Below are 70,385 nucleotides of genomic sequence, written 5' to 3'. Positions count from 1 at the left end.
TGAAAGCCTTTTTTCATTGCCTAATTTTAAATATAATATAACCGCGTTGCTAATTGATTGTATTTTATACATGAAAGGATTGGATGTAGCGAAGAACATGCTGTAGAGGTGGCTCATGCAAGGTACGAGGAAAAGAAGTTAGATGAGCATAGAAAGCAAGCTGGTCACACTGTTGAATCACCGATTGTGTTGTCTGATGAGGGGGATGAGGATGAGGATGCACTGCCAGACTCAGCGAGCTCATCGCTCTAGCTGAGGTGGGCTTACAGGCGGAGGAGGCTGAGGACAACACTGGCAGACTAAGCGAGCTCATTGCTCTAGTAGAGGCGAGCTTGTAGGCCGAGGAGGATGACGATGCGTTCTTCACTCAGATGAAGCGGAGGCCACTTACGACAGGCGATATGAAGGTCAGCGTAATGTAGGTGGGCCTAGCCACATGAACAAGGAGGAAGAGAACGCGTTCTTGTCTCAGGCCGCAGATAAAGCGGAGGCTGCTTACTATAGGTGAAAGGCAGATTAGGGCAATGTAGGTGAGCCTAGCCACAACAATAGGGTTGTGGTTGAGGATTGGTACTCAGACGACGAGTTGCTTACTCAACATGTTTCTGACTGAGGGTTTTTTATTGCGCCGTCTGTTAGTTCCATGCTTTATTAATGATCAATGTAGCTATGTACTAGAAATTCCATTGTGTTGTCTTATATTCCATTTGAACTATTGATGTATTGTACCCATCTGTTTGTATCATGCATTGAGAATTTCTAAAATAAACATAATCGAGTGAAATTATCTAGAATACAGCGCCATAGTCCACTAGTTCTGCCGCACCATAGCCTAGGTTCTGTCGTGCCATAGTCCACGGCGCGGCAGTGACGTGTCATATCCCATGGCATGATAGTGACGTGGAAAGAAACCTACCAGCCTCAATTGAGTTGCTGTCGGTGCTATAAACAACTACAAGTGATGCCGTGACCGTGCACAAGTTGAAACAAATATGAAGCAAATAAATGGACGACAAGTTGCCACATAACATTTTCATTGGTTCATGAGTCTGCAAGTTTCGGACAACAATATTCGTTTGACATAAGTTCGACGTAACGAACTAAGTCCCAGGAATGTAAGGATCCCTCGAACGCCTCTTGGAAATCTCATCGTCCGGTGGAAGAAGGGGATCATCGTACTCCACCTCAAGAAGGGGGTACATCTGGTGCGGCATGGGAGGGGCCATCCTATTACAAATTGATAAACAAAGGGTTAGAGTATTCAAATTAACAATATTCAAATTAACATTTGTAGCATTGCAAAATTTGAACTACTTGTTATGCAATATGAACACAATATGAAAGCACATGCTGCCCTCGTCTTCTATGCCTGCTAGCCTTGTGACTAGATTCTTTACAAACGGAGCAAAGATTCCTGCCACGGGTCTCGTTGAAGTCTCCCCCACCGTACATGTCTTTGTCGTACCCTCTCATAGCGTCCATGCCCCCTTGAGTTGCTTCTTCTTCCTCCTACCCTTCCCTACCTTCATTAGATCCGGATGCGACACATAGTCATAACCATTATAAGGTGGCCACTGTGTCGGGTCAAGGTATGGCTCGAAGCTCATCTCCCAAATACTAACGGTGTTTGAACGGAGATACAAGGGTGACATATATGGTAGATCCTCATAGTTGTACCCGTGAACCCTGTAGGCCATGATCATATGAGAGCAAGGGGCATGCATGATCTGAGGGACATTGCAACTGCACTCAACCTGGCTCGGCGGTGTGCTGCTTGACCAATTCCTCGGCCTCCTTCAAATGTTCAGCTCTGGCCTTTCCAAAACACCCCTGCTCAGCTATATTCCTCTACGCAAGTTTTCACCTCTTCACAAAATATTCGTTGCAATTATGAAAGGGGAACACAACAATTCCAGACACAGGCAACGTTCAAACTCCGATGAATACACGATTGAGGGACTCCAAGGAGTTAGTGGCCATGATACCATACCTAAACCCCCCCTCGTCATATGCTAATGCCCACTGAGCCTTCTGTTCCATCTGCGCCTCTAACCAGGCCTTTCCCGCTTCATTTACCATCTTATCTAGTTCTCTCTTTGTCTCCTTGAACTGGTGCTCTATATGTACACAACATAGAGCCTTTACCTTGTCACATACCTCCTGCTTCCGCTAACGCCACCAGAAATTAGCGGCAAAGTGTCTCATGCACCATCTATGCAGTAGAGGCAGGACCCATCTATATGCTCAGCTGCAGCATTAAGAAGCCTTGGATGACGGTCTGAGATCAAACATATAGTGCGAGATGGGCCAAGCACTTGTACACGTTGAAGCCACATGAACCATGACCATAATTCATTGTTCTCTCCCTCTGCCAAAGCAAAAGCCATGGGTACTATCTGGTCCTCAGGATCAACAGCAACAGCCATCATCAAGGTGCCCCTGTACTTTCCTGTCAAGAAAGTGCCATCAACAAGTATGACTGGCCGACAAAACTAGAATGCATGTTTCGTTTACGTGAATGACCAGAATACACGATAGAGGACATGCCTCAACGGGTCCCGAAAGCATATCCCTTCGGTGTCCACAAACCATTTCAAGCTAGGGTTGTAGTAATGCATTGCACATAAGATATGAGGCACCCTATTGTACGCTTCCTCCCAACTACCCCATCGAATCGCTAGGGCAATTTGCTTAGCATGCCAAGCCTTTCTGTACTTCACATCATACTTAACGAATCTAGATATGGACTGTTGTAAAGAAAACACCAAAATGTCGTTATTATCATCAACGAGCCCCAATATACGATGGGCAAGGTAACGTGCAGTGAGCTACTAATGATTTTCCTTCCCCCTATTTGATAGGCAAGTGTGGGGTTCGACAACTTTACTTATCCTCCACTTGCCATCACTGTGTCTCTTTCGTGCATTTAACCTCCACATACAACCATTTTTGCATATCACGTGGTACCTCAACTCCTGGTCTGAATGAGTGACGGTGTACGACCTATGGTGGTACACAGCATAGTCCTAAAGGAAGAGCTTCATCTCTGACATTGTATTGAATATTATCCCCTTCCTAAGGGTTTCTTTCTCATGGTCATACAATAATTTCCTACACATCTGGAGACCGGTGTCACAAACTACCATATCCGTCATGCTGACATCCCTATAGTTCGGAACGCCCCTGAAAGGTACGTTCATCGACCTTAATTGCTCAAGCTCAGTCGCTGTATAAGCTGGTGGTGGAACATACTGCTGCGCTTCGCTAATTCTGGCCCATGAATCATAGGGGGTATCATCTGCTATCAAATCTGTGACTAGTCTACCCTGAGCCTAGATACCATGCAAAACCTCAGTTGGTACTGGTAATGGCATAGTATGAACCGGTACTGGCATGACATCACCCGGTGTTGGCATAGCATCTGTACCTCCTTGGTCATCATCAAAATCATCTGAATCACTGCTAACTACATCACCGATCCTGTCCTCCTCCTCCTGCTCCTCCTCTTCCCGTTCGAACTCATTCATATCGAAGTCATTGCTTATACAACCTACTACAGTTGAATGAAACTGCTCCTACGTCAACTGACTGTCCAAATCCATGTTATCCTGAGCTGCTTCCCCTTTGACCCCTAATTCTTATTCATTGCCTCCAAAACCATCAATGGACGGGCCATCCTGAACACCCTGCATCCTGTACCCATTCTCCAACACCACCTCAGCCATGGGCACATTAGAACCTTGGAGCACCCTAGTGTAGCGGGACCAGTGAGCAGGGTCACGTAAGGGCATGATGACATAGTGTGCCCTAGTCTTTCCAGTATCAAACCTCCCCTTCAGTGTGAAATTGTAACACCCCAGGTGTTTATCACCAGTTAAGCAATGGGTTTGAGCTAAAACATGGTATATTAAGTGATGATGAAGATGTCAAGGTCAAACCTATAGAAACGAGCCCCAACCTAAACTTGGATATTGCACCTTTGCTCGCCTATAGACCCCTTTTCAAGATATATGCTTGGGTAGTGTTATTGGAATATCTTCGTGTGTCTCACATCAATAACCATCTATATTGATCCATGGAAAAGTTTCGTGAAGTTTGGAATCAAGAAGTCACATGAAATGACGAGTTATGTCGTTGCTTGAATTATTTTATAAAGTGAAGGGAATTCTCGATCATCAAGCAAATCTTGCAACCATGCCCAAATGACTCTAGATGAACTCTACATCAAAAGTCATGAAAGGTTCATGTTGGGCAAATGCCACGAAAACGCTCCAATGGATCAAAAAGGATAATTTAAGCTTCATCGTGATCCTACTTTGGTCAAAGTAGAACAGTAGGTTCTATACCAGTTTTGAGGTTGGACCTTAAATGAAAGTTGTAGTCCATATCATGTAGAACAAACTTTGTTTTTGGACCAAGAGCTAGATCAACTTGGAAATAAGTCAAACAGAGGCTCGAAGTTGGAACCTGCTGCTGATTTCAGCACTTAGAAATATTCTAAGTCTGAAATTCATCGACATCGGCATTGACGTCTCGCGTTCTCCAAATTTTGTTAAGCAACTTGATTTGGTAGAAAAACAAAAGTTGGAGTTTACACCTTGGTGAAGAGCATACAAAAAGTTGGATTCAGTTTGAAGAAGTTTTGACCATCGAAAGCGAGTTTCCGGGACTACCGTCAAGGTGTTGACACTGCTGTTTTGACATACATTTATCTTCTAATATGTTTTGCTAATGGCTGAACCCCCTTAATGAAAAACGTAGAGCTTCGTGCGGGCTTCGATCTTCGTATTCGGCCCAGGTCCTGATTCGGCCTGGAAACAGCCCAAAATCGCGTCCCACGCTGATCCCGCCGTCGCCCGCCACCTGTTCGCGAAAACGCCCCAACGGACGACACGCGCCCTGTACGTGGCCGCCATGCGCCTCCGCCGCTGCTCCACACGTCGTGGACGCCCTACGCCCTGCTGCCGATGAGGAGGGGCACCAGCACGCCCTCTCCATCCTCCTCTTCACTCCCTGCTCGCTCCCTCTCGCTCTCTAGAGCCTGCGCGCGAGTGCCAGAGCGCGGCCACCATGGGTGCCGCCGCTGAGCTTGCCGCCGTCGCGTCCTCGCTGCCTCCGAGCTTCCTCGCGTGCGCCACCACCCTCTCAGTCGTGTGACGCTCCCCCTGCACCAATTGGCCGGTCACCGTAGCCGCCGTAGCACGCCGTCGCCGGCGTTGCCTGCTGCCGCGGCCGGCACTCCTGCAGCCTTCGCCGGCCGAGCCTAGGGCCGGGCGTGGCTCTGGCTGGCCATGGCTGGCCCGGCCGCACCACCGGCTGGCCTCCCCCTCGCATCCCTGGCTGGCCGAAGCCCCTCGCCGACCGGCCGAACCAGCCCCGACGGCCTCCTCTGCTCTGTTTTTTCGACCAGGGACCTCGCGCAGCAATTCGACTAAAGGGAGGGGTGTAACTGCAATGTCATAGACTCAGGTGAATAGTGCCATAAGGACTGGTTTGTAATTATTTTGTAGGAACTTTGGAAATTCATAGTAAATCGTAGAAAATTCATAAAATAGTAAATGAGGACTTTTTGGAATCCTTGTGAAATTGTCTATGCAGTGGATCTATAATATGGCATGTTTTAGTTTAAATATTTTGCGGTAAAAATAGATTTGTGCAGTAAGGTTGTAATGCTAGTTGAATTTGTTATTTTTCATAACTGTAGATCTAGGGCTCCAAATGAAGTAAAATTTTTGTGGCATGCTACTCATGTGATAGTTGATGTGTGGTAAAAATTTCATGAGTATTGGATGAAGTATGAGTGAGTTATTGGTTTATCTTGCTCTCACATGAATTCTTGCTTTAGCAACTTGTCTTTTTCATAGAGGTTGCTATACATGTTCAAATGGAGTGAAATTTGTACAGTAGACTATTGAGAGGATATGTGAGCCACTGTAATTTTTGTAGAATTTATTGTATACTTTTGGTATATGTTCATTAAGTCACCTTGTTATCTAAAATAAATTAAGAAATGCATTAAAAGAATTTATTTGGTCATGGACACTAGGTTTTCTGGTGTTCTTTAGTCATGTGTGAAATGTTGGTAAAGTTAGTTTTGCCCAATTATGTATTTGCAACATAAGTTAATAATTATTTTCTTGCCGATGTGGTTTATGGACAGATCTGGGAACTTAGCAAAGTTCTTCATGATAATGTGCTTTGTTGTGAAACTTGTTTATACAAAAGTTGTATATAATTCATGTATCTAGCTTCTATTAAAATTTGGTGTCATTTGGCCAAGTAGTTTAAGAGTTATAGCTGTTTAAAGTTGGGTTTCAGAAATGGCTGCTTTCTGTCAATTGTAGACCAGTTTCTGTAAATGAATATATTTGACTTAGTTAACTTGAGAATCATGCTAAGATGATTAAATATGAATTGTAGAAAATTTCATAAGCTTTCCATAATGTCTTCTTGCAAGTCATTTGGATTTGTGTAACTCCAGTTATAGCTAAATCTTGTAGCTGCTGTTTGCATGTCCAGAAATTGGCAGATTCCAATTATAGTGCTTGCTTGTATATTGTTAAGTGTGACGTATGCCTTGAATGATGACTGAGTTAGAGCACTTGAGATCTGGGGAAACTTGTGTCACGATTGGTGTTGTCGTCTTCTTTGCCATCTTAGCATGATAGATTGTGTGATGTTTAAGTTAAGCATCGCAAAGTACTTAAGTGTGTTAGTGTAAACTATGCTTGTCTTGCTTACTATTTTGTGATGTGTCTCATGGTACTATTCTTCATATTTATGCACTTGCATATTGCATCTCATCTAGGTACGCTAGATGAACCACGTGAAGGACGTGATGTTGGAGCCAAACCCAAAGACGGTGTTTGATGAATCTGTCCCGAAGATGGAAGGACTAAGCGAGTGCTAGGATCTGAGATGTCACCAGGATGGTGCAAGCTAACTGAACTGACGTGTGTCGGATCCCAGGCAAGCCCCGGAGCATTATAAGTCTCCTAATTTATAAAAGCAATTCTTTATATATATATATATGAGTTATATATTGTTGCATTAAGTTGTAGGAGTTGATCGAAACCGTTGATGCATTTATTACTATCCTTGCCTACCTTATTACCCTTTTACCCTGTTAGGTCAGGATCGAATAACTGCTTAGCCTTACTTAGACCGGTAGCGATCGGTGATATCTGGTCACCTACATTTATAGGTGGTTACTGGAAGAATTTAGCTATGGAAAGAATGATATCCTGGAATTAACCATGTGTGATGGATAATTGGAGACCGGACGGAAAAGTTGGAGGCAACCAGACAGGGTTCTGGGGTGCTGTTAGTTTCCGTTTGTGTCGATTAAGGACCGACCATTGTTGGGCCTCGAGTCATGTTGAACGCATGCCTTACATTTAGCTGGCCGGATAAAGTACCTTCCGACCGCGAAGCTGGGAGATTTTTCGGGCCGAGTAGATTGCCCGCAGCGCACTGTGCCGGAGCAGGTGTGGTAGGACACGGGGGCGAGATGATAAGACCAAAGTGTAGTCGGTCGGCCCCCGGGTACATGTGGTTCCTGGCAAACTCAAGATTCCTGGAAAGTTGACTCGGTGATCAATATCTCACTTTAGCGGGTGAGTGAGGTTTGTGTAAGGAATAAATCACCAGCTGGTTAGGAATCGATTCGAATCGCCATCGCTCCTGGATAGTGAGCACTTGACTCGAGTTACTTCATCGTAGTAATTATTATGGAACAATGATGGTTATCTGGATGGTATGGGATATGCTAAATCTAAATTGGTAACTGGATGTTATTGGTTAATCAAGTGATTGCTATAGTACAGGTGCTTACCTAGATGGATAGGTCATAATAAAGATGATGCAAAGTACTTAAAATGGTTTCTTCATGATAGCTTATGCTTTTCGCAAATAAGTCAGCTAGCCCACTAAAGAAAGCCTTGCATGATCCTTGGTGTCATTTATTTTGGTTTCCGACGGGTAAGTCTGGCTGAGTACATTCGAGTACTCAGGGTTTATCCCACCTTGTTGCAGGTGATGTTCTCGACCTGTTGTTGATGGTGGCTAACCACCGGTGGGATCGGTGATTCTATACTTACTTCTCATCTATATGCTTTTGTCGGATGATGTCACTATGCTAGCCATATATTTGGAACTTATATTAATGTAATCATTTGAAAGCTATGTTGTTTTCACTAATCAGTTTTGAAACCCAAACTTGTACTATTATTTGTTAACCCCTTTGTAATATTATTTCTGCTGCAACTCGATGTATGTGATGTGTATTTGCTTAATCACGCGATCTTGGTTGTGATGTTGATTTACCGAGGTCTTTCGGGACACTCGGCGGACTACCGGGTTTATATGAGTGAAAGTATGGGTGTGTCAACGTGTTAGCGGGGACAACCGTACTTGATCTTGTATAAATTGGGCGGTTCTGTCACAGAAATCACCGTCAAACTTTGTATTCAAACGAACACAAAGGTCGTTGAAGCTATGAGGTTCATCAAACCATTCTAATTCTTCTTCCATATCCTCAAACATACCATCTTCTCTCCTAACACTTCCTCCGTATAAAACTCTAACACAACAATCTATCTGCAAAAGTATTTCAAAAAACTTCATCAAGTCGTCGAAATCGTCGTACGTAATGTCTATAGTAATATTAATACCTATTCTAACTATAACTATACTAACTAATCTATTATTAACATATATACAAAAGCTAACTACAACAACTAATTAGACTAAATCCAATGTATAACTAGACTCACTAACTGTACTAACTAAATTACCTAACTTTACTATCTATACTAATTTACTATATTACATATACTAACTAAACTAACTAACTTTACTAACTATACTTTACTAATTATACTAACTTTATTTATTTTACTAACTCACTATACTAACAATGTCGATTCAATAAAAAAATACACTAGGGGAGTACCTCGTGGCAGTGGCGCTCGTCCTCGCGACGGTGGCGCGCTAGACCGGGCCGGGAGGCGCGGGCGCTGGCCTCGGCGGGCGCGGCGGCCGACGTCCTCGACGGCGAGCAGGGCCGGCGTGCTCGGCGGCGGGCTGGCGCGGGCGCGGCGTCTAGGCGCGGGCAGGCGGGACTGATCGTAGGGCTTTTATACGGCTCTGTCGCGCCACGGATCAGGGCGCGGCACTGCCGCGCCAAGATCGGTGGCGCGGCAGGCCCTGCCACGTCAGCCGGTCATCCTTTTCGGTCGTCGCCACGTCAGCCACCCGCCGCGCCACCATGCATGGCGCGGCACAGGCTTTTGGCCACGTCATGGCAATTGCCGTGGCCAAAAGTGTTAGTTTTGAAAAAAAATAGTTTTAGATATAAAATTAGTTTAGAAAAATGGTTAAAATTAAAAAAAAATCGCAGTTGATAAACTAGCTTGCAAGCTATTAACCCCCCCCCCCCCCCCCCCCCACCCACCCCAAAAAAAACTGTACTGCTCAGCGTTGGATATGCTATCTGTGATCCTAACACATAACCTGAAGCTGGGAAAGCAATCTATTCGATGGAATACCTATTGGATATGGGAAGACAGACCTGATATTCATTGGATAGGGGACAACAGTAACTCAGTAAGGGCTTGCGATTTTACACAATTCCAAATCAAAGATGTTGATCAACATTGTAGCATTAGGAGGTTCTTGGTGGTATTGGATTGGCACACAAGGAAATGCCAATCGGGCAATCTTACTTTTGGAATCCAATCATATGAGCCGAAGGAAATACAACCTGTTCGGTTGACTGGTTCGTATCATTGCTGGTTCGTTTATGTGAGAGAAAAATACTGCTGGCTGGTTTATGTAAATAATATCCATGTGAGGGGGCTGGCCAGCCAGCCCCGCCAGTCAACCCCAGCCGATCACGCTAATAATTGGTCACCATACATGTAATAGGGAAACATGGCTAAATAAAAAGGACAAAGAAAATAGATACACTCATATGCACGCAACTGCACTAAAAAACCGATAACAAACCCTTGTTTGATAACATCGATCCGTAAGCTATCAGAGAGCATTGAACGAATTGAACCAGCCTGATGTCCAATAAACCAAATCGCCATGTGTGGCCAAAATGCATTACATTATCAGAAAACAACCTGAAAAAGCCATTTTAATTACTTGAGGGTCAATAGCAACAATGCTCACGTTAGAAGATAGGAGGGTATGAGCTAGTGAACAAATAGCAACAGGATAACAACTTATTATCTACAAATACACATATCACAGAAACGCTACATTTCTATTTGCATCATGTAACCCAATTTTTTTGAACAGAAGGTTTCCCCAGCTTTATAGATATAAAGCGAAATATAAATGTAACCCAATTTCAGAAGCACATAAAACTGAACCGTAGTAATAAATAATAATAATAAGAAGAAAAAACAGCAGCACGGTAGCTTTAGCCTGTTTCACAACTGGCGACTGGATTCACTGGAAGCGCGGCCGGTCAGCCGGTGTGTGTGACCTCCAGCTGTCGGTCTGCCGCTGCTTGTTCGGTCTCGGACACTCGGTCATCTCGTCTCATCAATCATGGCGCCCCAAAGCAGCTGCCGAGGCCGCGAGGACCAAACCCTAGCGTCCTCCGCTGCCGCTTCCCCTCGCCCCCCGGCATGGGCGCCTGCGTCGGTGGTGGAGACGAAGACGATGACAACGGTCGCCGACCTCACGGACGTCGTCCTCCAGGACATCCTCCGCCGCCTCACCCCCGCCGACCTCCTCCGCGCGGCGCTCACCTGCCACCGCTGGCGCCGCGCCGCCACCCGCGTCCTCCCACGCGTGCCGCCCCTCCTCGGCTACTTCTTCCACCCCAAGAGCCCCTCCAAGCCGCCGCCCAAGCCGACGTCGGACAAGACCCACCACCCTGCCGTCTTTGTCCCGCTCGACGCCTCCTCCCTCGACCTCACCACGGGCGCTGCCAGCAGCCTCTCCATCCAGGACGTCCACCTCGGCCTCGTCCTCCTCCTCCCTCATTCGCGCCCCAAGTCGCTCCTGCCCCGCATCCTCATCGTCGACCCGGCGTCGCGCAGCCGCGTCCTGCTCCCGCCGCCACCGCGCGACGCGCTGCCTGCCGATGTCTGGCGCCGCGACAGGTGCGTCATCGGCGTCGCCGTTCTCTCTCGCGCGCACCCTAGCAGGCTCACCTTCGACGCCGTCTGCCTCACCATCGACGGCGACCGCCCGCGTGCCTGGGTCGCGTCCGTCGGCGAAGGCAACTGCGCCTGGCGCGCGTTGCCGAGGGCCGATCGAGGGGGTCATCGTGGACTTCGACCCGTGGTGGTTCGAGGCCCGCTGCGTCCACGCCGCTGGGAACATCTACTGGCACATCTGCAACTCCAGCCGCTTACTCCAGCTGGATCCTTGCACGCTGGACTTCTCGTTCATGCCCGTGCCTGCCGTCCTGGGTGTCAGCGGACTCATTCCACCAACGGTTCCAACGGCGAGAGCGCACGAGTCCTCAGGAGTGCCAATGTCCTCACGCGCCGTGCGCGTCCACGATCCGCAGAGCGCGCGCTGCCGCATACGCCCGCACGCCCGGTCTCCGCATCGCCCACGCTCCCGCATAGATTGCTTAGCCGCTCGCTTGTATAGCTTTGTATCTATATATGTACACTATCATTGATCAATAGAGGTTATCTAGTTGTGCAATCCCTTTCTACATGGTATCAGACGCTCTACGATCCTAACTTCTCTCCGGCAACCACACCGTCCGCTCCAATGGCTGGCTCCTCCCACCCCTCTGATTCCTCCTCCGACGATGACTTCTCCGTCGCCCCTGCTTCTGCCTCCGTGATCCAAGGCATCTCCATTCGCCACCACGTCCCTGTCATCCTCGACATGGACGAAGGGAACTATGGCCAATGGCGCCTGTTCTTCGAATCCACCCTCAGGAAATTTGGGCTCGAGAGCCACGTCCGCTCCACCACCCCGTCCGACGACCGCGATGGCGAGTGGCGCAGGGTTGATTCCTGCGTCGTCAACTGGATCCTCGCCACCGTCTCGAAGGGTGTCTTCGACATCGTCCGCCGCGACGGCCACGACTGCCTTCACCCTGTGGCACGCCGTCGAAGGTCTGTTCCAGGACAACGAGCTGCAGCGCGCCGTGTACCTGGAGAGCGAGTTGCGCACCTTGCAGCAAGGCGACATGTCGATGAACGACTACTGCACCCGGCTGAAGCGGCTCGCGGATCAGCTACGCGACATCGGCCATCCCGTCTCCGAGCCGAGTCAAGTTCTCAACCTCCTCCGCGGCCTCAATCCCCTGGTACCGCTACGTCAAGCCGGTGATCACTATCAAGAATCCGCCGCACACTTTCCAAAGCGCTCGCTCCTTCCTCATCCTCGAGGAGCTCAGCGCCTAGCATGATGCCAACGCTGAGGCCGGCCACTGCGCTCGCGGCGACGCACGGTGATCAGTCCGGGGGCTCCTCCAACTCGACGTCCACGGGCACCAAGGACTGGCTCTTCGTCCTCCAGCGCGCCTCGTTCCAATAGCAGCGGCGGCAACTCCCGATCCACATACCGATCCGATCGGCGCCGTGGACGGGGTCGCGGCAATGGCGGCGGGCCACGCAACAACAACTCCAACCCCTCGAACAACCAGCCCGCACCATGGGCCCGGGGCTACAATCCCTGGCAGGGCATGGTGCAGGCCTGGCCCATGCCTTTCCGTGCCCCCGGCGCCGGTGTTCTGGGACCGCGTCCACCGTTCCAGCCGCAGCAGGCGATGGCGGCCTACCACCACCCGGCTCCTAGGCGGCGTCTTCGACAACAGCGCCCTCTATGCGGCACTGCAATCCGCCAGGCGCCCCGCAACAGCCGACGAGCACGTCCGACTGGTACTTCGACACCGGTGCGACGTCGCACATGTCTTCCTCCCCTGGTATTTTGCCTCCTTCCGTTCTTCGACCTTCTTCATCCTCCATCACAGTAGGCAATGGTGCTCGGTTGCCCGTTACACACCAAGCACACACCATCATTCCTACTGCCACTTCCCCTCTACGTTTAAATGATGTTCTTGTCTCCCCATCCCTCATCAAAAACTTGATTTCAGTTCGCCGTCTTACGCGTGATAATAATGTTTCAATTGAGTTTGACCCATCTGGTTTTTCCATCAAGGATCTTCCTTCCAGGGCGGAGATGCTTCGATGTGAGAGCAGCGGCGATCTCTATCCACTCCGGCTTCCCCACCACCAAGCTCTCACTGCATCCTCGGAGACGACGCTGTGGCATCAGCGGCTGGGACATCCCGGTTACCCAGCCATCTCCCAAATTTTTCAATCTTTTCCTTTTCAATGTAATAAAGCTGATGCTCACTCTTGTTCTTCTTGCCGTTTGGGCAAGCACACTCGTTTACCGTTTACTGATTCTACATCACAGACATTTTTCCCTTTTCAACTTGTTCATTCAGACGTATGGACGTCCCCGGTTCTTAGTCACTCCGGTTATAAGTATTATGTTGTTTTCCTGGATGATTACACGCATTACTTATGGACCATTCCCCTGCGTAACAAATCTGATGTTTTCCACACCATTCGCTCATTCATTTCATATGTGCATACACAGTTCCATCTTCCTATACTCGCATTTCAGACTGACAATGGACGGGAGTATGACTCCACTGCCATGCGTCTTCTCCTTTCCTCTCTCGGTACCCTAGCTTCGCCTCTCGTGTCCTTACACATCGCAGCAAAACGGGAAGGCTGAGAGAATCCTTCGCACCATTAACGATTGTCTGCGTACTTTACTAATTCACAGTGCAGCTCCTCTTGCGTTCTGGGCTGAGGCGCTCGCCATGGCCACGTACCTGCTCAACCGCCGACCATGTCGCGCCACTGGCTCCACGACGCCGCACGCCATGCTCTTCGGTGTGCAGCCCTCCTACGACGAGCTTCATGTGTTCGGGTGCCGGTGCTTCCCCAACATGATCGCCACCTCTGCTCACAAGCTCGCCGCGCGCTCAACACCCTGCGTCTTCATCGGCTACCCTACGGATCACCGCGGTTACCGATGCTACAACATCACCACCGGGCGCGTCATCACGTCGTGACACGTCGTCTTCGACTGAGGACGTCTTCCCCTTCCGCGACCACGTTCACCACATCGGCAGTCGCACGACAACCGCCTCCATGCGCACACGACGCGGTCGACGAGGACGACACGCCGCACCCGCCACCGACGTTCACCGCGCGCCTCCACGACGCGCTCCCGCCTCACCCGACACGCGCTCGCTCCGCGCGGCCGGGACGTGCACCTACGGCCATCATCAGCAACACTCCACCGACGCCGCCAGACCCAGCGTCCTCATCGTTGTCCTCGTCCACCGCGACATCGCCCACATCGACGACCCATTCGACGTCGTCCTCGAGCACGCACCCCACAGCTTCGTCTCCTCCTCGGGCTCAGGGTCATCCAATGGTGACTCGCGCACGCGCGGGTATCTACAAACCCAACCCGAAGTACGCCCTGGCGACCACGGCCACCATCTCGCCGATACCCCGCAGTGTCCGCTCCGCCGTCAAAGATCCGAACTGGTATGCTGCCATGAAATCCGAGTTCGATGCTTTGCAGGCAAACAAAACATGGACTCTCATGCCTCGACCTCCAGGAGCTCGCATCATTACTGGCAAATGGGTGTTCAAACATAAAATGAACCCCGACGGCACCCTCGAACGCTACAAGGCTCGATGGGTCGTCCGCGGGTTCAACCAACGGCCCGGCGTCGATTTCGGTGAAACATTTTCGCCGGTGATCAAGCCGGCCACCATACGCACCGTGCTCACCCTCGTCGCCACCAACAACTGGCCGGCACACCAGCTCGACGTCTCCAACGCCTTCCTCCACGGCAATCTTCAGGAGCGCGTCTACAGCCAGCAACCAACGGGGTTCGTCGACCCTGCACATCCCGACGCCGTGTGCCTCCTAGTCTCGTTCACTCTACGGCCTACGACAAGCACCACGGGCATGGTTTCACCGCTTCGTCGAGCATGTCACCTCCCTGGGCTTCATTCAGTCCAGGGCCGACACGTCCCTCTTCGTGTACAACCGGAACGGCGCCACGGCTTACCTGCTCCTCTACGTCGACGACATGATCCTGACGGCTTCATCGACTGGCCTCCTACGACACCTCATCGCGCGACTACATGATGCCTTCGCCGTAAAGGACATGGGACCCGTCCACCACTTCCTCGGCATCGGTGTACGCCGGACACGCCATGGCTTCTTCCTTTGCCTAGGCTCAGTACGCCGAGGAGCTTCTCGAACGTGCTGGCATGGCCAATTGCAAGCCCGTTGCGACACCGGCAGACACAAAATCGAAGGCTTCTGCGACCGACGGCTCCCCCATCGACGACGTCACCTCCTACCGAAGCATTGCAGGCGCCTTGCAGTACTTGACGATCACACGCCCTGACATTGCGTACGCCGTGCAGCAGGTTTGCCTCCATATGCACGCTCCGCGCGACGTGCACCTAACCATGCTGAAGCGCACACTACGGTATGTCAAAGGGACCATCAACCTCGGCGTCCAGCTGCGCGCCATCACGACACCGACGATCACTGCCTACTCCGACGCCGATTGGGCCGGTTGCCCGGACACACGACGGTCCACTTCGGGGTTTTGCGTCTTCCTTGGCTCATCCCTCATCTCGTGGTCGTCCAAGAGGCAAACCACGGTTTCGAGGTCGAGTGCCGAGGCGGAGTACCGCGCCATCGCCAACGCCGTCTCCGAGTGTTCCTGGCTTCGCCAACTGCTCGCCGAACTGCTCTACAAGATTCCCTCGGCGACGGTCGCGTTCTGCGACAACATCTCTTCGGTTTACATGGCTCATAATCCGGTGCACCATCGGCGAACCTAAACACATCGAGCTTGACATACACTTCGTCCGAGAGAAGGTAGCCATTGGCGAGCTCCTGTGTTACACATGTTCCCAGTGCACGGCAGCTCGCAGACGTGTTCACCAAGGGGCTTCCGTCGGCACTCTTCTTTGACTTCAGAGACAAGCCTCTCCATCACGACCGGCGATGTCCAGACTGAGGGGGGGTGTCAGCGGACTCATTCCACCAACGGTTCCAACGGCTAGAGCGCACGAGTCCTCAGGAGTGCCAACGTCCTCACGCGCCGTGCGCGTCCACGATCCGCAGAGCACGCGCTGCCGTATACGCCCGCACGCCCGGTCTCCGCGTCGCCCACGCTCCCGCATAGATCGCTTAGCCGCTCGCATGCATAGCTGTGGCCAAAGGCCACCGTGTTGTATCTATATATGTACACTATCATTGATCAATAGAGGTTATCCAGTTGTGCAATCCCTTTCTACAATGGGGGATCGCTTCAAGAAGTACCGCATCGGAGAGACGCCAGAGGACGGTCGTCTGTGCATGGCATCGATCGTTCGCGAAGAGAGTCTGCAGATTTGGGTGCGTGGAGAGGCCAGGAGGAGTGACAGGGGGGTGGTTGCTGGAGAGGGAGATTGGCATGACCAAAGTGCTCGAAACCGTGCCTGGGCTACCCAAGAACAGCATGACGCGGATGCTTTGCACCTGGCTCAGCGACATGGACTACGCTCGCACTGGGAAGGTGTTCATCTGTACATGGGGATATGGGCGCTACGCGTTCCATCTGGAGACCGGCAAGCTGGAGCGCTTGGTGATGAAAGATGGCAAGGAGCACGGAGACCCTATCTATGCCTACACCTTGGCCTGGCCGCCTGAGTTCCTCACTCCAAGAAACTGACTTTCTGGTAATTTCCATAGCTTTGTTTATAAGAAGTTTTGCTTGATGAAATGCTCCATTAATTATTTTTCTTTATGATTATCTGTATGCTCTGATGCATGCATATTTTGTCATAGCATCTTGCTGAAGTAGAGGGAACGTATCCTTTTCTTTTTGGATTTGTTATACAGTTATTACTCTCACTTACTCGCAAAATTTTAGAACATGGAAATTAGCACATAGTTGTAGAAAGCTTGATGGTAATCAGTTTGGTGAATTGTGTACCCTCCGGTAGCTGTAGGATGTGGTATATACTTATATTTGGTACAAACTAATTTCTGAATAAGTTCTATATACTTAATTACCAAATTTGAAGTTTGTGTTGGGCAACGCAGTATTATTCAACACTCCAGATTGACTTCCTTTTGAATTGTTGGTAATAATTTTTATTATGTGTGAATTTGGACTGCTTTGGTTATTTGATTTCTCAGTAGTCAACTTAACTTCACAAATTTTGAGTTTTGTGTACTTCAGGCTTTGTTGTAACTTGCACTTGTGCAATTGAGCCTTTTACGGGTTATATATACCTTGTGTGTCTAGATACTAAACCTGAATGTTAACACAAAGGAATACTATAATTGAAACTTCACATTCTGTAGAACTCCACAACAAGAAGCATGGGGCCCCATCTGGTGCCAACTCCTTGTTCTCGATGCCTGTGTTCCTCGTTGATTTTTTGCTGAGACATTGCTTGGCGTCCATGTTCACGTCACTTGTTTATGCGAAGTTGCTTGATCAAATAGAGATCAATCTTTTATGTGTTTGTGTCCTGGATGATTTGATGCATGCACAGTAGTTTGTAAGCTGCTTGCAGACTGCAGTGGAAGGCACTAGCATATTCCCTTGTTTCTGATGGTTATGATCTACTGGCTACATAAATGTGGTGACAGATCTTTGTATAGTAGGAGCCAGTTGTCGAAATAGGAATATGTCATCCATTTTCCAGGCACCTAGCTGTAGGATGATTTGATTCATACACAGTAGTTTGTAAGCTGTGTTATATTTTGAACAAACAAAATGCTTTTAATGTCTTTGTTTTGTGTTTAGGAACATGTTTAATACTTTGCTTTTACGTAGCAGTTTTGTTCCTTAGATTTGGGTTTTCCAAACAAAAGAAGTTCTATGTTTACTACTAATAGCTTTTAGGCTAGGTTTTGAATCTGCAGATCTGTTTGACTTTGATTGTTGCTTGAATCCAAGAAGTTGCTGTTTTTAGTTTGTTTGCTCTGTTGCTTAAATAGTGGTTTCGAATTTTTAGTTTGATGAGGTCAGGTTTAGTTTAAATCTACAACTGAGCTTCTTTGCTTATGCCAATTTACTAAACACAAGCAACCAAACTTTTTATTCTTTAGAATTGCTAGAAATAGATAACTATCTTTAGACCTGATTCAATCTTGCCAACTGTATATATTTGCTAGCATAGTTTCAACTCTTGTGTGATATGTATGCATTTCATGTGTCTGAAATCTGCCAGATAGTACTGTACTTGTGTATTTTCAGGAGTTCTATAGTTTGAAACGGTACTTTTGTACCTTTCATTACGCATCAGAATTACGTGTTGATATGTTAGGCATTATCACCTAGCATTTAATAATTGCTGTCATTAATTATAATGAATGATATATTGCCACCTTAGCGTTTGATAATAGTTAGCCACAAATAATTGTGAATCCTTCCATTTTGTACCTTACTGTGTTTTTGTTTGCCTTCTTTTGGATCTTCTTTCAGAAAGTTAGTTAAGCAATGCCCATTTTGAGCTGGAACTTAGAAATCGAAGGTCTTTACACAAAACTAGAGAATCTACGTACCAATTTGATGATTCTTAAGCTATGACTGATTACTCCTTCTATTTTAACAAGAGTTACGGTTCAATGCTCTTATCTTTACACAAAACTTAGATGGTTTTATTCTCTTTTCTATATCTTTGCATGAATTTCTGCTGGTGAAATGAGTCACTAGAAAAACCTCCGAGACCTATGAAAGTATACTGTGAATGCTGTTTGGCACTTGTGCACTTTAAACATCACATATACCTGGGATCCATTTTCTGGTTGCAAGCCAGTTTGGCTTATTTACCAATTACACTTGTTATTTTATCATCAAAATCCAATCTGTTTGATTCCTAGGCAGTTGGAATTGTGCTAACAACTATTTCTTCTTTAGGCCTCGTTCGGTTACAATAATTCCTTGCCAGATTCATTCCTGCCCTCTTCGTTTCTTCAGTATTTTCTATAACACGGGAACTGTTCCTGCCCAGCAAAGACCGGGAACGGTATAAACGAACGGGCCCTTATGATTCAGGTTGTTGACCAGTGAGAGAAGATAACAATGACGCAAATCAGCTCACCTCTTCGGTTTCTGGGTTACTAGTGCCGAGCCATCTTCACTAAAACTCTTTGTTCCGTACTGTATGAGAGTTAATGCAGACAAAAGCTGCTGCTGAACTTGTCTTTTCGCATTTTCGGGCTAAGATGGCATTCTGAAGACACTAGTAGGGTGTGCCACGTTATGCTGGTTCTAGGCAAAACATGCTTTCTTGTCATGAGATATTTGCCCCATTAGATTAAGATGTCATTTTGAAGACATTAGGTGCGGAATGTCTCGCGTTGTGCTGTTTCAGCTGCTAAACCGTGGTTGGTTTTGTTCGTCACAAGTACCATCTATCATGTTCTACCTGTGTTTGCGTATCATGTGAGTTCATCGTTTTGACTTTTTGTGGTGCCACTCTGGTTCGTAACTTGCTCTCTTTGAGCTGGGATTCATAACTGCATACACTCCTAGATTAAGCTGTGTCACCATCTTCTCAGCCTAGCTTGTGTCAGCCTGCTCCTCATTGCAGTAGCAGGCGATCGAGGCTGCAAGATGCTCAACAACAGCACGCTGCATGCCCCTGTTTCGTTGATATCGCGTGAGAGTTGTGATGTTTCGTTGATGTTGTGTGAGAGTTGCGATTAGCCTGGAAGGCAGTTTGCAATTTGGTGTCAAGGTTGTAAAAATTTGCACCGTGACTACTACTCGCAATTGAAAAATAGGGTTTATTTGCAAATTGGAATATTTTCATCACCATTTGAGGGCACTTATGGCCCCGTTCGCTTGGATGAATCTGGAGGAATTTGTGAGAGGAATTATTCGTGAACAGTAAAATTCAGCCAGGAACAGTACTTCCTCCGTACCAATCGAACGCAGCCTATATCATCTCTAACATCAGCCTATTTTAATATAACATGTGGGGGCTCGTCCTGCATGTCATTGGGACAGGCTAATGGCAACGTGTTAGGTACAAACCGACCAACATATGCAAACTTGAAAACTACCAATCAGAACCATTAGATGCTGATCTAATGGATGGGGTGAGAGGTGTGATTTTTTTTGTGCTTAAGCCCCCCACCCGCTAGCCTTTTTTTACGCTTAAGCCCCCTCACCCCATCCATTGAATCAACATCTAGTGATCCTGATTTGTAGTTTCCAAGTTTACACAGGTTAGTTGGTTTGCACCTGATATGTTGCCCAGGCTAATACCCCACATTGTCATTGGCTATATAACCAAATGGTATAGCCACATGGATGGATGAACGAAGATTCCCACTGCAATATGAAGCCGCTATGTTCGTATCAGCGTTTGCGGTTCTAGTTCTACCTTGCGCCGCAATTGCAGACTTGCATGTCATGACTCCGCGAGATCTGGGAAGGTGGCGGCGCAAGCAGGCCTAGAAGGCGGTGTTTGTTATCCGACAACAAAATGAAAAGACCGTGGCTGACAAGTGGACCAGGTAGCTGGAGGGAATGACAGGTGGACCCAGTCGGGCCACCGGAACGGCATGCAACAGAAACACGCTTGATAAGAGCATCTCCGAGAGTACGTCTCCCAATCTAGGATTTTTAGGAAGATTGGAAAAAACTCTCCAACGATTCCTGATACCACCTCCTGACCTTTTAGCACTACAGACCCCTCTGCGCTTAAAGATACGCGCAATTCCTCCTCCGCGTATCTGCCTCGCGTGAGTTTCCTGGCGATTTTCTCCTTCGCGCCATAGACGAGGCCCGCGATCCGGTTCGAGACGACGCCGGCGAGGGAGCCGCGTTCCTTGGCGGCCGCGAGGATCAGGTCGAGCGTGGTGCCATACTGCAGGCCGCTTCTCTGTTCCTGGCCGAGATGGCTCTGTCGCGGTGGGGATGGCGCGTCTCCCTGGGCCTGGTGGGCGCGCCGGCCGCCCGGCCGTCGTCATCTTCGTCGGCGCGTTCTTCCTCACCGACACCCCCAGAAGCCTCGTCATCCGGGGCCGGGCGGTGCTGCTCGGGGTGCGCGGGCCCGACGCCGAGCCTAGGGACATAGCCAAGGCCGTCGAGGCCGCGATCGAGTACCGACCGCACCTGGTCCTGTCCTCGCCTGGCCGTGCCCATGTTCTTCCAGCTCATCGGCGTCATCGTGCTCGCGTTCTTTGCGCCGCTGGTGTTCTAGACCGTCGGATTCGGGAGCAACGCCGCTTTGATGGGCGCCGTCATACTCGGTGCGGTGAACCTGGGCTCCCTCGTGCTCTCCACCCTCGTCATCGACCACTACGGACGGAAGGCGCTCTTTATGGTCGGCGGGATACAGATGGTCACAGTACATGATGCATGCTTTACCGTGGATGACCGGAGGGACCCGCGTATTCTTTCCTGCGAATTATTGGGTACTCTCGGAGACGAACTTATTTATTTCTCCTAATATTTATTTGGAGTTATAAAACATCATGTTTTAGGAGGGAAATTATTGGGTACTTTTGGAGATGCTCTGACTGTCAAAACCAAAACTCTGAAACATCTTCCTGGCGGGCTCCTGCCACGCTGAAATCATCCTGATTCCCACCTAGTTCTTGCTAAATCTACCCTAGATTCTTCTCAGCTATCTTAGTTCCTCAAATTGCAGTTGCGTTTACCAATAATATCGTGTATAACACTGCTTTGGACACATAACACACGGATTGGCAGAAGCATAAAGCAAGCAAGAACAAATAAAACTCCAGACCAACCGAGTCTGCAAGCCAAAGAAAATGTTGTCCCACCAACATGACTTCTAATTTCACTTTCCAAAGCAATTTGTACCTCAATGACATGACATGCAGGTGAGGAATCTTTATACATGCTCACTTGCATATGAACTGGTAATAATGATAATAGATAATGCAAGCATTACAAAGCTGGATTTCAACGCACAAAACTGCCACTAAATTAAAGCCAGTGCGCTTATGGACGTTGGAATTAACGCGGGCTACTTCTGCAGGCTAGCTCGGGATCGGATCCGCGAAGAGCAGTGGAGAGAGGTCGAAGCCAGGATCATCAGGCAACATGTCGTACATGCAGTCCAGTCCGTCGTACACGTCCATGGGCTTGTACCCGGTGAGCCCCTCGAGCTCCTTGCTCCACCTCCGTACCTGCTCGCGGTCGACTCGTGCGAGTGCGCCGGCTCCAGGCACAGCCTCACGAGCAGGACCGCGGCCGCCGCCACGGCGGACGGCAGGAGCTTCACGCAGCGGTGGTCGAACAGCGACGAGTCGGCGAGGGCGTGCGCCCTGCGCCGCACCTCCTGTCCGACGTGCCGCCTCGTGAAGTGCTCCACGAACGTGTGCGCCGTGGGCCCGCCGAGCCGGTACCCGAGCGCCGCGAGCAGCGCGCGCTCCGCGTCCAGCACCTCCCGGCTCGCCGCGAATCCGCAGCAGACGGCGATGTCCCTCGCGTTCATCATCCTCGGCGCGGTGTCCCTGCTGTCCTCGTACTTGGACGCGGCGTAGGCCGCCGCCGCGCCCAGGAGACGGAGTTGGTAGTCGTTGCGGATGTCGGCGCCCGTGACGGCGGCGCTCGCCGAGAGGAAACGGTCGGCGTAGCTGACGGCGCGGTGGAGCGCGTCCTGGCCGACGCCGAAGTGCCGCGCGAAGTCGTGCATCCACTGGACCAGCGCGGCACGCGCCACCGGGGCCGTGCAGCCCGGCGACGGCCGCTGCCTGGTGTCTGTCTCCATGGCCCGGAGGCTGGCGCCGATGTCATCGTCGTCGCTGTCGTAGGTAGCCAGGGCGGCGGCACCGTCGTCGTCGTAGGACGAAGCAGGGGGTGCCGGCTGGACGTGCGCGTTGGCGGGCGGAAGCGGAGGGAGGACTCCGATGGCGCGGAAGTAGTTGTCCAGCTGCTCCATGTCCATGGCCTCATAGCCACCGCCGCTGCTGGAGAATGGATCGAAGCCGGGGGGCAGCGGTTGACTGAGAAGCTCGTAGGCGAAGGGATCCATGTGTTAACTCTTTGATCGACTAGGAGTAGATCAGTGGGTATTTTGACTTTCATTCTGTATAAAAGAACTAGAACACATGGATCCAGAGAAAGTGAGAGGGGAGAAAGAGAGAGGTACAGACCATCGGGCTTGGTGGACGAGCTTGAGGAGTCCACGGCGTCGGTGTCATTGGCGGTGTGGCAGTGACGGTGTAGAGGTGGCGGAGTCCCGGCGGGGTGGAGCTACGGCGGTCCGGTGGTGCTTCCCGCCGCTGGTAGTGCCACTCTCTGGATCAGATTAGGGTTAGGACAGTGAGGCTGTGGCGGCGGTGAATCTCGTACCCTGAGCCGTTTGCCCCACCTCCTCTTTATAGGCACTGTGCGACGGGGGCCCACCAGCCACTAGATGGTTGGACGTCCCCGATCAGAACGCGATCAAGGGGTCATCTCGACCGTTGGGTCAAGACGGATGAGATCAATTCTAATATTCTCCCCCTTGATCTCAACTCATACTTTAACTTTAAACTTTGACTTTAATCCCTTTCACTTTTATTTGTTCCATCACGGATTAGTGCATAGAACATGCTTCATCGTCACGGTCAATCGTCGATGGACTTAACAGCTACAATACACGTCTCTATTTTATTGTCCGGAAATCATAGGCTATACCATAAACCCATGTCGACTGTGTGTTCTCCAAACACACTGGGTGGTAAGCCTTTTGTACGCGGATCCGCAAACACTTGCTTGTTACTTTTATGTTCAATACTTTCAGTATGATTCCGGACTTTCTCCTTCACAATGTATAACTTTAACGTCAATGTGTTTGGTAGCACACTTGACCTGTTGTTATAGGAGCGAACTTCTTAAATGGTTATTGCTGTTGTATACCATTATCAATTTCGGGTGTAAGTTCTTTTAACCATTTCGCCTATTCTTAAGCCTCATAACAAGTTGTACCATGGGTATGTATCTTTGATGACACCACAACTGTTTCTTTGGAGCTTTTTCATAATAAAACTCCAACTGCGAGTGTTAGCTACTATGTGGGTTTTACTAAACATCTCGTCAAAATTTAACATTTATATCCACAACTATTTAAGAGTACTTATTCTTTCTTACTCACCATGAGGCCTATAAATCTTTGCACGATTGCAAAACATTCTCAACTCCATTCCAGTGATCTATATCTGGACTGGACTTATGCTAAAATATTCCGGATACATGAACTATGTCAGGATAAGTTCTTACTTATAAGCATTTATTAAGCTTCCAACAGCTGAAGCATATAGGACGTCCTTTTAATCGATCTTACATTGGTTCTTGGAACACTGGAAGTTTCCAAAACTATTATCCTTTACAATAGGAACAGGTGCAGGTTTACTCACATATATACTTTATTTCTTTAGAATCTTCTCTAAGTATACACTTGAGATAGTTCTAATATCCCTTTTCCTTTTGTCTCGGTAAGTTTCAATCTCTGGAACGAATGACGCTTTACCAAGACCATTCTCATTGAAACTTGAGGACAAGAAGTGTTTCTTCTCCAACAGTAGATTAACACCACTACTAGCGAGTAAGGTGCTACCCACATGCAGGATTAGGAAAATAAATTTCCTATGTTTAAACTTTGCATAAATACAATTGTCCTCTACATTCTCTTTAAACCCAAACTTTCTTATTGTACTGTCAAACTTCAAGTATCAATGTCTTGAAGCTTGCTTTAATCCATAAATGGATTTCTTTAGGCAATATCCCTTACGTTCTTTTACTTTCACGACAAAACCTTTTGAGTTATGCCATGTAAACTTTTTCATACAAATCCCCGTTGATGAATGTGTCTTTACATCCTTCTGATGTTACTGTAAATCGTAATGTGCCACTAACACCATTATGACTTTAAAAGAATCTTTGCATGCTCATTATAATCTATTCCTTCTCTTTGTGTAAATCATTTCGCCATAAGTGGTCCTTTATAGCTTTCAATATACCATTTGGATATCTTTCTATATTCCCTTTGGAGTCACCTTTTTCTTGTAGACCCATTATAGCCTACTATTTTGGCTTCATTAGAAATTTCTTCTAAGTCCCAAACATCGTTGGTATTTATCGATTTCATTTCATCTTCCTTTGCTTCCTGCCATTTAGACGAGTGAACGCCACTCATGGCTTTTTCAAATGAGGTGGAATTATCCTCCATTTGAATTTCTTTCTTAACATTGACTCCTTAGTCATCAGAAATATCTGTTTTTCTTATTCTTTGAGACCTTCTGGGGCCTCGTGGCACTTCTTTCATATAGGGCTATCGTTACTCTTCATTGCCAAAAGGCAATTGTTCTATAGCCTCCTATATCACAAGATCCTTATTTACTTATTCATCTTCTTGTCGATGTTTTACCACCGATAGCCTGCCACGGGGGTACCCTGGGGTAGTATGTTCGGGCTTCGGCGTATGCCGAACTCGATGGTTTACGCAAGAGACAAGCCGATTTATCCTGGTTCAGGCCCTCGATCGTAGATCGAGTAATAACCTTACGTCCAGTCGGCCTTAGCCTTTGCGTCGGATTGATTATGATCTGCTCTGTTCTCTCTCTTTGATAGGAGCATTGCCCTCCTTTATATAGTCAGGAGGCCAGAGTCCTAGTCGGTTTACAATGAGATTTCCTAGTAGGATTACTTGATAGTTCTACTACTAAGATTTACATGGGAAGAATCCTAGTTGAACTAGATCTTCTCTCTCCCTTGCGGGGTATCCTGTGGGTCCCGTATCGACAAGCCCCTGAGCACTTCATGGTTGAGCTCTGAAAGTCTCGCTCTGCCCCTTCAAATCTTGTTGAGTAGGAATAAGATGTCATCCGAGTGCTTTCTGGAGTGAAACCTTGCAGCGCTTCTTAGGATCTTTGAGTGGTGGGTGCTTTTCTGAAGAAAAAATACATCCATCTGGTTGTAGCCCCCGAGCCTCTTGCTATTTGGAACAAGGAGCTGGAGGATCTTGTCTTGAAGTTGTTCCGATTGTTCGTTGAAGTTTTATCAAAAAGAACTCGAATATGGCTCGTTCTGGGTTCTTTTTGTCGTAATGTCTTGAAATGGTCTGTGTTGAGGAAGTCTTTTGGTGACGTGCGCTTTTTCGAAGAAAAAGGGCACTCACTGAGTGTAGCCCCCGAGCCTCTTGCTATTTGGAACAAAAAGTTGGAGGGTCTTGATCCTTTATGTTGTTTGAAAATTTGTGTTCTGAAGTAGTCCCCAAGACTTGGATTAAACCATCGTCCGAGTAGTCTCGCGGCATCCTTCCGAAGCGGCCTTTTAGTCTTGGATTAAACCATCATCCGAGTAGTTTTGCGGCAGTGCAGCCTCCGAGCTTATGTCCGGGTTCCTTTTTGGTGAAATTGCACTCACTGAGTGTACGAGCCTCGTGCTTTTGGTTTATCCCGCAGCTCCGCGCTTTTCTCCGAGTTCTTCTCTTTAGAAAAGAAGTCGGATGAAGAGTCTTGATGTATCGTCGTCGTTGTAGTCTTGAGTTTCTTGTATTCTTGGTCCTTTGTCTTTGGTTCCGAGCCTCCGGAAGTAGTTGAAATGAAAACCGGGTTCCCTAGCTTAGTGTTGATTAGGCTATGGTGCTGGTCGAGCCTCCGAGCGTATATCCGTGTTGTTTTGTTCAGAAAGAAATCGGATGCGAGGTCCTGGCGTATCTTGGTTGCCAGATGTAGTTGTATGGTGGTGGTTGAGTGTAAATGCCTTTTGTTCACGGGTTGTACTGTGCTGGTATATTCTTCCGAATATGCCCGTCTTCGAGTACTGCTTCCTCTCGCCTGAGTCATCTATTATTGAGTCCTGTCTTTTCACTGTGTCCTTTGTTAGGCTTATTTCGTTGGTACTCCTAGTCCATGTGCGCCGATCCTTTGGTCTATAAATACTGTCCCGGAGTGCTTGTTTTCATTCATTGGATATTCTGTTGAAACCTTGGTGGTCATGAACATGGTAGTTTGTGAAGTAGAGCAGCCCCCGGGCATGTTTTGTAGTTCCTGTGTGTCTTGTCGTAGCTGGAGGAAGTCTTGTGATAGGGATTAGAGGTAGGCTAATCCCGCGACAGCATTGTGCCAGGATGTACGTGGTGGTAGTTGGAGGAAGTCTTGTGATGTGGGCTTCGTTCCTTCATCCGGCAGTTCTGGGTTGATCCTCGTCGCCTGTCTTGAGACCGTCCGGTGCAGATCAACACCATATCCAGCATCACATCGGTCTTGGGTAGACAGATGCCTGCCGGCCTTCTATGCTCCATGTTGCCCTGCCAGTGCTGTCGATTTCCGCCTTGGATGCACTGCGTCCGTCCTTTGAAGAAAACTAGTGTAACTGATGGCGGTTTGTCCTTCCGAGTAGCAATTTGGGACACGTAGTCGTTCCAGAGCCTAGTCGTGTCCGTGTTCCTCTTTGCTACTTTGCTTTTCGTGGTGCCGAGTTCGTTGGGTCTTGTAAGATTTGTAATCTTCTATTTTTGAAGTCGCTTGTAATGTAACGAATCTTGTCTTCTGAGTTGTCTTTGACTTTTCTGTTGTGATCCCTGTCGTTCGTGAGACTACCGAGTTCTTTCTTACATAACCGGGTTCTTTTGTTCCTCGTGAGGTAGCCCTTTCTTTCTTCTTTCTTTCTTCTTGGTTTGACGGGTTGTTCTTGTATCAATCTGATAACCCTGCCGTGGCGTTGGACGGATAAGTCTGAAATCTGCCCGTTGGTTTGTACCGTTGTGAGGATTCGTGCCCTCCGTCGTTTTAGCTGCGTCGGTAAATGGACCGTTGCGTTCCCACATTGTGTTTTAACGGGCTTTGTGGGCCGTTTGTATCACTGAAAAATCTATTTAAAGACCTTTTATCTTCCTTTCCCTTGTCGCCCAGCTCTTGCCTTTAAACCCTAGCTCTCAGAAATCCGCCGCCGTCATTGTCGCCATCACCCGAGCACCATCATTCTAGCTTCATCTTCCTTAGTGCCTTTTTTGCTTCCGCCAGTTCATGGGAAAGAAGAAAACCGCAAGCAAGTCTCAGGCGACCTTCGTGGACGAGGAGTCATCCCTGTCTTTGATTGAAAACCAGGAGTTTCGTGGCCATGAGGGCAGCTCAGAAGGTTTGGCCGGCTCCAACAACAAGCGAAGACCAGCTGCGCGAGCTCGTTAGCGACGGCTTGATCCAAAGCAAAGTCATCGCTGAATGGAGAGTTCCGGGCGAGCATCGGGTTCCGGCTCCGGGTCCTAGGTGAGATTGTCCTTTTTGTTTCCTTTGTCCGTGCTGGACTTTGTCTTCCTGCTTCCGCCTTCCTTCATCAGTTTCTTGGTTATTTCGGGGTTAGTCTGAACCATCTAACCCCCAATGCCGTTCTCCATCTTTCTGTTTTTGTTCACCTTTGTGAAGCCTTCCTTGGGATCCCTCCTTCTCTATCTCTTTTTCGCTTTTTCTTTCGTCTGAAACCTCAACCCCGCCGTGAAGAAACCAGCGCCCTCGGCGGTTGCGGGATTCAGTTTCGCCAGGGTCTCAAAATTAAGTTTTTTGATTATGACCTGGTTGATTCTGTCAAAGATTGGCGTGCCGAGTGGTTCTACGCTGCCAATTTGATCCCTTCTCTTGTCGTTCACTCCGGATCTGGTCCTGTGGTGAATGACCGATGGGACAAGAAGCTTGAGTCACCTGCTGAGATTCAAGCGATCCAGCCACTCCTTGATAGGATTAGCATGCTGAAACAGCAGGGTTTGACCGGCTTTGGTATTGTTTCAAGCTTCCTTCGTCGCCGGGTTCAGCCTTTGAAAGAGCGGGAGCATCTCGGCTTTGAGTATTCTGGGGCCGAGGATCCTTCACGCATGGTCCCAGCTCTTGAGCTGACCGGTGAGGAGGTACTCGAGCGCCTCCAGAAGATGCTGAAAGGAGTGAGCGTCATTCCTCCTGCCGTCTCTGAGTTCTCGGCCATCAACCCGCCCCCAGCTGTGAGTTGTCTATCTTTTTGTTTGAGTTCTTTATGTACTCTTGCTGCATCCGTTCTTGCTTAGCTTTTCCTTGTCTCGGTGTTTTATCTTTTTTCGCAGGAGCTTGGGCGGAACTTTGTCGATCCGATCCCCCTTGATGTTCTCCCTGCCGTGGCGGAGACTGGGGATCGTCTAGCTGGTACTTCTGCAATTAGTAAGTCTCAAACCTTTACAGCCCTTCCTAGGGGTTTCTTTCAGATTTGTTGATGTATATGAAGAATATGTTCCTCGTCTAGTCCCTCGCTGGTCCTCGCAGTGTCCCGAAGAGGGGGCGAATGGACGGGTCTTCATCTGGCTTGCCTGTCTCCAAGAAGCCTCGCAAACCAAGTACTCCCTCAGGTACTCCAGTTGTTGCTAGCATGCTCTTAGGTGAGCACATTTAATACTCTTTGTTCTTTTATTTTCATGTTTCTCTCTTGAACCGAGTACTTTTCATCTCCTTTTCAGCAGGTGCTCTGGTTTCGTTGGCTGAGGAAGAAGAGGATGATGAAGTCCCCCTCATCATGCGGCGGTGAGTTGTTTTTCATATTCTTGTTGCATTGAATTTCTCCTCTTTGTTTTGAATTTTAGTCTTGAACTTTTTGAAGTAATCGGAGGTCGGGTGTGAGTTCTTCCGAGGCTCCTGCGCCGACTTCTTCTGAAGCTCCGGTGTCGAGTTCTTTGGTTGCCTCTGTCCCGAGCTGTACCGCTCCTCGGTGCGGAGTTCTTCCACGGCTCCAGCCCCGGCTTCTTCCGCGGCTCCGTTGTCGGCTGTCCCGCTCCCGTCGCCGGGTGGCGGGGACGTCTTCGCCGTCGTGGTTCCCCCTGCGAGGCTTTCTCTTGGCTTCGCGAAGAAAAAAGTAGTCGGGTGAGTAGATTCTAGCTTTATCTTTTTGGCTTTTATCTTCCTTCCTCTGGTTTTTATTGGTGCTTCCTTTTATCACTTTTCAGTGTTTCGTCTTCTCTAATTTCTTCATCGACTTCTTCTCTGCCTCCCGCCGTGCCAACGAGTTCCGAGCCTCGAGACTCACAACATTCTGTTGATGAAGTCGCCGCGGGGGCTTCAGAGCTACCTGGCGGAGTTGCGGACTTGGTCGCTCCGGAGGTAACTGTGGCCGTCGCGCCGGGTCCTTCTGAGGGTTTGGCTCCGGCTTCCCTGGAGGTTGCTTTGGTCGTTCCTTCTTCGCCCCAGCCGGCCTCTCCTTCCCCTTCTCTTGCTTCGGCGGCCCCTCCTTTTCTGGTGACGTGGTGCAACAGTTCGATGCCACTCATCGGTTATCGGAGCTGACCGTAGCCTGGGGGAGCTTGTCGACCCTCGCGACTTCTTTTGGTGAAAAGCTCCAGGTAGGTTTTACTGCCACTCCTCTTTTGCATGCTTGTTTTTCTTCTATCCTTACGCCTTGTTTCTCTTTGCCTCTTTTTGCTCAGTCTTTCTCTCGTGATCATTCTGGCTTCTTTTTCTCATCTGAAAATGAGAGGAAGTTGTCTTCGGAGGTGGACGCTCTGAAAGCCGATCTTGACCTCCTCCGGGCTGAGTTGGAGACGGAGCGTCAAATGCACCAAAAGGAGGAGAAAGCCCTTCGCGCCCGGGTAGTGGAGACGGAGAAACAGAGAGATGCTGCGGTGGAGTCTGCGAAGAATGAATGCAAAGGTGCCGCGGGTTCTGCCTGTTTCTTCTTGTATTTTGACTTCTTTTTCCGCTGACTTGTTCTTGGGTGTCCTGTCTAGCTCTCCGAGTTGAGAAGCAGAAGCTCTCGGAGAGTATTGATGAAATGAGGGCCCTTGTCCGTTCTAGTCATAATAGAGCTGAGGAGGTAATTACTCATGCTGAGGAAGAACTCGCCCTTGCTAAGCTGATTAGGCGCGGAGCTGACAGAGATCTTGTGCAGGCCCAAAAAACTATTGAAGGCTTGTCCGGGAAGCTGGCGACGGCTACTGAGAATTGGAATGTTTTGTGGAAATCTTTTCGTTCAGTAGCCGATGTCCTCCGGACTCCAGCGGATGACGGGCAATCTTGGGCGCAGTTCATTCCCCGGATTCCGACTCGTTTCCAAGAGTTCGCGAAGAGGTGTGCCCAAGTATGTACCAAGAATGTGCTGGCCCAGGTCCGGGTCCTTGCTCCAGAGGCGCCTCTCTCCAAGATAGCAGAAGAAGCTGAAAGCCAAGAATATCTTGACGCCGTTGAGAGGATGGAGTCTGAGGTCGAAGGTCTAGCCAGTAGGGTTGTAGACAGTCTAAATATTGACATTTCCCTTTCTGATGACAACGCCTGACTCGATTGAGCATCCCCTTGTAATATTACACTCCTTTTTAAATGAAGATTCTTTATTTTTGTTGATGTATTCTTTGCCTGGGTGCGGTTGAAGTTACTTGACTTGCTGAGTACTTTGTCCTGTTCCCGTCTCTGCTCCGCAAAACAACTCTGTGCGTTATTCTGACGAGACCCCTCGATTTGTCGAGTACTTTTCTTTTCTTCCTCCTTTGTGATCCGTCGAGTGCTTTGTCCGTGCTATGACTTGTTAGATGTAGATCTTTGCGTTAACAACCTTTCGCCTGCGCTATGTAAAACGACTCGGTATAGAATGTTGCCTTGGCAAACTTCGGCATCCGAGTGCTTTCTTGAGTGGCGCTTGTGCTTTTCCGAGGCAAAAAGTATTCCTATCTGGATGTAGCCCCCGAGCCTCTTGCTTTTCGGAACGAAGTGCTGGAGGGTCTTTTGAAGTTAAATTTCGGTCGACTCAGCCATTTTGCTTTTTGTTTCGGGTGTTAGCTTTTAGCTACCCTCATCGGCGAGCTCAAGCGTTTTTTTCAGCTATTTTGCTCTCGGCCGGGATGCTCAGGCATGTTTTCAGCCATTTTGCTTTTTTGTTTCGGGTGTTAGCTTTTAGCTACCCTCATCGGCGGGCTCAAGCAGTTTTTTTCAGCTATTTTGCTCTCGGCCGGGATGCTCAGGCATGTTTTCAGCCATTTTGCTTTTTTGTTTCGGGTGTTAGCTTTTAGCTACCCTCATCGGCGGGCTCAAGCGTTTTTTTCAGCTATTTTGCTCTCGGCCGGGATGCTCAGGCATGTTTTCAGCCATTTTGCTTTTTTTGTTTCGGGTGTTAGCTTTTAGCTACCCTCATCGGCGGGCTCAAGCGTTTTTTCAGCTATTTTGCTCTCGGCCGGGATGCTCAGGCATGTTTTCAGCCATTTTGCTTTTTTGTTTCGGGTGTTAGCTTTTAGCTACCCTCATCGGCGGGCTCAAGCGTTTTTTCAGCTATTTTGCTCTCGGCCGGGATGCTCAGGCATGTTTTCAGCCATTTTGCTTTTTGTTTCGTGAAAACAACTCGTTGAAGGTCATGACAAGACATGCTGTGGATGAATGCCATCTTTATTGATCATGAGTATAAACTACTACATATGTTGTTGAAGAGTATTGCTTTTCGTCGATTGTGAACGTTGGTCCCTTGTGGCTTGCATATCTGTTTTTTCTTGAGTTGTTTCTACGCGTAGAATCTTCTTAGCTGGCTGATGTGCCATGTATTGCTGACTTCTTTTCCATCTTCGGTTATTAACTTGTATGTGCCTGGTCCGGTGACTTTTGTGACAATGAAGGGACCTTCCCATGGACTGAGTAGCTTATGTCGTCCGTCAGTCTTCTGTATCCTTCTTAGTACTAAGTCTCCGACTTGTAGTGATCGAGGTTGGGTACTCTTGTTGTAATGCCGTCTTAAACCTTGTAGGTATCTGGCTGATTGGAGGGTAGCGTTTACTCTGATTTCTTCTGAGCTGTCGAGTTCTAATCTTCTTGTGTGTTCCGCTTCTCCTTCATCGTATTGCTCTATCTTTGGGGATGTCCAGATCAAGTCGGCGGGCAGTACGGCCTCTGACCCGTAAACTAGGAAGAAAGGTGAGTAGCCTGTTGCTCTGCTTATTTGAGTTCGTAGTCCCCATACTACTTTCGGTAATTCTTCAATCCATTTGGACCCATAGTCCACTAGTTCTTCGTATAATCTTGGCTTTAATCCGGCTAGTATGAGTCCATTAGCCCTTTCTACTTGTCCGTTGGCCTCTGGATGTGCAACAGACGCATAGTCTATACTGAAACCACAGTCTTGTGCCCAGCCCTTGAATTCTGTAGCTGTGAAAGGGGAGCCTAGATCTGTGATGATTCGATTGGGCATGCCGAAGCGGTGCATAATGTCTTGGATGAACTCGACTGCTTTGGTTGCGCTGTACTTCGCGAGTGGTTTGTATTCAATCCACTTGGTGAATTTGTCGATTGCTACGAAGATGTACTCGAAGCCGCCTTTTGCTTTTTTCAGGGGTCCTACTTGATCTAGCCCCCAGCAGGAAAAAGGCCAAGCGGGTGGGATGCAGATAAGATTGTGAGCTGGTACGTGGGCTTGTCTTGCAAACATTTGGCAACCTTTGCATTTTTGACAAGCTCTTCTGCGTCTTTCAAAGCGGTTGGCCAGTAGAATCCGGTGCGAAATGCTTTGCCAACCAGTGTCCTTGAAGCGGCATGATTTCCACAGCAACCTGAGTGTATTTCATCTAGGATTTCTTTGCCTTCTTCAAATGAGACACATTTTAGTAGTACTCCTGATGATGCTGCTCTTCTGTAGAGTTTATCCCCTACTAGAACGTAGTTTTTGCTTCTGCGAACAACTTGTGTGGCCTCTGCTTTATCTGCTGGCAGTTTATTTTCTTTGATATAGTCAATGAAAACTTGGGTCCATGAAGTGTTGATTATCAAGATCTGAACGCCTTTAGCCTGAATTTCATGTGTTGTTTCACCGGGTTGTTTGATAGAGGGAACTGATAGCTCTTCTATGAATACGCCGGGTGGAACTTTTGCTCTGTCTGATCCGAGCTTGGCAAGGACATCTGCTGCAATGTTGGAATCGCGTAGGACGTGTAAAATTTCTAATCCTTGGAAATGTTTTTCAAGTTTCCGTATTTCAGCACAATAAGCACCCATGTTTTCTTTGGTGCAATCCCAATCTTTGTTGACTTGGTTGATGACCACTGCTGAATCGCCGTATACGAGTAATCTTTTTATTCCGAGGGTAATCGCCACTCGTAGCCCGTGGATGAGGGCTTCATATTCTGCTTCGTTATTTGTAGCTTGCCATAATATCTGAAGGACGTACTTGAGTTGTTTTCCTTCTGGAGAAATGAGGAGAACGCCTGCACCGGCCCCGCCTAGTTTGAGTGATCCGTCAAAGTACATCTTCCAGTGGTCAAGGATTGTATCTGATAAAGGCTGTTGAATCTCTGTCCATTCGGCCACGAAATCGGCGAGGGCTTGAGATTTGATTGCTTTCCGTGGGGTGAAATTGATGTCAAGAGCTCCAATTTCAACTGCCCACTTGGATATGCGCCCCGTGGCATCTTTATTGTGTAGGATGTCTCCGAGTGGAAAATCTGTCACCACGGTAATCTTGTGGCTTTCGAAATAGTGGCGAAGCTTCCGTGAGGTAATGAGTAGAGCGTAGAGTAGTTTTTGTACATGCGGGTACCGGATTTTGGATTCTGACAGTACTTCGCTGATGTAGTATACGGGACGTTGCACTTTATACACGCGCCCTTGTTCTTCTCTTTCTATGACTATTGCTGTGCTGATTACGGTAGGAGTTGCCGCAATATATAGCATCATATCTTCATCTTTCTTTGGAGGTGTCAGGATAGGCGATGAAGTGAGGTATTCTTTAAGTTTTTTGAAAGCTTCGTCGGCCTCTATTGTCCACTCGAACTTGTCTGTCTTCTTTAGTAGTTTAAAGAAAGGTAACCCCTTTTCGCCGAGTCTTGATATGAAACGGTTGAGGGCCGCCATGCATCCTGTTAGTTTCTGCACATCTTTGACACTTCTAGGTGGGCCCATTTCTGTTATAGCTCGAATTTGCTTGGTGCTGGCTTCGATCCCGCGCTGACTGACCAAAAATCCGAGTAGTTGTCCTGAGGGAACTCCAAATACACATTTATTTGGGTTCAATTTCCATCTCCATTTCTTCAAGTTTTCGAAGGTTTGCTTTAAATCTTCAATTAGAGTGTCTGGGTTCTTTGTTTTCACCACCACATCGTCCACGTATGCCTCCACATTTTCACCGATTTGATTCCCAAGGCAAGTCTGGATAGCTCTTTGGTACGTGGCGCCAGCGTTCTTTAGTCCAAACGACATGGTCTTGTAGCAGTAGGCACCAAACGGGGTGATGAAAGATGTCTTGCTCTGGTCTTCTTCTTTTAGTGCGATCTGGTGATATCCTGAATAGCAATCGAGAAAAGATAATAGCGCAGATCCTGCTGTCGAGTCAACTATCTGGTCAATGCGTGGTAGCCCGAACGGATCTTTTGGGCAATGTTTGTTGAGATCTGTGTAATCGACGCACATACGCCACTCGTCCGTGTTTTTCTTCTGTACAAGGACCGGGTTTGCTAGCCAATCTGGATGAAGGATCTCCTTGATGAATCCGGCTGCCATCAGTTTTGTTATTTCCTTTTTAATTGCTGCCTTCTTGTCGGGTGAGAATCGTCGTAGCCGTTGTTTTACAGGTTTGGAGCTTTTGTTAACATCAATTCTGTGCTCAGCCAACTCCCTTGGGACTCCTGGCATGTCGGCTGGCTTCCAAGCGAAGATATCTTTGTTGTCCCGAAGAAAGTTGGTGAGCGCGAGTTCCTATTTTGCCGAGAGGTGAGCACTGATAGTTGCTGTCTTGGAGGTATCGCCTGTGCCTAAGTCGATTTGCTTGACGTCGGCTTCTTTTGGTGGTGCGATGATGCTGGGCTTTTTAGCCGGTATTTCTAATTCTTCTTGGCTTGTTTCTGCAGCGATTGCGGCTATTTCTTTTCTTCCATTGTCGGCTTGCGCTTTAGCTGCAATTTGGATCGCCTGAACGTCGCAGTCAAAAGCGCGCTTTAAATCGCTTCGAAGAGAAAGGATACCGTTGGGTCCTGGCATCTTAAGCAGTAAGTACGGATAATGTGGTATTGCCATGAATTTGGCCAGTGCTGGACGTCCGAGGATTGCATGATATGATGAATCGAAGTCGGCGACTTCAAATTTGATAAACTCTGTTCGGTAGTTTGAAGGAGTTCCAAAGGTAACAGGTAAAGTAATTTGTCCGAGTGGCATGGCTGCTTTGCCGGGTACTATTCCGTAAAAAGGTGTGCTTGTTGGCGTAATCATCCCGGCGAGTTGTAGTCCCATTTTCCTTAGAGTTTCTGAAAAGATGATGTTAAGTCCAGCTCCTCCATCGATTAGTACTTTGGTGACGGTCATACCAGCAATAGTCGGATCTAGAACCAGTGGATAATGGCCTGCGTTTCCCACGCTAGTCCATTGGTCTTCTCTGGTAAATTGGATAGGATACTGTGACCAATTGAGGTATCTTGGTGTAGCCGGTTCTGCTGTCATAATGGTCCGCAGTGCTAGTTTTTCTTGATGTTTGCTTCTGCAATCCGGAGCCCCTGAGAAAATCACTGCTACCGTTCCCCTGGGTTTTTGGAATCCTTTGTCCTCGTGGTTGTCTTCTTCTCTTTTCTGATTGTCCTCTTTGGTGTTTTCCTTACTATCTTTTCTTGTGTATCGATCATTGAAAGTGTAGCAATTTCCGATGGTGTGCCTCCCACTAGGGTGCAATGGGCAACGTATGTTTTCAATGTCATCATATCTTCTGGGTTTGGGAAACTTCTTTGATTTGTCGGCCATTGCCACAGTATTGTCTGGTCTACGTTTTCTTTCTTGATGTCTGCTATTTCGGTGATTTTGCTTGTCCGGGTTGTCTTGGTTGCTTCTGTCCGGGAACCTCTCTCGTGTTTTTTCTTCTGCAGTAATCATCTTTTCTACTGTACGTCTGAATTCTTCATTGTTTCTCGGATTTTCTTTGCAGAAGTCTTGAAATTGCCATCTAGCCATGATTCCGTGAGAGAAAGCTTCAATTACTTCTCGTTCGGTTATGTCATGCACTTGAGCTCGTAGTTCGCCGAATCGTCGATAGTAGTTTCTAAGACTTTCACCTCCCTTTTGCTTGAGTCCTTTTAGTTCTGCATGAGTGATTGGGTGTGTAATGATTCCTGCGAAATTCTCACAAAAAGCTCTTTGCAAATCCTCCCAATTTCTGATAGATCCTGGATTTAGTTTATCGAACCATTGGAGGGGCATGGCCTCCAGTGCCATGGGGAAGAAAAGGGTTTTGATATCGTCGTCTCCTCCGGCTAGTTCAATTGATTGTGAATATATTCTGAGCCATTGCTTTGGTTCAGTTTTGCCATCATACTTGGAGTGATTAGACGGTTTGAATTTGTGAGGTAATCGCACCAATGCGAGCCTGTTCGCGAAGCAGGGGAACCTGTCGTGTGCCTTGGTTTCTTTGAATTCAGATTCGGCGCCTTCCTCTGGCCAACTGTTGTTCTGATGGGAACAATCTTGCGAGGTTGTCTGGGTAGGTACCCTGCTCCTAGTCTTCCTTAGTTGTTCAAATCGGTGGCCTTGATTATGTTCCTTCCTACTTCCTCCGTCATGGCTTCCACCCGGCCCAAGTCTTTCGAAAGCGGATTTCCTTTGATTTTGATCTTCTTGCCGGTGGGTTGTTGATCTGGCGGGTAGTCTTGATCGAGCTTTCTCTTCATGCGTTCTCGGGATTGTCGATCGGAGCAAGTCCTGGAGCTGTTCATACTTCTCACCAGGATGCGAAGTTGCTCCGAGTTCTTCTAATGCTTCTCGAATCTTATCGTAAGGCGTATTCGCCGTGCGTCTTCCTTCGACTTCTCGTTGCGATTTTCTTTTGTCGTACTCAGCCAATTCTGACTCGTATCTGATCCAAGCTTCCCTGCGCTGCCTAGCACGGTGTTGGCGCCCTTGCTTCAACTTGTTTTTTCTTTCTCTAGCTTGTTTCTGACTATCTGTTTCTCCGTCGTAGCCCTGGGCAAAGGGTGATATGTTGGATTCTGATTCATCTGATGATCTGACATCGGGTGCTTCCGGGGGATTTAATGGTGACCGCGGTCGTCGAACCATGAGCACTTCTCGTGCATGAGTCGTTCTGTTATTGGCGTTAGTTTTCATGCTGTCGGAGTCGCTGATAACTTTAGTGGATGCCTCGGTGTCGTAGATCGAGTCTCCTTCTTGGTAAGGTAAAATAGCTGTTGTTGTTGTGCCGACTAGTTGGGTTCCGCTACCCTCAGGAACGGAATCCGGCCAGTGGATGATACAGTCCTGCGATGTTATCGTTAGCACGAGACCCTCCTGAGCTCCTGTCAGTGGTATCCCGAATCTTGGATTGAAAAATCTTTCGACCTGTCCCTGATAGGATTTTGTCATGTTGTCGAGCCCAAATGGAAAAGAACTCGACTTCTTGAGAGAATTCTGGGGGTAATCCGAGTTGTTTTGGGTTGTGCTCTGGAATCTTGCCAAAAAAGAACTCGGTTTCTTGAAAGCACTCGGATAAAACTTCGCCTTGGAGCTTGAATTCGAATCGGATACGAGTGGTCGTGAAATCCGATTTGACTCGGATACTATGAGCTGCGCGAATCTTCTGGTGAGCTGATCCGTTGCAGTTGTTGAAATAGGAACTTCTTTTAGATGATCTGGATCTTCGAGGAGATGGCTTTGAAGCTTGCCGTTGTTGTCTGCCTCGCAGATCCATGAGCCGAAGATGAAAGTTGATCCCGTCGGGAAAATTATGTTGTCGAGGTCCATCGAGCTCTCGGAAGCAAAGTCGCCGAAAGCCCCTACCTGGCGCGCCAGCTGTCGATGTTTTACCACCGATAGCCTGCCACGGGGGTACCCGGGGCAGTATGTTCGGGCTTCGGCGTATGCCGAACTCGATGGTTTACGCAAGAGACAGCCGATTTATCCTGGTTCAGGCCCTCGATCGTAGATCGAGTAATAACCTTACGTCCAGTCGGCCTTAGCCTTTGCGTTGGATTGATTATGATCTGCTCTGTTCTCTCTCTTTGACAGGAGCATTGCCCTCCTTTATATAGTCAGGAGGCCAGAGTCCTAGTCGGTTTACAATGAGATTTCCTAGTAGGATTACTTGATAGTTCTACTACTAAGATTTACATGGGAAGAATCCTAGTTGAACTAGATCTTCTCTCTCCCTTGCGGGGTATCCTGTGGGTCCCGTATCGACACTTCTTTAAAAGCTAACAACAGGTGTTGTATATGTCATACAACATCAATATATATTAAGCAATTTGTTGCTCTAAAACACTGTAGTGGATATGTAATCACACTTCTATTCAAGTCTTAGGTATGTACATACCATGCTCCCTCAGATTACTCCATCTTCTGTAAAGATGGTGTATCTTCAAATTTCTAATTTTGGGTTTAATCTGCTAAAAACTCATATGGCGCGTTTAGCACCACCTTGATAACTCTGAACTCGTCCAGTATGAATACTAGTCGACTATACTATCTTCCTATCGGAACTGTAAAAGGTTTAGGAATTTAGCTATTTCTTTACTTTAGGGGTATCGTTATTATGACCGTCTTACTCCCTCAACGATCACATTCATCTTTTATAGATCACTTTTACCTTCAATGCATAGTATGCATTGCATTATCTGAAGTATGGGAAAGTATCTTTCTTAATCTTACATTTCTCCCCCTCGAAATATGGTATGAACTTTTCTACCATAATTTCGAAATATTCAGAACTCTTATGAATGAGGAAACTTTGATTACTTACTTCATCCACATGATTACATCATGCAAACAAAATTTGTATGGGAGTACATTTTCCTCATTATACTTCAAAACTCAATATAGTCTATTATTATCGATACTTCTGTAAGTCACGCTTGCATATCATTCTTATCTTTTGGTTCACATGCAACTTTTTTTTGTTCTTAAACTCATTAAGTACTTAATGACCATGACACAATCAGAGTGTACGGTCAATTCTAGGATAGCATAAGAGCTACCCCAAACTTCTCTCCATGTGCGGAATATACTTAGAGCACATGAGTCATCATATCCTTCTCCCGCCATGCAGGATAAGTACTATGCCAAACTCTCCCGCCATGCAGAATTGGTTAACATATGTACTATGCCAACTTCACCCCGCCATGCGGATATTTTCTCAATCTTTTTTCCGCCATGCGGATACTATCACATCTTTTTTCGCCATGCGAGATAATTCCCTTGAACGGACATAATTGTCAGGATTGGCTCGTGTTCAATCATCAAATTCAGAAATAAATCCGAATATTCTTTTAACACACATGTTTAATCCATGTATATGACTTTTACAACTCTCATAAGTGAAACTGAAAATAAGTTCTTCTTCATAGAGAGTACATAAAAGACATTTCTCAATGAAGACTATCATTGATCTATCTCTTTTCTTGGATCAATATCCTAGAATTCTTTTCTTTTGAAGCAATTCTTTAAAGAGAACACAGTCCCTTAAGCAATGGCATTTTTTCATACATAACTTGCCTTTAGGCATTTCATCATCTGAGTCACAAGTACCCAGCTCATTTCTTTTACTACTTCCAAGAATAAAAGCATAGAGATCTTTTGTCTGAAAAAAATATTTAACAATAATGCTCATTAAACTTTGAAATCTTTATGTTCTATTCTATATCACCGTTGGGCAGAAATAGAATAAAACATCATTCTTCTACATTAATTCCACATCACCGTTGGGAAGAAATGGAATTAACGTATAGAAATTCAATAATCTTAAAAACATAGAACTGCTCCTCAAAATTAAATTCTTCCGTTGGTTCGAATTTAATTAGAAGACAATCAACTTCATTGCAGCGGAAACATGAAAATACATTTCTCTAGTTTAAGAGCATTCCTTGATCTTTATCTATTCTCTGAAAATTGGTCACTTTGATGCAAAATTCATCAGAGATTTAAACTTTAATCATAAAACTCATAAAATTATAATATTGTTATCATCAACGTTGGTCAAAAAATAACAATACCATAATTTAACTTTAAATTTAAACTCATAAATAAACTTATAATATTGTTATCATCAACGTTGGTCAGAAAATAACAATATTATAATTTATCTAAACTATCAACTGACTATTCCTCCAATTAAAAAATTTTCAGTTGGTTCCAATTTTAACTGGAGGATAAACTTTCCATCATTTACTGAATAACTATAACTGCTCTTCAAATGAGAAGACAATAAACTTTTAACTTTGCAGCGGAAACTTGACAAAAAAAATTTCCTACTTTTCAAAAGCATTTTTCTGTACTTTTCTACTCTTTGAAAATTCTAACACGTTGGTGCAAAATTATCAGAGATTTTAAATCATTCTTTGAATGAAATCATCAAAATTTGCTTCTGAAAAATAATAAAACAATTCTTAATCATCACTATGCATTCTGGCCCGGTCCAGCACTGTGTAGCCCGGAGCCCAGCTACAGCAGCGCGCGCGGCCCAGCTGCTCACGCGCTCGGCCCAGATACTACAGCAGCGCGCGGCCCACCACCGCTACGCGCGCGCCTTCCTCCCCGCGCCCAGGCCGCAACCTGGGCCTGGGCCGGGAAAGCTCAATCCCGCCTAGGCCGCGAAACGGCCCATTTGATCTCGGCCATCCGTCCAGATCCGACGGCCGAGCACGCATTTCGCTCGGATAAAACGCCGACCCCACGCGCGCCCGAGGAAACCCTAACCTCATTCTCTTCGGCCCTCTCTCTCTCTTCGCCTCACTCCGCTCTCTCTTCGCAGCGCAGCAGGAGCCAGCCACCGACTGAGAGGGCGAGAGCAACGACGGTGGAGCGGAAGCCATGGCGCCGTGCGCTCCCCAGTGGGTGAGCGCGCCGCCGTCGAGCGGCCTGGCCGTGGCGCCTCTTTGGTCGGAGCCCGACGAGCAGCGCCCTGGCTCGGCGTTCTTTTCCCCGCGTGTCGGTCTTTACGACGGCGAGGTTCTCTCTTCCTTTTCCCCTTCCTTTTTGGTTCTCTTTTGTGTTCGAATTGAACCGATTTGCAGTGTGGGGATCGAAGTTAGGGTTTCATTTTCTCCGAACCGAAGTTCGTTTCTCTTTCTTTTCTCTTCTTTTCTTTGCCCTGAGATCTGGTCACGGGTTTAGGGTTCGGATCAAGCGGTCTTGAAGCGGAGCCCCTTCCATCTTCACCCAGCTAGGGTTAGAGTCTGTTCTTCTTCCCCACGTGGGTTAGGGTTAGGGTTCGAATACTTTTCGAAATCGAGACCCCTTCTTTCCCCGTTTCTTCACCCGATTAGGGTTTAGGGTTCGATGAACCCTTTGTATTTCTTTTCTTTCGATCCGAATCGGATCTAGCTCCGTTCTTTTCTTTTCTTTGCCCAGTGCCGTGATCTACACCTTGCAACTCGCTCTGATACCATTGTTAACTCTTTTGGATCGACTAGGAGTAGATCAATGGGTATTTTGACTTCCATTCGGTATGAAAGAACTAGAACACATGGATCCAGAGAGAGTGAGAGAGGAGAAAGGGAGAGGTACAGACCGTCGGGCTTGGTGGATGAGCTCGAGGAGTCCATGGCGGTGTGGCAGTGACGGTGTAGAGGTGGCGGAGTCCCGGCGGGGTGGAGCTACGGTGGTCCAGTGGTACTTCCCGCCGCTGGCAGTGCCACCCTCTGGATCGGATTAGGGTTAGGACAGTGGGGCTGTGGCGGCGGTGAACCTCGTACCCTGAGCCGTTTGCCCCACCTCCTTTTTATAGGCACTATGCGACGGGGGCCCACCAGTCACTAGATGGCTGGACGTCCCCGATCAGGACATGGTCAAGGGGTCCGTCTCGACCGTTGGGTCAAGACGGATGAGATCAATTCTAACACCATGATCTCCATCTCTGAGAGAGCTAGCGAGAGAAAAACAGAGGAGCCCGGTGGCGTGGTGTGCTGGTGGCGGCGGCGAGCGGAGAAAGAAGGCAGGAGGCGAGCGGCGCGCATATGTCGCGCTCACGTTCCCGGTCTATTTATGCACGCACTCCATATCTCCTCTTAGAGATGGGAAATCGACTCGGTGACGGAATCCGACTAGCCCCGCGAACCGCAGCTGTTACCAAAAATAGCCGTGCGCGCGTCGGAACTCCCCGATTCCGCACGGCGAGCGGGAGAGGTTTGGCAGGGGCAGGGACTGCACGAGGAGTTGTTTCCAAAAGCGCCGACGTCGTGCGATCCCACGCGACACGGCGGGTTGTTTTGCACTTTGCAGCGTCGGTCTTCGGAGTCGGAGTCGGAGTCGGAGTCCAACCGAGTGGGTGTACGCTCACAGGCTCACAGCGCACGTACGCGGGCGCTGCCAGATTCTCTGAGAATCTGCACGGCGCGCAGCAAACAAATCTGAACGGGAGCAGACCAGTGGAGCCGGGCAGCGTCCGCCAGGCCTCGCGCCTCGCGCCGAGATAAACAGGTCACCGTAGAGACGGCGCGGCCCGCTCCAACGGCGACTCGACACCCTGCTCCCCGTGCGTGCGCTCCGCCATTGCACGAATCCGCACAGCGCGCGGAGAGGAGGGAACGTGCCAACAACTCGGAGTTTTCCGCACGCTGCACGGAAGCCCTATCCGCAAACGCGCAACCAGGCTCTGAGCTCTCTGAAGTTTGAACCCGGACGCGCGCGGGACGGCGGTAGCACCGGGGCACGTCGCGCCGCACGGTTGTTTGTCAGTCTCATCTGTCAAAGCTGCGAACAGCTCGACTGGTTCGAACACAATAGATCGCCGATGCAGATTGCAGCTTTGCTTCCACTATTTCGTCGACACCATCAAATCGAACAACGGCAAACCTTTGCAGTTGTGTTATTGCTAGCTATTGGCTCCATCACGAAATGGCGAAATGCACAGCCGCTGTGAATATATAGGGGCTTCAGAACTGTCTAACCGCTCCCTGGAAAAGAACAATACGATCTATAATTCCAAAATCTGTATATATAGTTTCAATCTCTCACTCTCCTCGCCTTTCAGACTGCCATAGGACCAGCACGTAAACAGCTGGTACAACTTGACGGTAGACCTACTAAAATAACCATAATTTGCTACGTAAGTTATGTACAACAGCAGGACACATCCCTCCACAACTTATACAGTTTATCACATCATGTTTCCGAATGGTAGGATAATGCTGTCAAGCTTAGAAGGTATGGCTCTGCCAGTCTTGGAGTGATCTGCAGATTCCAGTGCGCGCGATGTCTGAAGAGCCATCTCAGAATGGAGCCGCAGGCAGGTCATGGCCATCTAAAGGAGTCAAGCATGAGAGAAAACACCATAAGCAACAGTATTAACAGAGATTGTATATCCAACATGGATTGTTAGTGAGGTTTCACTATACAGCACAGCACAAGCTTGTATATCCAACATGGATCGCTAGCAAGGTTTCTCTATACAACACAAGCCCATGAATTACTGAAAAAGTCACTCGATGGGACAACAAAATGGGATGATTGGCAGTGTCATGTCTAGAAAGTGTGAAGTTAAGATTATGCGGTGATATAGTCAATCATTTCACCAAGTAAACAAATTTCTTTCCAGACTAAAAGCAAAGCAAAGGCCACAGAATTCGAATTCAATATTACATTTTCCCTTAACTTGCTTGCTGGTTGTAGTACTGTACCTGTGTACCATGATTATGGGGCTAAAAGGGGTACTATATGCCACGGAGCAGAACCGTATGAGACATATAGATACAGGTGATATATAACTTCCCAGTAATGATCGCAGTACTTACCGATGTGCATTCTGTATCAGGATCAGCTTCAGCAACTTGAAGAGCCCATGTGCGTATCCACTCTAATCCAGTAGAAATGTCCTGGTTGCCTTCAATAAGAGATGACGCCACATATGACGGATGCAAAGATATCAATATGCAAGACGCTGCAAATAACGCAGACCTTCTGACATATGCTTCAGCATGTCGTGAAACATCTCTATAGAAAAAGAGTTCGCGTTAATATTTAGAAAAACAAGGTTGACATACAAGTTTCTAAACATGTAGACAGTTCTGGTGGTGAATACCTAGATCTTATCATGTCAAGAAGAGCGGGAGCTAGAGCTGATGCTTCTGGATGCATGGCCATAGACTTCATACAGACACCGAGCATGTATATCAATTTACCGAGGACAACAAAGTCCCGATTAAGCAAGTCAACACCATGTGATCTTTTATCATATCCTTGCATCACAGGGAGCATAAAAGCAGCGGCATACAAAGGAAATCTATTTTTAGACCACTCGACCTGCAAGTCTTTCGCTTTTCCAAGACCCCATTTACGAGATTTTCCTGATTTCAATTGACCTGATTTAGATGGAACTTCTCTTTCATAACGGTGTGACCAACTTAAAAGTGTTCCTGGTTCAGAGACCTCTCTCCAAGGGCCTGCCCCAGGAGGTCCTATATTAGTCGGAACCAGCCAAGAGGGAGAAGTGTCAGTTATCAAGTTACCACGTCGCTGTTCTGTCTTCACAGTTTTAGTTTCAGCAAGCTCCTGTGCTGCCTCAGTCATAGCATCAATAATCAAAATGCGCTGACCAATATCCACACTAGATGAATATAGCAATTTTATCAGAACATCTAGAGATTCAAATGGGCAGGTTACCAGCAAGGCAACCAATGCCTTCTGTCTCTTTTCTTCAGCAGAATCTTCCTCTCCTTCCATTGCCACATCAGAACAGCGAACATGCACCAGTGCTCTAACAAGGTCACCAGAGTTGTAGCGTAATTCATCAGGTGATGCTCTCACAAGCTTTTCCGCATAATTAAGAGCATTTTCAACCTTGGGTACAGAAAAGAAACAACAAAGAAAAGCTCAGGATTTTGTAATATTTTCTTTGTAAAGAATTGATAGTAGTAATTGGGAACTTACACCATCTGGATCATCAGGTTTTCTTAGTGCTGCTGCAAGATCACTCAGGTGGCTGAATTTTTTTTGCAAATCTGTGTCATCATCTGATAGATCATATGGCTCTAGGGATGAATCACTGTATGCATCCACGTTCATGATTTCCTCATCACATTCTTCCTCCTCAAACTGCCCATTCGTAGCAGTATCAGACATTTGATCATGATCTATAGAATTGATCTCCACGATTTTCGCTCTGACATCTGGAATATCATGTTTTATTGCTTTTGCCTTCTTCTCACCCGCATTTCTCTTGTTCTCACGTGCTTTTGGTTTAGTTTTAGATTCTACAGCATCTAAAGGGGCTTTAATCTCCTTTGGAGATAGAACCCCAAAGTCCCAATCAACATTTTCACAACAGTTGTCATCAAGGTACAGAGGATTTTTCGGATCAACAACTTTAGAGAATGTCAATGCAACAGCACTAGCCATCTTCCGTATTAAATCAATTGGGCTCTCTAACCTGCCTAGAGTGACAAAAAAAAAAAAATCAGCAAGAAGATGTCATGGTTATTCGTATCAAATTCTGCTAAGCTAATGTACAGGGGTGAACTCACAGCTTACTCCTTGAAGAATAGAATTCAATACATCTTTAGTTGTTTCTAATTCTTTTTTTGTTATCTTTTCTAAACATAATCCAATTGCTGCAGTAATATCTGCATTTATTAAGGAGAATGATGCCAAATAATACTTGTATAAAAAAATGAAGCAATGTAATTTTCAGTGGCTCAAAGGATACAAGCTTGTTGCTCCACTGAATATGATTGAATAAACTCTTTCCTGGACCAAATACTAACCAAACTTTGCAATATACCAAAAAAGTTCGGTGTCCTTTGCATCAGAATTTCTGTGGTTGAATTTGGTGGACATTCAAAGACAGTGTAGTGAAGAATCCATCTCAGGCAGCATAAAGGAAATGTTTTCCAGAGTAAAAACTTGTCAACAAACATCGCCCTAAAGTAAGATGAGATGAAGCTACATAATGAGGGAAACTGAAAAAAAAAACACATAGAAGTACTTCACAAATTTAGTAGATGCTAAAGTTTCCTACTCCATTTGTACATTGAATAGCCATGCATGGGTAGGATGTATAACGAAAGTAATGCATGAAACATAGCCCTTCATAGTGATATGGATCCTTCATAGTGATATGGATTTGGATGGTATTATTCACATTAAAAAACCAAACATAAAGAAAAGATAATTATGTGGGATAATTATGTATCAATGAAATAGGTGCTTATATGAGAGGCCAAAATACATACACGTTGACTTGAAAATGTTGATGGCAATATGGCATACTAAAAAAACAATATTCATCACAAAGTACACCTCAGAGAACACATCCAAATAATTTATACTACACAGTGATCGGAAAGATGAATAATTGTAGTGAGAATGTGCAAAGAAATAACCTCAGAGAATGCGCCCACAGTGTATTCTAAGTGCATAACAAAAGTTATGTATCTAGAAAACCCAAAATGTCATAATTTGGAATGGAGGGAGTAGCATACTGCATGCCACATATGTAGATGAACTAAAAAATTAATCACTAAGCTACCAGAAGATTGACTTCCAGTGTTGCTTAGAATTCAAATCGACCGGTCCTAACTCACCTCATGACAGTTAAACGCTTGAAGCTCTGATTAAAGAGGGTCCACAGAATCCAATAAGCCTCTTCATCACTTATATGATGTGATGCAAGTTGACGCAACAACTCTTCTGTCAACCTTTCAATAGAATGCTGATCTCTCATTGCTTCAACCATATTGAACCAAAACTGAGACTGGCAAACATGCTGGATCATCTCAGGACTTGTGGCCCTATGATCTGGTGGCACACATCTATGTAGGTGATTGCGAATCTTAGGAATCAATTCAGCAACTAAAATACCTGAAACCAACAAGATGTTATCAGACATACAAGCAAATGATCTGCTTCCTTGCTGTGTGACAGTGGTAGCAAACAAATACCACAAAGCTTAAATTGTACAAACTTTATGCCAAAGAACCAAACATGTTTTAAGTTCATAGAACAATCAAAATATAAAACTGCACTTTGAGAGATTAATACTCACCAGTAGACCCACGACGACAAACACGAGATAGCACTTCACCCACAAAGTGGAACATAGAACTCAAGACACAATGTTCATTAGCCTCTTTGTCAGCAGCCAACTCAATAGTTGCTGCTTCTGCACCAGCAAGAAGTTGGCTGACAACATGCTTGAAGAATGAGCTTGTTTGTGTTAAGCATTTACAATTACAAGTACAAATCAGAAGAACATTATTTGAGTTTGAAAACGACAAACTCAGAAATAAATGGCAAAAAAAGTTTTGACCCAATTTTTTTTTTATTATGATCTGTGGGCGCACTGCAACATAACATACCGCAAGGAAGGAACAAGATACTCAGGTTAATTGTCTAGTAAAGTATAAGATACTCCATAGCGGAAAAGGATACGCTGATGTAAGTGCAGCTGAAGCTCCCAATCTTGCTTTATCTGGAACAGACGCAAGTAATTGTGCAACCCTTGATACGGATATTGTTTTATCTGGGTTGTGAATGTCTTCACCATGCTTATTAGAACAAGTAAAGTCCACAACAATTTGGAAAACCCCCTTATTATCAAGTAAGCATAGAATCAGTAGCCTGAAATAAGTAAAACTCTTAAGTAACAAACTTAAAAAAGATATCACGTGAGAGCAAAAGGAAATACCACATGGAATTCAAACTTCCAAGAAATAACAACAACTAGCTAAAGATAAGATGAAAATATGCCCCAATTGCTATTGCGATAACTAGAATGAACAACAGTATACATACATAAACATCCACAGCATAAATGTTGCAAAGGCAAGGGACCTAGTGAAGTCCACAAAGCTAAACTGCAAGGGACCTATTTATGAATATAACCTTTCAAGGTTCGAGCAAAAAGTCCGATGGTCCTCCTTAGAAACTTCTTTTTCAGATAGCGCTGGAACAAGAGCTTGAATCACTTCAGTTGGAGGCCCTTTGACAAAAAATGAATCATAAATCTCTTTCCTTGCAGAGTCATTAATCTTCGGCAACCACTTCAAGGCAACATCTGACAACCAAAGTGGCAGAATGGATTGGAGAGTGCTAAAAATGTTTAAGAGTAACAAATTGACAACGTGCTTAGTAACTAATTAAAATCTTCTGAACATTCTAGATGTCCATGGGGGCATGAGAACCAAATTGCTGTAAAGACAACAAGGGACACAAACAACTGGTGTTCAAATAAAAGTTGGATTCACCTCTCGTTCAACACTGCCACATTTGAAATTCTTTTCATTTTTAAGTACAAGTGATGGGAAGAGTATATGATTGAACAAGCAATTAAGGACGATTGGCAGACAGAGTGCTCCACAAGATTGCCAGCAAGCAGGCCTTTCTTGCTTTCACCCAAGACACAGTGGATATAAATGAGTTTGGACATGAAATTCAATACTTCATTCTTCAACAAATTTTATCTGTAATGTATTTTTTTTAAAGGACTCTAGAAGATCCCTTCTGATTGATGGCACAAGTCAATTTTGTATTAAGTGCAAACAACTAATTCATGCCATGAGATTGTAGCTGACAGTGGACATAAATGAATCATGGCAGTATGAGACTGCAGTTGGCAGAGGCAGATACTATTCATTGTTTGTGAATACTTAGGTGTAAAGACAGAGTAGTACACTTACTGCCAAGCAATATCTTAGTCATAGTAGGAAATGCTGGACCATGATAAAAGGCACACCTCCAAGATTCCCTTTCATCATTGCTGAGGGTTACAGCTTCAACAATCTGAGAAAACAGGAAGTGGTGAAACCTCCAAATACCATGGTTCTAAACTCAAATTTTCCATATCACACAGAAAGAGGTATGTGCCTTTGAAAACACTAATTTATCTCCCAAATTTACACTCAGTACACTGTCATGAATGTTTCATACTTTCATCACTAGACAAAGGTTCAAACAATTCCATACTTGGGTACTGCTAACTTCTCACCTAAGTGTAAAAGTGGTCTCAGTAACACGCTGTGTTACCCATGATGGAATCATTCATGTAATATGTCACACAAATGATTATCAACCACAAGATCTTGTGGCACATTAATCTATTTCAGTGCTTAGCTAGATGGCGATTTTTTACAGAATATAACTTGTACAACCTCAGTTGTATATCTATCTAAATATAAAACCAATGCACCTATGCAAGTGAAAACAGACTTTCTCGTTTCGACAGAGACATCCCATCAATCAATCTTTCTAGGAGACCATATTTGTCACATAAATATAGCAAGATTTCGTAAAATAAAAAAAATAAAAAAAACAAAAATCCGCTCAAATAAATTAACTAGTGCCTTCAAACTATCACAAAGTCTCACCTGCCTCCTGAAGGGTTCCTCGATGGTACCTGCAGGCGAGAGAGTGCACACATACGACACGAATTAGAGACCACAAGTGGTAAGAAGTAGATATTATTTAAGCATAGGTGCAGAGCCATGGGAGGTTAGGGCTCGGGACCTCACCGGCGACGGCCTCAGAGTCGACGGGGAAGAGGAGGGATGCGACGGCGTGAATCGCGCGGACCACCTCGCCGGCGCACGCAGCGGAGGCAACTGCGTCGGCGGCCTCCGCTACCCTGTCCAGGGCCAGTGCTTCGAGGCGCTTCTTTCCATCGCCGGCGCCCCGAGAAGGCGATGAGCTGCTTCGCGTGCTCGCCATGGGAGGGGCAGTCACGAGTTTACACTGTACACGAGTCTTTGAGAAGTTCAGTTTAGGGCAGGCTCGTTTTTTTACTTTTGAGCGAGAGAAATTTCAGTTTGATCGCGGAAAATCATAGGGTGTTTGTTTTGGGACCTATTTTTTTTAGACACAAGCGGAGCCGCCGGGTAGGCTTTTTACATATTTACCATTATTATGATCGCCACTTACAAGAATCACACTCTTAGAATGACGCTTACAAATTTAGTCGTTTTAGTTCGTGCTCCTTTCATTTTTACCACTTTCACCTATGTGGCACGCCAGCTCGTGCTGACACGCTGGCACCGGCACGGGAAATGACCCCGCTGCCCTCGGCCATCTTTCAATTAGATGCACCGTTGCCCTCTCCCTTTTCCCCCTCCCCATTTCGTTCGCCGCCGCCTCCTTCCTCTGCCCGCCCGTCGCCCCCATCCTGCTCGTCTCCACCGCCACGGCCACCATGGACGACAACCTTGGTGTTCTTCGGCACATCCATCATCGACAGATCAAAGGTACGTGCCCTACTTTGTAACTGAGACACAGAGCCCGCGCCGAGTAGGGTTAGGGATTAGGTTAATGTTCGCTGATTTCGTCTTGCTCTGCTATTTTCTTCATAGGCGATTGATGTAGTACGTCTCCATCTGATCCATGTCGCAATGGTCACTGGTGATTGCCCTCCTTGGTAAGCACTTTACCACAGTAGGTGTGTAGTACTTAGTCTGTACTTGCTCATGTTTTTCCATGTCTATGATGATGCCAAGATCGATCCTAGCAGTGCATTTAGGCTAGTTGTTAAGGTTGGTCCATATGTTGCTGATGAATATGGTCCAGTGGACATGGCAGAGTAGCAGCATGACATCTGGTTTGATAGGAACGATTAGTATTCTCTTGCTAAATTCCATGATGATTTATTAACAAAGACTATCTGGGGGCCTTCTCAAACACTTGTAGTCTGGGTTGTAGACTAAGAGACTTGCTCTGAGTGGAAGCTTAGGAGGGATGAACATGTGCAGCAAATGATGAAGGACCACTGGGATGAGAGGGTGGCTTTTCTTACAGTTGATGTTGTCAAGAAATGTGTGTGTAATGACAATGCTAGTTCAGCTGCTTCTAGAGCTAGACATGTCTCTGGTGTGACTAATGAACATAGTGCAGAGCCTAATGATGTTGAAGGCTATGGTGATACTTGTAGCACCCCACCCCCCCATGATGAACAACCTGTAGTAGTAGTTGATTGGAGCATTCTAACCATTCAAGAGAATCCTAAAGATGATGGTACTGCTACACAGCTTGTTGATGAGGATCAGATATATGAGGCTATGGGATTCAAGGAAGCTAAGGCAAGAGAGGAAGAACATGGTACACAAGAGGTGTCCAATTCTAGCTATGTCAGCACAGATGCATGAAGACATGAATGCAGCAAGCTGTTGATGTTGATGACATTGCTCATGAAGAGCCACTGTATGAATGGGACAGGGACAATCCTGATATGAGTGTAGGCACTGTGTATCCTAGCATGGAGGAGCTTAGGCTAGCAATTAAACAATATGCTATAAAAAGGGAGTTTGAGCTTGTTACTGAGCATTCAGACATAGAAAGATATAGGGTCTGCTATGATGCTCTAGGCTGCCCATGGAAAACTTAGAGCCAGAACCCAACATGATGGCAGTGTCAGGGTACATTTTCTGATTTTATACACATGTTTGTTGTAGTTTTTGTTTGCATTGCATCTTCTCCATTGAACTGGTGGTTTGAAGTCTTTCAATTATATTTATGTATGGCTTTTTTTGTACATACAGATTCAAATAAATAAACAAGATCATAAGTGTGCATCTACACAAAGGGTTGAAGCTAACACTATGGCCTCAATAAAATGGGTGGTAGAGAGAGCAGTTCAATTCTTAAAGAAGAAGGAATCAATGGGGGCTACAGAGATGAAAAAGGAGTTGAAATTCAAATATGGTATTGACATCCCCTACCAGACAGTGTACAATGGGACTAGAAGAGCATCTGAAAAGCTTTTTGATAAGTGGAATGATTCTTTCGATTGGTTGTATAGGATAAAGGTTGAGATAGAACTGAGATCACCTGGTAGTGTGGTAGAGATAGACACTATCACAGATGATGAAGGCAAAGTTAGGTTTAGCAGATTCTTATGTGCATTCAAAGCAAGTATAGATGGTTTTTTGAATGGCTATAGGTCTTATATCAGTGTAGACTCCACTGCTCTGAATGGGTCCTGGAATGGCCACATGCCAGCAGCCTTAGCTCTAGATGGCCATAACTAGTTGTTTCCTTTAGCATTTGGCTTCTTTGACTCTGAGACAAAAGACAACTGGGTTTGGTTTATGGAACAACTTAGGAAAGCAATTGTGTAACACCTCGGTGTTAAGCATGCACTAACATTCCATCCCATGAGCATAATCATCATCACCTCATGCATAAGCATCATTCACGCATTTCATTTCGAAAGAAATGAAGTATCATTTCATGTGGTGCTTAAGTTGATTGAAATTCATTCATGTTTCAAACAATGTGAAATGCCACGCTCATGTTTGGATGCCATGATTCTTGTTTTGATCACTAAGATAGCTTATAAACATTTAGGATGTAATTTGGAGCAAAGTTTATATTCAAAGTTTTGCCAAATTACGCTTTTAAAATAATTCTTCAAAATTAGGGTTTTGGGATTTAATTGACTTTAAATCTATAATTCAAAATATATTTGGAATTTGACTTTGGGCATAAAAGCAAAGTTGTAGAGAATAAATTTTTGAGCAACTTTTATTTTTGGACCAAAGTTTGAAACTAGTTTGAAATTACTCAAAATTTGCATTGAATGAAATCAAAATAGAAAATAATTTGGAAAATCACATTTTTTCACTTTACTGGGCCGCCGCCTCGCTTTCGGTCTAGCCGCTCAGGGCGGCCCGGCCTGCCTCCGCGCCGCTCCCCTGCTCCCATGCGCCACGCCCGGCCACGTCAGAGCATGCCCGCCACGTCAGAGCGCGCCCGCCGCGTGGCCGCCATGCGCCGGCGACGCACACCGCGTGGTAGCCCCGGCCTGCCCCGCGCGCCTCCTGTCACGCCTTCACCTACCCGACCGCGCTACCTCCTCCTCACTCCTCCACTTCGCTCTCTCGCCTCCGCCAGTGCAAGCAGCAGCCGCAGCACTCGCCTCCGCCACGCGCCATCGCCGGAGTTGGCCGTTCTAGCTGCTCTAGTGCGCCTGAGCCATCTCTATCTCGCCCGTAGCTCCGCCTCCACCTCGCGCACCCCGTCCTCGCGTCACTTCGCCGTGGTAAGCGTTCCTTCCTCGGGAATCGCTCACCGGAGCGGGGTCGAGTTCGCCAGAATGCTCCGCTCCGTGGACTCCCCCTCTCCGCTCCACCTCGCTCCTTCCTTTCTCGAGCACGAGCACCGCACCGCGTCGCTGAGTCTCCCGAGCACCTCCTCTCGCCGTGCCATGGCCGGGGAGGCCTCACCAGCGACAACCCGCGCCGCCGCTCCGCCATGCACGGCAGCGGCCGGCTTCCCGTGCTCCTTGTCCCAAGCCATGGACACCATTAGGTTCGCAATAGGGTGGGGAGCACGCCAGTCACCTGCACTAGGCCAGGAGACCTCGCCGTCGGTGAGAGCCGGCCGATCAACGACTGGCCCTGCCTCGGCTCCGGCTGACGCGTGGGTCCGGCTTGACCGTGGGTCCCGTGTGGCAGCCCCTCTGGGTGTACTGCACCGGGTGCATCTAGCAGTTTTGAACATGGATTTTTGAAAGTATTTAAGAATGATTTTCAGATTTCTATTTAAATGCTTTGAGAATTTATAACTTGCTCAAAATGACTCCAAATTTGTTGAAACAAATTTTGTTGTGTTCCTTGTCACCAGATCTACATGATAAAAATATTGCATGTCAAATTTGTGATACTTTTCTGTGTAGCTTTATTTAAATTGAATAAATGCTGATTTCTTGGGAAATGTATAGTAAATAGAATATAGGTCAGAAAAATATGGTTCTAATTTTGTTGATCTCTTTAGGTGATGTACTTTCTATAAAAATTATATGCCATGTATGTCCTGTAGAAAAATTATGAGATGTAGTTCAAGTGCCTTTAATGGCTGATTTTTGTTATTTTTGCTAGAGAGCAAAATTTGTATAAAACATGCATGTCATAATTTTTGTACAGTGAATTTTATGATATGAAGATCATGGGAAAAATACTACATCTATTGTTTGACACTTTTTAACATACAAAGTATTTTCATGCTCATATTTAGGTCGTCCAAGCTTGTCATTTTTGTGTAGGCTATTCCACTTATCCAAATGCCATAAAAATTTGATGGTAGACTACTTAGGGATAGTACTGTGCTATAGGTAATTTTCTAAGATTTTTCTAAGCTATAAAAATAGATGTTGCTATTCAAACCTATTATTAATTAGGGTTTAATCAAATGTTGCTTGATGCATGATTAAGAAATTAGTGAAGCTTTGGTTTATCTTTGAAGCATTTAATGAGATGTGTTGACTTAGCATATTAGTAGTAGAAGAGAATGCAGTAGATAACATGTGCTCGTAGTACATGTTCTTAGATGATGTTGACTACCTTGCATTCAAGCATATTCATTGGGTTCATTTCATCCGATGCACCTTTTACATAAGCACTTACGCACCTGCATCATATAGGATCGCAAACCGAGAGCCCAGTTGTCATACCCGAGGAGCCCGAGGAGCAGCTCGAGGTGCAGCCGCGGGAAGTGACCGAAGCAGACGAGGAGGACATTGAGGAACTTTCGGAGTGCCCCGATCACCGCCCGAGCTCCTTCGAGAGAGGCAAGCCTCAGGAGCATTTTCTCCCCGATTTGCAATTATTAATTAAATGCTTTACTTTAATTGATGCATTACATTCAGGAGTTGTTTGCAACCGTTGCTGCATTATACATTGTCTACCTTTGTTATACTATATCCTTGTTACCTCTGGTATCCGCTAGTCGAGTCAATGCTTAGCTGGCTTAGACTGGTAGAAGTCGGATGAATTTCCTATCACCTGCGAGCTATAGGTGGTTACCTGGATCTGCTTGGATAACTATGTAGTCATGGTATAACTAAGTGTTAATTTGAAGTTAAGACCGGATGGAGACTTACAGAGTTTTAGACTATAGTGCTTTCCGTCTGTGTCGACTAAGGACCAACCGTTGTTGGGCCTCGAGTCATGTTGAACGCATGCCTTACATTTAGCTGGCCGAATAAAGTACCTTTCGACCGCGAAGCTGGGAGATTATTCGGGCCGAGTAGATTGCCCGTAGCGCACTATACCGGAGCAGGTGTGGTAGGACACAGGGGCGCGATGATAAGACCAAAGGGCAGTCGGTCGGCCCCTGGGTACATGTGGTTCCTAGGTAAACTCGAGATTTTCCTAGATAGTTGACTCGGTGATCGATACCTCACTTTAGCGGGTGAGTGAGGTTTGTGTAAGGAATAAATCACCAGCTGGCTAGGAATCGATTCGAATCGCCATCGCTCCTGGATAGTGAGCACTTGACTTGAGTGACTTCATCGTAGTAATGTTGATGGAACACTTGGACAGTTATAATGAATATGACATTATGGAAGTTGTTAATGATCATTGGTTATCATTATTTGCTTAATCACATGCTTGCTCTAGTATAGGTGCAAATATAGTCGACAGGCTAATAATAATTAACTTGACAATAATGTTTTTAGAAAGGTTCTTGAAATACTAAAAATGCCTCTTTTTGTAAATGAGTCAGCTACCCTACTATAAAGCCCTTCATAATCCTTGGTGTCACTTTATTTTTGGTTATGTCGGGTAAATCTAGCTGAGTACCTTCTCGTACTCAGGGTTTTATTCTCACTTAGTTGCAGATGGGTAGATGTATTACGGTTACTATATCAACTGCCTTTATCCTACGATGGGTGATGTGTAGGACCATGGGCATGGTCATTCCTTACGTCTCGTCTGATGCTTTTGTTGGAGATGATCATTAGCTAGGCACTATATTTGAACTCCGTGTGAGTATGTGTGGTTTTGAACAAATGGCTTCCGCTACTTCTATTTGAACTCATTTGTAATAACTATGTTTAAACTCTGATGTATCTGAGATAGCGAACTTTTATGTAATATGTGATGATGACCGCTAAACTTATTACGATCTTGGCTGGTATGTGAGTTGGTTTGAAATCCTTCGTGATTTCACGGACTACCGGGTTATACGGGCTTAAGTTTGCTAAATCAGTCTGCTCTGGCGGATGATTTTCTTACTTAATTTCGTATAATTGATCGGTTCTGTTACAAATTGGACCCATGGAGCACTTAGCAATCTGCACTAGGTGCATGCAAGGGTTTGGAGTCAGCTGTAAAAGGTGTGTTTCTAGATGCAGAGTGGAGAGAATGTTTTATGCATTTGATGGAGAATATGAAGAAGTACTACACAGGTGATGTGTATGGCAAGAATATGTGGCCTGCAGCTAGAGCATATTCCCCACATAAATTCAAGTACTTCTTTGACAAAGTGTTGGTAGCTAGTCTAGAGGTGCAGAAATGGCCTGAGGTGGCCAAGGGGTACAAAGTCCACCCTCCACTATAGAAAAAGAGAGAGCCTAGGAAGATTGAGAAAAATAGGATGAAACCAGCAAGGGAGACAGGGAAGCAAAGCAACTAGGCAAGTCAGGTGCCCAAACTATAAAGAGTATGGTCACAGGGGCTAGTAGCTGGAAGTGTCCCCACACTGGAACAAAGAAAAGGTGCCTTCTAACTGTGATTTACTTGTTTTTGTTTTTTTGTAAATGATAACCACTGACCCTACACTTTGTAGGAAGAGAGCAAGTAAGAAGAAACTAGCCAAGGTTGGGAGGAAGAAGGCCAAGACATCTGGTGGTGATGAAGCACTAACTCCAAGAACAAGAGCAGCATTGGCAAGAGAAGCATCAGCAAAAGCTAAGAGGGAGGCCCTGGAAGCACAAATGAAGGCAGAAGCAGCAGGGAACTAGCAAGCAGCAGCAAGGGAGGAAATGGAAGCTACAAGAAATGAATTTGCAGCAGCAAGGAAGAAGAAGGAGGCCTAGAACTAATGGCTTTGGAAGCTGTTCTACCAGAAACACCAATTAGAAGGTACTCATTTCATCTTCTTTAAGATGGTTAATTGAAACTATGCTGGTAACTAAATATGTTTTTCCTATAATAGGGCACTATTTGCACAAGATGAAGTCCAACCTGAGCCTGTGAAGAAAATTATACCAAGGAGGAAGCAGTTAGCAACTAAAGTGAAGAAAACTCCACCACCTAAGAAGAATGGAGAGAAGGACAAGGGGAAGGGCAAGGCCAAGGCCAAGTGACCATGGATGGTCTTTTATGCAATGATCTGGAACTTTTGTGTTCAATGGCATGTAATTTATGTTATGTACTTAAATGGGCACAGAAACAGTAAGCATGGTGCCCTTATTTTGGTAGTGAAGAACATCTCAGTTATGTGATGGCAAACCAGCCCCTATTTGAATGTTAAGAACATCTTATTTATGTAATGTAATGGCAAATAATTAGCCCCTATTTCAATGTCAGCTTGCAGTTGCTCTTTTTCATTACAAGTTGGTTGTAACTGCTCATTCACTGAAAACAACTCCAACTGCTCATTCATTTGAAACTGAGAATGCACAATTCCAACTGCTCATTCATTCAAGCATACTGGACAACCAATTTCATTGAAATAAAAGGGTTTATTGTCATACAAAGTCACTACATCAGGTCATCATAGATTTGAAAACTACTCCAAACACAACAACCACAAGACAAACGATGACATAGTTCATTTTTGACATCATCTTCTCAAGCTTCTTCTCCAGTGCCTCAGTCTTCAGGTCCTTCAAGCCCTTCACCCCCAGATGGGCGCCTTCACTGTGCTCTTCTCCTCCCTCCTCCACCAGTTCCTCAATCTCCTCGCAGCAGATCCTGATGATCTTCTTGTCGACCAATTCATCGAAATAAGCCTTTTGGAACCTATAGAAGCTACAGAGCTGCGGATTGTGCAAAAAAAAAGAGAAATAAATAAGACAAGCTAGGACTAGAATGAAGGAAAAAGGAAAATCACCAAAACTCACCTCGTTTCTAGGGCATTTGAAGAAGCTGCGGCCCTTGTTTTCGAGTGTCTTGCACCACGCGAAGCTCAATCACACGAGCGAGCTTGCAATCGGGGCAGACAATTAAGGGGAGCCCTGTTTCCGTACCAACCGGATAGGCCACAAACGTAGCGACCGCGGAACTCAGCCTCCTCGCCGGCCTACTCGAGCTGGATGACTCCGCCCTATGCGACATGGTTGCCGTCCGTGGTGGCCGTGACGGTGGAGACGAGCAGGATGGGGGCGGCAGGCGGGCAGATGAAGGAGGAGGCGGCGAACGAAATGGGAAGGGGGAAAAGGGAGAGGGCAACGATGCGTCTAATTGAAAGATGGCCGGGGGCAGCGGGGTCATTTCCCGTGCCGGTGCCAGTGTGTCAGCACGAGCTGGCATGCCACATAGGCGAAAATGGTAAAAATGAAAGGAGCGCGAACTAAAACGGCTAAATTTGTAAGCGTCATTTTAAGAGTGTGATTCTTGTAAGTGACGATCGTAATAATGGTAAATATGTAAAAAGCCCGGCGGGGGTGGGGCGGCGGTCGCCGCTCGTCGGTCGAGCGCGTAGACGCGCTCCGCTGGAAGCGTGGGGTCGGGGGTTGGGGGTCGCGCCGTCTCGGGTCGGGGTGGCTCCGTTGCTGCCTGGGCTAGAGATGACGAGTGAACACTGGGCACCTTGGGCCAAATTCTCATGGGCGACTACTAAAAAACTTTTGGGTGAGATTCCAGGATAGTCCCGAACCTACCGATCACTGGGCCCGCCACTTGATAAGCGATGGCTGAAATGGGACAGGACAAGGATCAGCGAACAAAAGACTGCAGACGAGCCCTCTACCTAATTTTTTTGTATTTCTATATACTACCTCCGTTTGCGTTCACTTGTCATCGAATTTTTACTGTAGCAATTTTGACCATACGTTTTTTTTTCTGTAAAAGATTTTTAGATACATCAAGTTTTCACATATATGATTCTTTATTGAACATGCTTCATTAGTGTTATATACATTGAAGTATCTAAGATTTTTTTAGGAAAAAAAAAACAGATGGTCAAATTTGCTATAGTAAAAAGTTGCTGACAAGTAAACACAAACCGGGGGAAGTATAAAGGATAAGCACAAGTTACAGAGCTTATAAAGCTCAAAGGAAAAGAGAGGGAAACATTATAGGAAATTCTCTCGCTACAAATCTAGAGCTAGTCTCCTGTCTTGCTTGGCTCTGATTCATACCAGACCAAGCTCTTCTCTGAAGATCTCTTTCCATTTCTCTAAGCTGAAAGGGTCATTGTCAAAGATAACACCATTTCTGACTTTTCAAATGGCCCAACAGGCTGTAATCATCAATTCTCTAAAGCTACTGTCAACAAAGGAAGTCCTTGCTTCTATCACCATGTCTAGTGGAGGAAGGCTGCAATCCCAGAAGATGCATATGGTGTCCCAACACAGTTGGCTGAAAAGGACACTCAAAGAAGAGATGAAAGCATGTTCCTTCACACCCAGTGTTACAGAGAACACATGTAGTAATCACTTAAACTGGACTGGAAACAAAATAACACATTTTTTTTTGGTTTGGCGATAAATTTCACGCTGAATATATAACAATTGTGTTAAAGATGTTGCTGTTTCGTTGAAACACCTATTTTTTTCAATTACAAATTGTGTGGAAAAGCACAAATGATGCCATGAAGATTTATGCCCTATGAAACTACGCAGATTCATGATAACGTATATTTATATTTATTTATGTCGTTAGAAGAAAGATTTGTGATTGTACAACCAATCACCTCCAATCGAAAAATATTCATGAGGGAGGTGCGAAAAAAGTGTAGCCAATTATATACATTTCTATACATACGTCAAAGGTCGACCCATAAGGCCTCACCGCCTCAGACCTCAGCTGCAGGAACGAATTTACGATGATGGGACTCAACAGGTGACCAGGGCCACATCTACAACTACCACTTCTTCAGTATAACAAAGAATGAGAATGCTATTTTTCTGCACATTACATCTTTGTGTGCGAAAATTCAACATATACTGCTCAAGTACAAATCTGAGCAGGAGGGAGAAAATGAAAAGAATGACATTTCTAACATCTACCATGTATTGTATGAAAGAAAGAAGAAACTGTTAATACGTGCTATTGTACAATTATGCTATGAGGTGGGTCTCGGTACTGAGAAGCAGTGTCACAAGATGCTGCCCAGCAACCATAGGTGCACAACGAGCCAGTACAACATAAGCCCTAGCCTTGCTCGTGGCCGGTTCATCAGAATTTGGCTCCCCGAGACCCTACACACAAAGACACAGGCTGATTAAACCATAACGGACCAACTGAAGTGAGATGCAGTATTCTCCTCGTGCACAATCATCAGAGCCCAACCATCAATTGATCAAGACAATGGATAAAGCACAATATTCTTTTTATTTCATTTCAAGCAATAAATTTGACTTGTCATGTTCTATGAATTTAACTCTTCTTTCCAATGAGCCCAGTCATAAATGCAGAAATATAAAGCATCTAGTGCAAACAAATAGCCAGATGAAATTATGCAAACTATTTTAATCCAGGTATCAAAATTAGACCAAAATATTTGTGAAGATAGTACTGAAACTTCATGATCAGATACAATGTCTTAGGAGAACAAACAAAACAAGAGAACTAGAGAACCTAATTACTGGTTGGGCTTGATAAGCACTCCTAAGTCTTATCAGTGTTGGAAATGACTAGTATTTGTGAAGGTTGTTTTGTTTTTCCTGAGACTGTTGACCAGAAGTTTTATATGCATCTAACTACTGATTTCGGCTTGATATGCGCTCCTATCACTATTGGAAACAGAAGGCAGTATCAAAAACTGACATGTGGTAACTCCTCGGTGTAACAAGAAATTTACTAAATGTAACACAAAAGTAAAGGGTATAGCTAGGTGCAGTATCCTTGAGCCTATGTTCTACATACATTTCACAGAATCATTTAGCATCGGAGAAATAGAGACATTCCTCTTATCTTTGAAAAAAAGGGCAGATATCCATTTTACGAAATTAATTGAAACCAGTAGAGCTAAGAAGCGCAAATTACTGAACCACTAGAGCCAATGGGAATGAGAGAATGTCGAGCATGGAGCATGGTCCACCTAACTCTTTAAGTTTCCAACACACGTGTACAGCATTATTATTCAATTACTGTGCAATCAGCTTACCAGAAGGCATCGACCCTATCAGCGATGTGCTTTCCCTGAGCTGGAATGAAGCCAGATGTATGGAGTGATTTTATACGCCCTTCAAAGATGAGAAATACAGTGCTGTTAGACACACTAGAAAATTAGCGGAACTATCCCCCCCTCCTCCTTGTTCCGCACAAAAACAAAAGCACAAAAGAAGAAGGCTGCGATACCCTTGTCATCTGAATCCTGCGCAGCAATTAATCGTTCTGACTCTGAACCAATGTTGAGAACAAGATGATCCGACGACCCCTTCCGCATTGTTCTAGCATGTGCAGCTGTAGAGACAGATGAAACTGACGCCTTGCCCACTGGTCCCTGCAGAGTAGTTGAAACCACCAAATTATAAACATGCTTAATTACATCTGTGCAGAGCTGAGCTAGGATGCAAAGAATAGCTCCTGAGCAACACATTGACAAACTACTAACATCAGAAACACCATAACAAAGACAATGTTAATCATAAGACCAGTGAATATCACAACGAAAGAACAATACATTACTGCAAAACATTATGAATGCCAGTAGCATATGCCAGAAGATTAAAAAGGAGAACTAATGACAAAAGTACAAGCAGAAACAAGACTTACCGCATCTTCAATCTCAGATATATCTGAACCAATTGTTGAGGAAGATGCTTCAAATGATCTGTCTTTACTAGCTTCTGGCTGAGCAAGTCGCGCATGGTACAAATCCTCAAGCATCTTAACTTTTGTTGATAGCTCATCAACTGCCTTTTCCCTTGACTGCAACTTTGCTCCCAGCTCCTGTGTCATGGATTTAGCATTCCCAGCTTCAGTACTTGAAGCAATTATTAGTTTTTCCAGCTTCGATAAGAGAGCTTGTGTGGTAGCAGGTTTGTTATCTTCTAGTACATCTTTTCCTCCAAGATATCCTAACCGCTGAATCATTCGCTCCATACTAACGGTTACCTCAAGAAGTTCACTTCCTTTGGATTCCAGCTCCCTATTAATTAGATCACTATTGCTGGAGACCTCTCTTAGCTGTTCAATTTCACGAGTATAGGATTCAATATTTAACTGTAAATCTTCATTTTCATATCTTAAGGTCTCAACCTCACGTTGAAGTGCACTAAATTCATCAATGACAACAAAAAGTTTGTCAAGCGGACTAGAGAATGTAGCCTCTTCCCTCTGCACATTTGACTCGCCTGACAACATATTTAACTTACTTATCTTCTCAACAAGGGCTTCCATTTGATCTTTTGAAATTGCATTGTCAGTTATACCTGAAATTTTCAAGAAAAAGAGTTCGGCAAGATGAAACAGGTAAATATAAGTGTGAAACAAAAAGAACATAATGAATATAAGAACCTCCAATTACTAGTGGTGTGGCACGATTTTACCTCTGTCTGCTGAAATTTGAGTGTGCTCAACTGATAGCAACTCTAACTCCCTTGCCTTCAATGCACCCTCCCTTTCCTTATATTCTTGCATATTTAGCTCCATTCTGTTGCATTCATCCTGTAATATTTTGAGTTCTTTCTCCAGCATGCATACCCTTTCAACAGACAACTGATGCTCATGTGAAGCAGTTTCAGCAGCTGATTCAGCTTGTTTCAGCCTCATTTTGAAGTCATCCAATGAAGTTATCACAAGCCCCTTAATGGCAAATAATTTTTCAGACTTGGACTTAAGTGTGTCAATCGTAGCAAGCAGAGTATCAGCCACCTTATTATAGTCACTGGTATCCTCATTATTCAGATCAGACACAGTTACTTCTAGTTCAGACCCTATGCTTGAGCTATCTGTAGCCAAGTCTATTGCATATCCAAGATCAACCATATCATCAAAAACAATTTCAATTTGTTGGATGCAATAAATACATTTTGATGACATTGCTCTCAGCTCTTTTTGTAGAGAAAGCACTTCAGATTCTTGAGCTCTGTTATGAGCATCCTTGTTCCCCAATTCAATCTTTAACATGTCATGCTCTTCTAGAGTATGAGCAAAGGTGTTGCTCACTAGTTGCAGAGAACGAAGCACCACAACAATATTGCTATTCATGTAGGTTGACAAATCTTTTAAAAAACTAGAAAAGTATTCAGCTTGGTTGCTCAACTGTTCAACAATAGTAGAGAAGGATGAAGTGTCATCAATACTCCCTTTTCTAGTTTTGTTGTTGACCAATCTTTCTCTAACAAAGCTATCATAGTCCGGAAGAGATAAAAGTGTTGAGAGTTCTGAATCCTGCTTACATTTTGTGATCATGGAGAGGTCAAGTTAGCACAATCATTATACCTGGCAAGAATTATAAAGCAAACTAAAGGGAAACAAAAGAGAAAAAGGTATATTCTAAGATGGGGAGGGGAGTTTACAATTGATTAAGATCCACCTCTTTCATCACCCGCGCAACATGCAGGCAAAATAATGTAGTAAGTGAATCTAGATGGCCATGTTAACAGTGGATTCCAATCATCGCCCTAAATTATCTTACTAGCAAGATCAGATGCGCCATGTTGACCGCTCTTAATTAGATTACTCTTACTCGTTCAGCTATCTTGTTTACTGGTAGGAAAGAATTGCACACACTGATAATAATATTACAAAGTTGACAGGCCTGATAACACAGAACTAGATTAGAAACTATGATGATTAGACAAAGCATACAACTCAGCCCAAGCATTAGGAAGTACAGTGTATAGATAGCTCTAAAAAGCCAACAAGATGAATAAAGCAACAAATTATCTCACTTCACTGCACAGAACAGAGAATCCTAAAAAATGCATCATCATAAGGAAAAAATTACCTCCACAATTGGATCATTCTGAAAACCCTTCACAGAAAGCTGCTCATGCATACTCTTGACTATAAGGCACATATCTCTCATGCTGCTGATTGTCTTTCCATATTCTTCAGCTATCAGAGACAAGAGACTATCATCCATTATAAGCATGCCAAGCTTCTCAAGGTAACCATGATGTTCTGTTGAATGACTTTGTAAGTGCCCGTGAGTTTTATCCAACTCCTCCAAACATTTGGTTAGCTTAGCATTAAGAGCATTGATTTCTGTTTCATATTTAGCTTCAGCTTTATTCTTTTCAGCATCAAGAATAGAAACATTTGATCTAGCCTGTGATAGTGCATCTTGTAGTGAATTAATAGTGGTGTTGGCATCTTCAAGATTCCTGAAATTGATTGCCAGTTCCTCATTTGTTTTCTCCAACTCCTCCTGTACAGCATTAGTATGTAACTGCATTTGACATTTTTCTTCAGAAATGGAAAAAATATGATCTTTTAGTTTACTCAACTCATCTTCTAACATGTTTATCGTGGAAAGGGTGTCAGAATGCCTGCTTGCATGTAAGGTAATTTGCTCATTTGCTTTGTGTAGCTCATTTTCAAGAGAACTCTTAGCAACTTGAGATTCCTGGACATATTGGGCAATCTGGCTAAACTTTTCCATAGGCTCCTCAAAAGGCTGATCAATTGGAAGAGTAAGGCTTGATATTGAATCAGCAAGAGTGCCCCAGGAATCTCTGGCTTCTTCCAACATGCTTTCTAATTTCACCTTTTCATCATTAAGGCTAACAATATCTACTTGCAGCTTTTCCAAATGTGCAGCCTGCAATGATAGATGCTCAACGTGCTCTCTGAGATCTGTCATGGCAGATTCTCTTGACTCTATCTCACGTCTTAGATTCTCAATATCCATGTTCTTTCCATCCAGTTCTCGTTTTATTTTATCTGCTTCGGAGGTTTTCTCAACAAAAGCTTGGTTTAGGTTTTCTGTTTCCACACAACTATCATCCAGAGCATGTTTAAGCCTTTCAATCTCAGAGTTTTTCCCATCCAAAACTTGCTTCATATTGTCTGTTACAGACTTATTTTCATCCAGAGCATGCTTTAGCTTCTCTATCTCAGAGCTCTTCCCTTCCAAAACTTGTTTCAAATTCTCTATTTCAGAGCTCTTCTCGTCGAGGGCTTGCTTGAGTCCTTCGCGCTCATGTACCAGACCCTTGCCCTTCTTTACAGCCATTGACAGCTTCTCTCTAAGCAATGCTGATCTCTCCTCCACCCGTTCGAGCTCCTTCTGCAGTGACACCTTCTCATTTTTCAGAACAAGAATCTCCTCGACCATTCTTTGCAGTTCACCAGTCCTCTCAGATCTGTCAATCATGTCTTCCTCGAGAATCATCTTACATAGTGTTGATTCCTGATCTAGGGTATATAGTAATGCCTGTAGCTTCTCAAAACTGCCACTCTCGATAGGAGAAGATTTTGTTCTTTGTTGGATGTTTCTGAGGCCCTGCTGTACCAATTCGCCAATATCCATAGGCTCACTACCCTCCAATGTGACATCAGAAATTTCAGCAAATGCCTTTAGCAGCTCATTATTTTGTGATGAGACAAGGGCCAACTTATTAACAGCAGCGGTGTATAGGGACATCAATTCAGAATGTTCATTTACAAGAATATCCTTTTCCTGTTTATCTTCCAGTAGAATAATTGTCAAACGGTCAATTTCCTCATGCATTGAAACCAACTTTGATTCATGTGCAGCCAGTCTAGCCAACATTTCAGCAGACTCATCATGCAACTGGACCGCATCATCTTTGGCCTGGTTCAGTGAGCTGGCAAGCCAACTGATCTGGGAATCAAGTTCAGCGGCTAGGACCGAATGCGGAATGTCAACTGAGCTCAAGATTTCTTTAACTTTGTGGTGCTCTGAGAAGATCATATTGGAAATTTTCTTCTGCTCAACTAACCATCCCAACCTGTCTGTCATCTCCAAGGAAAGAAGATCTTCTGGAAATGTTGCCTCTGACATGATCTCTTCAATGCGTTCAAGAACCCCATCCTTTAGTGAAAGGGAAGCCTGTAGAGAAGTAAGGGCACTGTTTGCTTCAGTTAGTTGCTCGATGCTGGTCTTAGCAGCTTCCCATGCACTATATGTTTCTCGAAGCTCATCCAAGCACTTTTCATGCTCATCTGTCTTTTCATCTAGAAAAACCCTTAGCTCCTCAACCCTGCTCTCAGCTGCTTGCAGGGCGTCAGACTTCTTTTGCAACTCTGCCATGCAACTCTGAAGCTCACCCGTCTTTTCAGCCAAGGACTGCTTCAAGGAATCACGGTGTTGCACCAGTGACTTGCCCTTCGTAACAGCCATGCTGAGCTTCTCCTTAGTCGTTGATAACTTATGCTCCATCTGCTCAGACTCTGCCTTTGCTTTGCTTGCCTCAGCATTCGCTGCATTCCTAGCAGCTTTCACTTCCTCAAGTTCATCAGAAAGAGCCTTCTTCTCTTCAGCAAAAGCATTCATCTTCTGCAGTAAATCCACCTCATTTCTCTTGCTACCGACCAATTCATTTGCAAGAATACTTAAGGTGGTAGAAAGGTCACCGTGCCCTGTGGCCACGAAACCAGGCTTCACCTCAGCTAAAATTTGTTCAAGCTGTTCAATACCCATCGAGACCTGCCTGTACCTCTCCACTAGCAATGAAGTCTTCCTTTCCAGAATAGAAATCCCATCCTGGTCAGCACCCTCAAAGCTGGCATTATCTTGCCCAACCACAGCATCAATTGATGCAAGCATCCGCCCAACAGCTTGCTCAGACCCTTCCCCCCACGAACCCAGGTATGCATTAGCAACCTCCCTTGATACCTCTGCCTCTGCAGCCCTTGCATGTAGGCTCTCAATCTCCTGCTCCCTGGCCCGTGCCACCGAGTTAAGTTCAAGCACAAGCCTCGAGCAGTCGTCCAGCATCGAATGAAACAGTGTCTCATCAGCGTCCTCTCCATGCAACGCAACTGAAGCTTCCTGCCCCACCATCTCCTGTAGCAACCTGCGGAGTGCCACTGCCTCCCGCGCAAACACCTCGTTCTCTTCCTGAACAAAAACCATTGTTCGTCACATCACGAACTAGAGCTTCCGCAGCAAAACCACGCACAAAACCAATATAATCCGATCGGAGAGGAAAGAGGAAGCAGCACCTGGTACTTGCGGAGCTCGGCGCTGGTGCTGGACACCTCAGGGAAGTCGATGACGGCCATGGACTCGTCCAGCGAGCGCGCGGAGCGCGAGCCCGCGGCCGCGAGATCGTCGGGTGCGTCCTCGAAGGTCTCGCCGCTGGTGGCGTCGTCAGCGGGCATGTTGACGAGGACGCCGCCGTCAGGGTCGGCCCCGGGGCTCCGCGCTTCCTGCAGAGCGAGAGAAGCTTCTCTAAGAAGCCGTCGGTCCGGGCCCGTGGTATCCGAGCGGAGGCCGCTTCGCGCCATACCTGGGCAGGAAGCTCGACGAGGACGCCGTCGCTGCTGCCGCTCTCGTCAGAATGGGACCGGCCGCGCTGCGGCGAGGAACGGCGGCGGGCGGTGGGGGAGGAGGAGGAGGAGGAGGACTTGGGGGAGGAATCGGAGTCGGAGTGGTCGCCCATGGCGACGGCGGCGGCGGCGGCGACAGATCTGGGCCGGGCGGGGGATCCGATCAAGCCATCGGCTACGCGGAGGAGAGGAGCAGTGAGTCAGGTGGAATGTCTGGTTCGGTGGAGACGATGGGTTGTGGGCCAGTCCCGGCGTCCCGGATGCGTGACGCCTGCATCTGTAGCTTACACATGGGTCCCAGGTGGCAGTGGGAGAGCTGGCGGGAGTGATTTGTCAATATGGTGCTGGGCTGCTGGCTATTCCGCTAATGTCAGCGGCTCGGCGACCGAGGGCCAACCTGTCGGCGCGCGAGTACGTGCTCGGTCCAGACCGCAGGAATCCACTGCGCAGCCCAAGATCCGATTTGTGCCTCGTTGAGACGTTTTCGAAGGAAGCCTCGTTGAGACGTTGACGGTTGACCCAGAAACGCCGGGGAATGGTCAGACTCATAGGTCACATTTGCACTTTGGAGCTTGCCGGACGTCTCGACGGATTGGACGCTCAGGTATAAGCGTGTTTGATTTGGATATCGAACTGATCCAGAATGGAATGGTGCGGCGTGGAACGGATCATCCGGTGCTTTTTAAAGGAATGAATGAACTCGTCCGAGATAATTTGTCTTTTCCTTGGACTTGGCAAAGTGGCTTGGAGACGGACGACTCCATCCCAAGACGCAAACCAAACACTTCAATTAGGGTTGGAGTTTGGATCCGATGATTTCAGACGGTTTCACGACACGAACCAAACACAGTTGCAGATGAAGAGCATTGGATCCCATGTTTAGCCAGTCGAGGACTGCAACGCCAACCTAGCTCACCTCTTTCCTCCACCTCATCTTGCAATATGATGTTTTGGTCATTACGCCTATTACTTGACTTCCTCTAAATATTAGCCACTCTATGGCATGCTTCCTACCTAGTGTCGATGTTTCGAATTACCAACTAGTAAATTTTTAGTATTGCGCATCTGGCTCGGATGGTGTACTTAGAGGACACAAGGTTTATACTGGTTTGGGCAGAAAGTCCCTACGTCCAGTTCGTTGCTGCTGCTCATGTTACTAGCACTGAAAGTTTGTAGTACGGGTTACAAACGAGCGAGAGAGGGACATGTCTCAAGTCTCTGATGTGCGTGTGCTCCTAAGGCGTGTTAGGGCGTGTGTTTTGATGTCTACAGCCGTATAGAGTGGTGAACCGCTGTTCTCTCTCCTGTGGCGTCCTGTTTCCCCTTTTATAGACGAAGGGGAAGAGCAAGTTACACAGAGAGAAAGAGGGAGAAGAGCCAAGGAGCTGCGTGGGCCTTTCTTCTTCTTTATGCGGGTCTGGTTGACACTGCAGATGGTGACAGGGACGGCTCCACGTCGGGCGCATGTTCGCCGCTGATGCCATGCCCCGGCGTTGTCAGCGGGTCGTGACGTCCCATTTCGTCCCGACGGGCGACGCGGCGAACCAGCGTGCTGGTCAGCGGTCGTATAGGGAGTAGGCAGTATAGTGACCACGCGTCCATCACTGTTGGTGATGTGAGTTCCCTGTAGTGACATGTCGTGGGCACGGGTCATGTTGAGATGTGCCCTCTCCCTGCACGATGCTAGAAGTTTGACCTTGGGTTGTACTTTTTGGCCCGTAGTGGTTGGCGGCGGTACGGGCTTCTGTCAGGAGCCGCGCCTAAGGGGTCGGGCGAGACGGAGCCCCCGACCTAGAGGCCGGGCGAGGTGGGGCCCCCGACCTAGAGGTTGGGCGAGGCGATTGGAGCTATAGTCACGCACCTGGGGGTCGATTAGAGCTGTAGTCACACTCTTGACTGCTCGGATGAATCAATGTTGATGACCATTAGCTCATCTTTGGGTACCATAGTTTTGGTCCCCGACAGTAGCCCCCGAGCCTACAGAGGAGTAGAATACTCCTTCAGAGGCTTTTCTGAATGGGAGGACTCTAAGGGCCTTGGCCTTCTTTTGTCGCCCATGGCGTGTCCTAGGGGACGGTGATTCCCTTTCGTCATGATCGGACCCCTCGAGGGTATAGCCGTGAGATTTGGTGGGTTGGAAAAGGTCTTTCCTGATTT

At 46.2% G+C, this 70,385-nt stretch overlaps 4 protein-coding genes and 1 pseudogene across 4 annotated transcripts; 2 read left to right on the top strand and 3 right to left on the bottom strand.

Moving 5' to 3' along the window:
* Positions 1-10,075: 10,075 nt before the first annotated feature.
* Positions 10,076-19,488, top strand: LOC136474147 (uncharacterized; annotated as a pseudogene).
* A 2,429-nt stretch (positions 19,489-21,917) lies between these two features.
* Positions 21,918-23,063, bottom strand: LOC136470244 (putative cyclin-F2-1). Its single transcript, XM_066468153.1, has 2 exons — positions 22,216-23,063; positions 21,918-21,981 (listed from the first exon to the last, which is right to left on the bottom strand). Exons 1-2 carry the CDS (start codon positions 23,061-23,063, stop codon positions 21,918-21,920), a joined length of 912 nt encoding a protein of 303 aa, XP_066324250.1.
* Positions 23,064-30,423: 7,360 nt separating this feature from the next.
* Positions 30,424-31,308, top strand: LOC136474146 (uncharacterized). Its single transcript, XM_066471746.1, has 3 exons — positions 30,424-30,672; positions 30,750-30,835; positions 30,911-31,308. The coding sequence occupies exons 1-3, from the start codon at positions 30,576-30,578 to the stop codon at positions 31,292-31,294; spliced, it is 567 nt and encodes a 188-aa protein (XP_066327843.1). The 5' UTR covers positions 30,424-30,575; the 3' UTR covers positions 31,295-31,308.
* A 12,478-nt stretch (positions 31,309-43,786) lies between these two features.
* Positions 43,787-50,685, bottom strand: LOC136477627 (uncharacterized). The gene is made up of 13 exons (XM_066475839.1): positions 50,394-50,685; positions 50,250-50,278; positions 49,563-49,665; positions 48,769-48,940; positions 48,316-48,504; positions 47,930-48,090; positions 47,469-47,745; positions 46,592-46,806; positions 46,410-46,508; positions 45,817-46,319; positions 44,969-45,726; positions 44,682-44,880; positions 43,787-44,191 (listed from the first exon to the last, which is right to left on the bottom strand). The coding sequence occupies exons 1-13, from the start codon at positions 50,587-50,589 to the stop codon at positions 44,048-44,050; spliced, it is 3,045 nt and encodes a 1,014-aa protein (XP_066331936.1). The 5' UTR covers positions 50,590-50,685; the 3' UTR covers positions 43,787-44,047.
* A 9,818-nt stretch (positions 50,686-60,503) lies between these two features.
* Positions 60,504-68,483, bottom strand: LOC136477626 (trans-Golgi network-localized SYP41-interacting protein 1-like). The gene is made up of 8 exons (XM_066475837.1): positions 68,189-68,483; positions 67,902-68,108; positions 64,717-67,797; positions 63,314-64,157; positions 62,538-63,196; positions 62,121-62,265; positions 61,927-62,005; positions 60,504-61,018 (listed from the first exon to the last, which is right to left on the bottom strand). Exons 1-8 carry the CDS (start codon positions 68,339-68,341, stop codon positions 60,916-60,918), a joined length of 5,271 nt encoding a protein of 1,756 aa, XP_066331934.1. The 5' UTR covers positions 68,342-68,483; the 3' UTR covers positions 60,504-60,915.
* Positions 68,484-70,385: the final 1,902 nt, after the last annotated feature.

Source organism: Miscanthus floridulus, chromosome 8 (assembly GCF_019320115.1).
Source record: "Miscanthus floridulus cultivar M001 chromosome 8, ASM1932011v1, whole genome shotgun sequence".
NCBI classification, from domain to species: domain Eukaryota; kingdom Viridiplantae; phylum Streptophyta; class Magnoliopsida; order Poales; family Poaceae; genus Miscanthus; species Miscanthus floridulus.
The sequence above is the reverse complement of the archived record's forward strand: the minus strand, read 5'-3'. Positions and strand labels throughout refer to the sequence as shown.

Excerpts from the sequence above, each read along its gene's own strand:
- LOC136470244 (XM_066468153.1), bottom strand. The coding sequence starts at position 23,063 with ATGGATCCCTTCGCCTACGAGCTTCTCAGTCAACCGCTGCCCCCCGGC. Across the intron at positions 21,982-22,215 it reads CACGAGTCGACCGCGAGCAG|CTTTGTAATGCTTGCATTAT; the intron begins GTACGGAGGTGG and ends GTTGAAATCCAG.
- LOC136474146 (XM_066471746.1), top strand. The coding sequence starts at position 30,576 with ATGCACCAAAAGGAGGAGAAAGCCCTTCGCGCCCGGGTAGTGGAGACG. Across the intron at positions 30,673-30,749 it reads TGCGAAGAATGAATGCAAAG|CTCTCCGAGTTGAGAAGCAG; the intron begins GTGCCGCGGGTT and ends TGTCCTGTCTAG. Across the intron at positions 30,836-30,910 it reads GTCATAATAGAGCTGAGGAG|GCCCAAAAAACTATTGAAGG; the intron begins GTAATTACTCAT and ends GATCTTGTGCAG.
- LOC136477626 (XM_066475837.1), bottom strand. The coding sequence starts at position 68,341 with ATGGGCGACCACTCCGACTCCGATTCCTCCCCCAAGTCCTCCTCCTCC. Across the intron at positions 67,798-67,901 it reads CCGAGCTCCGCAAGTACCAG|GAAGAGAACGAGGTGTTTGC; the intron begins GTGCTGCTTCCT and ends GTTTTTGTTCAG. Across the intron at positions 62,266-62,537 it reads TATCTGAGATTGAAGATGCG|GGACCAGTGGGCAAGGCGTC; the intron begins GTAAGTCTTGTT and ends ACTACTCTGCAG.
- LOC136477627 (XM_066475839.1), bottom strand. The coding sequence starts at position 50,589 with ATGGCGAGCACGCGAAGCAGCTCATCGCCTTCTCGGGGCGCCGGCGAT. Across the intron at positions 46,509-46,591 it reads TTCAGTGGAGCAACAAGCTT|ATATTACTGCAGCAATTGGA; the intron begins GTATCCTTTGAG and ends TAATAAATGCAG. Across the intron at positions 44,881-44,968 it reads CTTGACATGATAAGATCTAG|AGATGTTTCACGACATGCTG; the intron begins GTATTCACCACC and ends CTTTTTCTATAG.